Genomic DNA, 72,089 nt, shown 5'->3' on the forward strand with positions numbered 1-72,089 from the left:
ACCAAGATTGGGGGGTGCGGGGACCATGCATACCAGGATTGGGGGGTGAGGGGTACAACACATACCTGGATTGGGGGGTGAGGGGACTATACATACCTGGATTGGGGGGTGAGGGGACCATGCATGCCAGGATGGAGGGGTACCACACATACCAGGATTGTGGGGTGAGGAGACCATGTATACCAGGATTGGGGGGTGAGGGGACCATGCCTACCAGGATTGTGGGGTGAGGGGATCAAGCATACCAGGATGAGGGGTACCCACATACCATGATTGGGGGGTGAGGGGACCATGCATACCAAGAATGGGGGGTGAGGGGACCATGCATACCAGGATTGCAGGGTGAGGTGACCATGCATACCAGGATTGGGGGGTGAGGGGTACCACACATATCAGGATTGGGGAGTGAGGGGACCATGCATACCAGGATAAAGGGTACCACACATACCATTATTGGGGGATGAGGGGACCATGCATACCAGAATAGGGATGAGGGGTACCATACATACCAGGATAGGAATGCGGGGTACCATGCATACCAGGATGAGGGATGGGGTGCCATGCATACCAGGATGAGGGTTACCATGCATACCAGAATAGAAATGAGGGGTTCCATGCATACCAGGATAAGGATGAGGGATGCCATGCATACTAGGATGAGGGATTAGGTGCCATGCATACCAGGTTTCTGGGATGAGGAGGCCATACATACCAGAATTGGGATGAGGGGTGCCATGCATACCAGGATGAGGGGTACCATACATACCAGAATGGGGATGAGGGGTACCATGCATACCAGGATGAGGGATGGGGGGCCATGCATACCAGGATGAGGGGTACCATACATACAAGGATAGGGATGAGGGGTATTATGTATACCAGGATTGAGGATGAGGGGCCCATGCATACGAGGCTAGGGATGAGGAGTGCCATGCATACGAGGATGGGGATGAGGAGTGCCATGCATACCAGGATAGGGATGAGGAGTGTCATGCATACCAGGATTGGAGATGAGGGGTGCCATGCATACCAGGATTGGGGATGAGGGAGCCATGCATACCAGGATTAGGGACGAGGGGTGCCATGCATACCAGGATTAGGGATGAGGGAGCCATGCATACCAGGATTGGGGATGAAGGGTGCCATGCATACCAGGACTGGGGATGAAGGGTGCCATGCATACCAGGATTGGGGATGAAGGGTGCCATGCATGCCAGGATTGGGGATGAGGAGTACCACACATACCAGGATTGGGGGTGAAGGGTGCCATGCATACCTGGATTGGGGGTGAGGGGTGCCATGCATACCAGGATTGGGGGTGAGGGGTGCCATGCATACCAGGATTGGGGGTGAAGGGTGCCATGCATTACAGGATAAGGATGAGGGGTGCCATGCATACCAGGATAGGGATTAGGGGTGCCATGAATACCAGGATAGGGATGAGAGGTGCCAAGCATGGGATGAGGGGTGTCATGCATACCAAGACAGGAATGAGGGGTGCCATGCATACCAGGATGGGGATGAGGGGTGCCATGCATACCATGATAGGATGGTGGGGACAGGATGGGGGCAGCACAAATACCAGGAGAGGCGCAGCACATACAAGCATGGGAGACCATATACCAATAAAAATGCTCGTCACCCGGGCGTAGAATGGGTTCAATAGCTAGTGTATGTATAATGCCCATTGGTGGCATCCAATTAATTTTTAATCTTATTTTCTAAATCTGATTGCACTCGGACCAATGTTATTCTATTAGGTCGTGCAGATCTGCGTATTTTTTCTCAGCTGTATTCAGCATGAGAAAAAAAATTGCAGCATGCTGTTATTTCACTCCGAAATCTGGTGGGTGCGAGAAAAAATCGGATGCCATACGAACCAGCTAAATGACATCTGATTTTTACTGATACATTACAATTCTGTAGCATAGGAATCTGTAAATGGTCCTGTGAAAGATTAATACCTGCTGAGTAAAAAAAAATGGATTGTATACGGACAGCACATGACTGACAAGTGAGAAAAAATCATCCCACTCTCCTGGATGAGAATGTGGCAGATTTTTTTTATGCGCTAGTGTGAGCGAGCCCTAAAACTAAGCCCTGACACAACTTATTGGATGTTCACCTTCTCATTATCATTTCTTCTGCTGTCTAAAAATATTCCTCCTTATCTTGGAGTCCAACGTGTAACTAAAATATCTATTGTAAGCAGTTCTACCAGTTTATGTAAACTACTGTATATGCATGAATAAGCAAAATTCTAGATCATGTGCGGGCAAGTCATTTTTTTTCAAGAATATATTGTCATTGAAATTTAAGAGCATATTTAGAAATATAGAGTAGCATAAGGGCACACGGACTGGCGTACATTGTGAGACACATGTCCTATACAGGCATTTCACACTTGCGGGATTAGCACTACTTTGGCTTTTAATACTTGAGATCTCTAGCATGCCAGGGGGCCTAAGTTTCCCTACATATCTCACTGTGGCTGCCAATCTTTTTCCCAAGGGAGGAATAAAGAGGTGTGCAAGTGGTCATATCATCCTTTATGACTTCAGACTTCTAAAAGTCCCACAAGGGCATTAAAGGTGTGGAGGATGAAGATGGTTGCACAGTGTTACATGGGTGAGTATGTTGGGTAAGTGGCCACGGTGGTGTTCAGTGTTTCCTAGTGTTGATTAGAGCTTTAATTTTTAGCATAGACCATATGTGCCTTCAGTCACAAGTAATAAAAAAGGAAGAATAGAAATTACTGCCATAATTAACATTGGGGTAGACATTAATAATTGTTTATACATATCGCATGTCTGGCATATCTAATTAAAAACTGTCTAAAGGTAACCCTGTGTATGTCTGCATAAAAAGGTAATCCAAAATTAGGGGGCCCAAATCTATAAGTTTACAGAACTGGACATTTCAACAAATATGATTACTTGTAAAAAAACGTATCATACTCTATCAAAAGCCAAAAAAACAACCAAGAAAACAAAACAAAAAACAATGTAAGCACCGGTGGATTATTAGAATTTGTGGTCTATATGTGTAATACCAGTATTGCTTGTGACTTTTGTTTGTCTGATGCTGCTAACGTATGTGGCATTGTCCTTCTCCGGGGAGGTGGCAAGACATAGTTTAGTTAAGCCTTTGAGACACATGATGCCTTTGAGTGGTGACAGCTTCTTACACATAGGGAGCAGCAGAGTAATAAGATCCTGGGGACTGTATTCCCCCCAACCACATTTTTATGATTGATTAATCTGATCTTTATTCTTCCAGCCTGAAATTAGCTCTCGGAAATGTTCTTGGAGCCTCCTTCAGCCGCTCTGTATTGCCAACCTAGATCTTGCTCTTATGGGCGTGCAGGACATAACAGAGGTAGGTGAATTTATAGTAAATGATGGCTATGTGGGCATTTCTCAGAGCTTTCACTCATTCTTTTACCAACTGCCACATTTTCAGGACGAACTTTTAATACCTTATTCTCTATTTCTGACGCGACTATGTTTGCTAGATTGAATTGTATCACTGGAAAGTTAATGTTCGGAGTTGTAATTTATGCTTATACAGTATATCAAGTTATATGGAACTATTGGGCCACGTTCACACGTTCAGTATTTGGACAGTATTTTACCTCAGCATACACATGAATGGCCTCCTGTTTTCAGATTGCGATCAGTATTAGTCTAGGTTCAACTCACGTTTGGGGCCAACATTTACATTTGTGATGGGGTCTTTTGGAATCCCAGAAAAACTGTATTCTGACTGAGTGCCGACTGAGCCATTCACTTCATTGAGGGGAACAGAGTCTCTGTAGACACTGTCTGGCCTCTGTCATGGCAGTATTCATCTTTTTCAGAAATGCACAAAAACATTTGCCAAGCCTGAGGTCAGATAGTGTCCACAGTGACTCAGTTGGCTTTATTCAACTGAATAAATCTATTGGGGCTCTGTCAGGATTCCTGTCTACAGTTTTTGAGGAATTCCAACCATACTAACCCCTTTCTGCCGCAGCCAATTTCCATTTTTTTTTTTTTTCCTCCCCTTCTTCCAATAGACACAACTTTTTTGTTTTTTTCCATCCACATAGTCGTATGAGGGCTTGTTTTTTGCGTGACAGATTGTACTTTTTGAATGACACCATTCATTTTTATCATGTGGTGCTCTGGAAAGCAGGAAAAAAAAATCCAAATGTGTCAAAATCACAAAAAAGTGCAATTCCACAATTATTTTTTTATTTACCATATTCACTATACAGTAAAACTGACCTGGCACTATGATTCTCCAGGTCAGTACGATTACGCAGATACCAATCATGCATAGTTTATTTTATTTAAGTAATAAAAAAAAATTTGGAAATTTGTAACAAAAAAAAAAAAAATCCCGTTTCACCGTTTACCGATTGGATTAATTCATTAATATTTTGATAGATCACACTTTTACGGACGTAGCGATACCAAATATGTGTATTTTTCTATTTCTTTATTTTTTAATGGGGGCCAAGGTGGGTTAATTGAACTTTTATGTTTTTTTTTATTTTTTCCATATTTTTAAAAACGTTTTTTTCACTTTCTACTGTATTTGTTAGTCCCCTTGAAACCTTGAGTCCGATCTCTTGTGATATACATAGATATATTACAGTACTGCGATGTACAGTGAAAATCACTGATAACAAGGAAAGTAGAGGGCACCACCATAAATAAAGTTGGGACCCACTTATTACATACCCAACAGAGAACAGGGAAAAAGCAAGAAAAAAAGGAGATATGCAAAGACAAGGATCACGTGACTAAAAATTATATTGATTTATTTAATGACATACAAGGCAACACAGACATCTTAAAAACACTTAAAAAGCACAAATGGCCAAACAGTATAACTGATCACAACACTATAGTGTTGATTCACCCACCTATAATTCACCCGTCTATAAAATGGTACATAAGGAATCAAATAGAGAATAAGCCATGGTATTATAAATGCGAGATTCTGTCAAATGAAAGTCTGGAGTCTGTATTAAGAGCACAAGGTGCTACACAGTTGTGCTGCTACAAAGTATAAAGTGAATACAATATTATACACAGAATATAGATTCAATTTGGATTCAACATAAGGAATAGAAGTGTCAGACAAACAGTGTGCACTATTGGTACAGCAATAGTATCCTGGCTGGCTTTCACAGGTGTACCGTCATGACAAGAACGGAGGTCTTCGGCAGACCCCTGGCGGGAATAGCAGTCCATCGGCTCCTCGCGATCGCATCATGGGCAGCCTGATGGGCTCGTAGAATGACACAACCCCCTGCCGACACACTGTAAATGCCTCTGTCAGGGATTGACAGAGGCATTTAACAGGTTAACAACCAAAGGCGGAGCTCTGCTCCACGCGCGGCTGTTAAATGCAGATGATAGCTGAATAACACAGCCATCATCTGCTGGGAAAAACCCAGCTTATGACATAACTGTACTTCATATGCTGGGAAAGAGTTAATATGAATCTACTCTTACACTTCAGTCTAGAGTTGGAAATCATAAATCTGGCATCAACCTATTTGCATAATTAATCCATTCCCACTTCTCCACCAATTTTTAAAAAGGTGCAAGAAAAGTATAAAATCAGAAAACAATTCTGCAATTTTGGTCACAAACAAGGTGCAACAAAATTTTTAATAAATTGATCAATTCCCCCAATCTGCTTAAACACTATGTGTCATTATGTGGTGTCCATTCATACAATCATAGTCTAATCTAATAAAAGAATAATAGTGACTGGCCAGATAATTCCTGCTTAAAATGCTGAACATATATTAGAAATATATTTAAATATTATTTAGTATAAATAAAATTGTTGTGTGATTGGCAGCCTGTTTAGACTGACGATCATGCAGTGTAAATGGATTTTTAGGATTTGGATGTAGGAAGGTCTATAAAGTTAGTATGATAAGTAAAATGTCTGTTTGGGTTGAGCCACTATAATAAATGGGATTCCATTGAATTCTATTGTACATAGCTATATTTACAATACCATATTGAATAGCTGTTTTTTACATCTGTCATTTGCATTTTATACATCGTCATATCTTGCAGATACAAGTGCAATAAAATAACACATGACAAAATACCATAGTCTACCAGGGAGAAGCTTGTACAAAGCAAGACTAGAGAGGGACAATTCACTGTCACCATCTGCTGGTGACAGGTTTTATTGGATTTCTCTTTGTATTTTAGCCTGTTGAGATCTGATGAATACTATTACACATCGATTGTAGAAAGTAAATGGCATCTCATCACACTGACATTTATGATTTCCTAATCTTATGACCACATTACACCCTTAGTCATAAAGGACAGATATCATGCTGTCTTCTTGTTAGATCCATTCTCTAGTATTAGCCAGGGTAAATGTCCAGGGTTAATTCTTCACGGACTATCTAACTAGTATAAGAATTGGGCATACATTTTTTGGGGGAGTGCAATAGTTTGCTGAATATTATTATTATAATAATATATCATATACAGGTGCTTCTCACAAATATCATCAAAAAGTTAATTTATTTCAGTTCTTCAATACAAAAAGAGAAACTCATATTATATAGAGTCATTACAAACAGAGTGATCTATTTCAAGGGTTTATTTCTGTTAATGTTGATGATTATGGCTTACAGCCAATGAAAACACAGTCATTATCTCAGTAAATTAGAATACTTTATAACAACAGCTTGAAAAATGTTTCTAAAATCTGAAATGTTGGCCTACTGAAATGTATGTTCAGTAAATGCACTCAATACTTGGTCGGGGCTCCTTTTGCATCAATTACTGCATCAATGCGGCGTGGCATGAAGGTGATCAGCCTGTGGCACTGCTGAGGTGTTATGGAAGAACAGGTTGCTTTGATAGCAGCCTTCAGCTCATCTGCATTGTTGGGTCTGGTGTCTCTCATCTTCCTCTTGACAATACCCCATAGATTCTCTATGGGGTTAAGGTCAGGCGAGTTTTCTGGCCAATCAAAGTGATACTGTTGGCACCTGTGTGGACAGGTGCCAAGTTCTGCTGGAGAATGAAATTTCCATCTCCACAAAGCTTGTCGGCAGAGGGAAGCATGAAGTACTCTAAAATTTCCTGGGCTGCGCTGACTTTGGTCTTGATAAAACACAGTGGACCTACACCAGCAGATGACATGGCTCCCCAAACCATCACTGATTGCGGAAACTTCACACTAGACCTCAAGCAGCTTGGATTGTGTTTCTATCCATTCTTCCTCCAGACTCTGGGACCTTGATTTCCAAATGAAATGCAAAATTTACTTTCATCTGAAAACAACAGATCTGAGGTCTTTTTCTCCTTGGCCCAGGTAAGACACTTCTGGCGTTGTCTATTGGTCATGAGTGACTTAACACAAGGAATGCGAGACTTGTAGCCCATGTCATGGATACGTCTGTGTGTGGTGGCTCTTGAAGCAATGACTCCAGCAGCAGTCCACTTCTTGTGGATCTCCCTCAAATTTTTGAATGGCTTTTCTTAACAATCCTTTCAAGGCTGCGGTTATCCCGGTTGCTTGTGCACCTTGTTCTACCACACTTTTTCCTTGCACTCAACTTTCCATTAATATGCTTGGATATAGCACTCTGTGAACAGCCAGCGTCTTTAGCAATGGCCTTTTGTGGCTTACCCTTCTTGTTGAGTGTGTCAATGACTTCCTTCTGGACATATGTCAAGTCAGCAGTCTTCCCCATGATTGTGGAGCCTACTGAAACAGACTAAGGGACCTTTTTAAATGTGTAGGAAGGCTTTGCAGGTGTTTTTTGTTAATTATTCTAATTTACTGAGATAATGACTTTTGTGTTTTCATTGGCTGTAAGCCATAATCATCAACATTAACAGAAATAAACACTTGAAATAGATCACTCTGTTTGTAATGACTATGTAATACATGAGTTTCACTTTTTGTATTGAAGTACTGAAATAAATTAACTTTTTGATGATATTCTAATTTTATGAGAAGCACCTGTATGTATAATCCTGTAAAGTTCTTGCTATCATTTTTTTTGTTTTGAGATTTGCTTTCATATAACTGCAAATGATTTAGTATATAGAAAAGTTGTAGTAATGCATTGAGCAAATCCAGAGCTAATTTACGATACAAATCCAACAATAAAATCTGCATGTAACACATGCTTATTTCATTATGGAATTTGATGCTCATTTTTAGGCCAGTTCAACAGTGTAATTTATAGGCAATGTATGATCATATTCTTCCTCTGACAAGCCTTAAATCAAAACACGAGACAACGGATATCTTGAATTATTTATTCTACAACCATGAATAGATTATAAAGTACAGGGTCTTGGACACTGTATTATGCAGTAGTAAACCTTTTTGCTGGGATTACTCCTCATTTAGTGGCTTCTGGAAAAAGAGGAAACAGAAAATTGGTTAGAGCGTGGCTACACACATCAGCTGATTTTGCCCTAGTGATAACATTTTAGAATGTTTTTACTGTTTGTAGCCTTCCATTATCTCAGATATTTTCTGCAATCCTTAGTTTACAGCAATATAACAACCATACTAACCTTAGTGCCAACATCTCGACTCTTTGCTCTCAGTTTGTTGACTTGAGATTCTGCAATGTCTGCTCGTTCCTCAGCTTCATCCAGTTCATGCTGGACCTTACGGAACTTGGACATATTTGTGTTTGATTGTTCCTCCTGAGAATGACAAAAAAAACTGTGGTCAAGTCAAAGACCACGAGCAAGAACGTGCCATCTGAAGGTAGGATGTATGTTTGGAAAGGAGTTTCATGGGAAGAATTTAGTTCTACTATCTGACAACATGTATCATATATGTAACAAATGTTATGTGTGATCCCTGTGTAGGGTTCTAAACAAAGATACATAGGGGGACAGCTATAAAAACTATCCAATCTAAAAGTCTTTGTTCCCATAGCAACCAATTAGCGCCATTTACATTTTGTATTCTGCTCTTGGAAAATGAAAGATACATTAAGCTCCGATGCATCAAGAGCAGCGTTGTTTACCCCACACTTGATGAGGGGGCATGTTGGAGTCAGGCGCTCCAGAACCATTAAAAGGCACACAGATCAGGCCTGTCTGAGAAGTGCCGTGTGCCTCCACGCTCCTTGCCACAATTTGTACTCCATTAAGTTTTCTGGTGTAAGGAACACCACAGCTCATCATCAATTAGACGTCACGTCCCCATCCTGCCCAAGCTCTGCCCATTTAGACAGAGCTGGACAAAACTGTTATGAAAACACCAAAAGTCACAAAATGTTTGTGCAACTTCGCTTGGCACAAAAATTTTGCAACTTTTCAAAGTGGTTTACATCAGAATTCTGACAATAACTTTGATGAATCGGGGCTTTTAGATAGTTTTTATAAATCTGCCCCACAAACTACATAAGTAGCAATCATTAAAGGGGTTGTCCAGGTTTAAGCTTCAAGTCTGCAGTCACTCTATGTCCACAGTGTGTAGTTTGCGATGTGATATTTCCCAAGTCGGCAGTCACATAGAGTGACTGCAGACTTGTAGCTTAGGACTGAACAACCCCTTTAAAAGCACATGGAGAACATGCTAAATTATTATAGCGCTCTTATACTGCTTGTGCTCATTTATTTTGACCAGATAGACTACACAGTTTGGCTGTGAACACTCGGCGCACCAAATGAACGTTCATTGCACATTGGCCGTTTCTTTAAAGATTTTTTTCATCTGAAAGACTATAATGATATACTTAATGAATTTTTTTTTATTATTGATTTGCTGAATTGCATAATCCAGTTCTACCACTTTACATGCTGCTGGAGTAGCAAAGAATAATGTCAGGGAGGACAAGAAGCTAGAAAAATCATGACAGGTACTTACAGATTCTTCTGCTTGTCTCTTGTAAGCCTTTACTTTTAGTTGCAGCTTATCAACCAGGTCCTGCAGGCGAGCCAAGTTCTTTCTGTCCTCTTCATTCTACAGATAAAAAGCATGTGAGACACATAGGTGTAACTGACAGTTGAATAAGATGAAGATCAGGAGGACATAAATGGTGCATAAGTAGAGCTTTCCTAAAGAAAAAAGGAACATAAAATGATTAATTTGTGCAAAAAAAATATTTTAAGTGTATCATACATAATCACTAATCTATAAAACCACGTAAATATTTGTTGTAACTTTACTCATTTACCTGGTAAGTGAGCTCTTTATTGCGTCTCTCATACTTTCTCACTCCCTTCACAGACTCTGCATTGCGCTTCTGCTCAGCCTCCAGCTCATTGTCCAGTTCCCGGACTCGAGCCTCCAGTTTCTGCAGCTGCTTCTTACCACCCTTCATGGCAATCTGCTCAGCCTCATCCAGACGCTGCTGGAGATCCTTGATTGTTTGCTCCATGTTCTTCTTCATCCTTTCTAGGTGAGCACTGGTGTCCTGCTCTTTCTTTAGTTCCTCTGCCATCATGGCCGCCTGTGATGATGACATTATGTAAAAGGTATTTTTTTATGAAGCTCATATCTAGTCATGTAAATGTACGCTAACGGTAAAGTACATTAAAGGGGTATTTCTATCTCCAAAATCCTATCCCAATATGTAGTAGGTGTAACAATAATAACATTAGCAAATACCTCCAATTAGAAATGTAGTATAGTTTTCCAGAATCACTATGTTGCTTACCCCATGTGCAGGGCATTGCAGTAGCTTAGGTATCCATGGTTACGACCACTAACGGCTAACTAAGTAACAGTCATTATAAGACTGGTCGTAACCATGGATATCTAAGCTCCTGCAATGCCCTGCACATGGGTTAAGTGACATAATTAATCAGAAGAACTAGCCTACATTTCTAATTGGAGGTGTTTGCTAATATTATTATTATCATACCTGCTACATATTGGGATAGCATCTTGGAGATGGGAATACCCCTTTCATTAAATTAGTGTTTACAATTAATTAATGAAAAACAAAAAAATAAATTTTCATGGAAGAAACTTTATATGTGTATATTATGCCTCTATATGTATATATATACACTGCTCAAAAAAAATAAAGGAAACACTCAAATAACACATCCTAGATCTGAATGAATGAAATATTCTCATTGAATACTTTGTTCTGTACAAAGTTGAATGTGCTGACAACAAAGTCTCACAAAAATCATCAATGGAAATCAAATTTATTAACCAATGGAGGCCTGAATTTGGAGTCACCCCCAAAATTAAAGTGGAAAAACACACTGCAGGCTGATCCAACTTTGATGTAATGTCCTTAAAACAAGTCAAAATGAGGCTCAGTATTGTGTGTGGCCTCCACGTGCCTGTATGGCCTCCCTACAACGCCTGGGCATGCTCCTGATGAGGTTGCGGATGGTCTCCTGTGGGATCTCCTCCCAGACCTGAACTAAAGCATCCGCCAACTCCTGGACAGTCTGTGGTGAAACGTGACGCTGGTGGATGGAGCGAGACATGATGTCCCAGATGTGCTCAATCGAATTCAGGTCTGGGGAACGGGCGGTCCAGTCCATAGCTTCAATGCCTTCATCTTGCAGGAACTGCTGACACACTCCAGCCACATGAGGTCTGGCATTGTCCTGCATTAGGAGGAGCCCAGGGCCAACCGCACCAGCATATGGTCTCACAAGGGGTCTGAGGATCTCATCTCGGTTCCTAATGGTAGTCAGGCTACCTCTGGCGAGCACATGGAGGGCTGTGCGGCCCTCCAAAGAAATGCCACCCCACACCATTACTGACCCACTGCCAAACCGGTCATGCTGAAGGATGTTGTAGGCAGCAGATTGCTCTCCACGGCGTCTCCAGACTCTGTCACATCTGTCACATGTGCTCAGTGTGAACCTGCTTTCATCTGTGAAGAGCACAGGGCGCCAGTGGCGACTTTGCCAATCCTGGTGTTCTGTGGCAAATGCGAAGCGTCCTGCATGGTGTTTGGCTGTGAGTACAACCCCCATCTGTGGACGTCGGGCCCTCATACCACCCTCATAGAGTCGGTTTCTAACCGTTTGTGCATACACATGCACATTTGTGGCCAGCTGGAGGTCATTTTGCTCTGGCAGTGCTCCTCCTGTTCCTCCTTGCACAAAGGAGCAGGTAACGGTCCTGCTGCTGGTTGTTGCCCTCCTCTGGCTCCCTCCACATCTCCTGGTATCTGCTCCATGCTCTGCACACTGTGCTGACAGACACAGCTACCCTTCTTGCCACAGCTCGCATTGATGTGTCATCCTGGATGAACTGCACTACCTGAGCAACTTCTGTGGGTTGTACTGTAGACACCGCCTCATGCTACTGTACCTCTAGGGGTGAGAGCAATGGCAAAATGAAAAAGTGACTAAAACAACAGCCAAAAAGGATGAGAACAGAGAAATGGTCTGTGGTCACCACCTGCAGAACCACTCCTTTATAGGGGGTATCTTGCTAATTGCCTATCATTTCTACCAGCTGTCTATTCCATTTGCACAACAGCAGGAGAAATTGATTCACAATCAGTGTTGCTTCATAACTGGACAGGTTGATTTCACAGAAGTGTTATTGACTTGGAGTTACATTGTGTTGTTTAAGTGTTCCCTTTATTTTTTTGAGCAGTGTATATATATATATATATATATATATATATATATATATATATACATATATATATATATATATATATATATATATATATATAATGACATCTTGTCTTTATCCCATGTATGTTAAAGTTACTTTATTATGACATTTCCAAGTACATATACACCAAAATATATGGAGATTCAAAAAGAGAAAGCATAATTTTTTACTACATACATCAGTGATTGCTTTTTTGGCTTTTTCCTCGGCGTTGCGACATTCCTGAACTGCTTCCTCAACCTCTGTTTGCAACTGGGATAGATCAGACTCCATCTTCTTCTTCTGGTTGATTAGGCTAGTGTTCTGTTTGAGAAATTAACTATGTAATTAGATATTTGAAGGTCACATTGAACAAATGAAATGAGAACACAGTGACCACTACATTTTCTAAATGTTGGTAGAGCAAAGGGGAGACTATTGTTAGGAAGACAAAAGGCAATGGAACAATCCATTTATAGAAGTAACTGGGCAACTATATTTGGAACTGAAAGAAGTGTTGTAGGAGATCCTATTCTGGGAAGTGAAATCAAGAGAAGATGACACTGATTAAGTATATGGCATTTCTACATTCATCTTCTGACCTGTGAGTGTAAAAGTTGGACTCTCTCACTAGTTTCTATTAACTCTTGCTCTGCGAGTTTGCGTCCTCTCTCTGTCTGTTCCAGCAGAGATCGCAGTTCCTCCAGTTCAGCCTGGAGCAGTGTGTTTCTCCTCTCAACAAGTGCAATATTTTCCTTTAATTCTTCAGTTGCTCTCAAAGCATCATCCAGGTGGATCTGAGAATCCTGTAAGAGTACAAACAATTTATTATTTCAAGTGTAAAAATAAACTTCAATATGAAGCTTAGAATTATTAGGATTAAGTATTTGCAGCAGACATTTCTGTCTTTTGGCAGCAAAAAAAGTGTCAAATCCATGCGTTGTTGATGCGTTTTTTTCACCATTCATTTGAACTGGTGAAAAACGCTGCAAAAATGCTGACGGAATTCACACGCTGCAAAAAAGAAATTTCTTCAAATCTACAAGGAAAAAAATAATCAGCATGTGCATGAAATTTCAGTCATCTCATTCACCTTGCTGGTTCAGTAAAATGCTGCGCTTTGAATATGCCCTTAGGTTACTCATCTAGAGTATATCATATTATTCTTTGATTCTTGAAAAGACATTGTATAAATTTATAAAGCAAACGGGAGGTTAAATATTCCTAAAGTCACCAAACCTTCAGGTAGCCTTGCAAGCTCTTGACTTGCTTCTGTGCTTCAACTGCTACGCGATTAGCTTGGCTAAGATGAACCTCCATCTCGTTCAGATCTCCTTCCATTTTCTTCTTTATTCTCAATGCTTCATTACGGCTCCTGGTTTCAGCTTCCAATGATGTCTGCAGTGAATCCACTACTCTTTGGTGATTTCTCTTAGCCTGCTCCATCTCCTCATCCTTTTCAGCCAACTTGCGCTCAAAATCGGCCTTTACTTGATGCAGTTCCAACTGGATCCGCAAAATCTTACCCTCCTCATGTTCCAGGGAAGCCTAAGAGAATTTACAAAGAAAGCAGACCTAGTTTAAATAAGTTTTTCCACTTTCACATTTCAGAACTTAGGCCCCAATTCATCAAAGTGTTTAGGCAGGATACTGTATCTGGCGTAAAACACTTTGATAAGTGGCAAAATTTAGGTGCAACTTGAGGGTATTTTGCAACTTTTGACGTATTCACACCAGATTTGCCAAGTGGGCAGAGCTGAGCGGGACAGAGGCATACCTTACGCCAGAATTTTTACTCCAATGACTGGAGTAAGATTTCTGGTTAGGCGCATGGAGGCACATGCCAGTTTTCAAACGCTCCTCTGATTCCAGCATGCCCCCCTCATCTCTTGAAGAATCAGGGCCTTAATCTTTATCACTAAAAATGTGACCTTACGTTTTAGTAACAAAATATCTATCTGAGAGTTCCTCACCTCTGCTTCTTCGAGTGCAGATTGTATTTCTACTTTCTCCTGCTCCAGTTGTTTTCGTACTTTCTCCAACTCATGGATGCTTTTCCCACTCTCACCTAGCTGTTCTGTGAGGTCGGAAATTTCCTCTGTGGTTAAAAAATATAAAACAAATAGTTATTGTCACTTTATACCACAACCCAACCTTTCTATACCTTGTATGCCAACTGGATTTGAGATAGGTTCATATTTCTCTTACCTTGTAGATTCTTATTCTCCCTTTTAAAGGTCTCCAAATGTTCTAGAGACTCTTCATAAGCATTCTTCAATTTGAAAAGTTCTGTACTAAGAGAACGGGCTTCTTTCTGAGATGACTCTAATTCTGTCTGAGATTCCTCAAATTTTTGTTTCCATTCATTAAGGATCTGCACGAACAAATACATGGTTATTATCTAACTAGTCATAATTTCCATCTTCTGCAGCTAGATTTTATCCCTATACCAGATAGGCCCCACTCCCCAGTCAGTTTACTTTGTCAAAGTTTCTCTGCTTCTTATCCAGTGCAGCAGCTGCAGCATTTGACCTCTCTAGGTCTACCATAAGATCCTCGATTTCATTTTGTAGACGATGCTTGGTCTTTTCCAAGGAAGAACATTTGGCATTTACAGCTTCTACAGCCTCTTCTGACTCTTGCAGCCTTTGTGCTAATTTCTTCCTATAGGAAATCAGGTGACAATGTTTTGTTAAGATGCACTGTACGACTGATAACTATTGAATCAAAAAGGCAATGCACGCCCTTCAGATGGATATTTTTGAATGGTAGCGTACTTGGCCTCCTCTAATTCTTCTGTCCTTTGGATAGCATCTGTCTCATATTTGGTCCTCCACTGGGCCACCTCTGAATTGGCTTTTGAAAGATTTCTTTGTAGCTCAGCCTTGGCTTCCTGCTCCTCTTCATACTGTTCTCGCAGAAGGTCACAGTCATGGCGGGCCGACTGCAGGGCATGGGCTAGAGCATTTTTAGACTAATGGGAATGTGAGGGGATAAAAAGGATTGTAGTTAAGAAGGTAGAAGAAATATTGCATTCTTTTTGTTTTTTTGTTTTTTGCATTTTCACAGTGTGACTGCATGACTTTTTATTGTTTGTAAATCGCACACCTTGGATTCTTCCTCCAGTTGTCTCTTCAGATCCTCCAACTGTTGAGTGTAGGTCTGCTTACCACGGGTTAACTGGGCAACCAGTGACTCTTTTTCATCCAGTCGGCGAGATAGCTCCCCTATAGAAGTAATGGGAGGCTTTATTCCACGAAGATTCATGTGCTATAGGATTTATTACAATTACTGCTATGTAGCAGAACAATTAAGAAAAATCTATGCAAAAAATATATATATGCATGTAAGGAATGGGAAGGTCGAGAGAATGAACGATATAGTACTGATGTCCTCAAGCAATCAGATGGAATTGAAACGGAATTAAATGTCCCAAAGTTTCCTTAAAGGAATTGTCCAGTATTAGAAAATCACAGATGCCTTCTTCTGAAAACAGCACCACATCTGTGCACAGGTTGTGTGTGGAATTGCTGATCAGTCTTACTTCAATAGAGTTGAGTTGCAAAACCAGGCACCAAAAGGCAGCCATGTGTTTCTAAGGCCACGTTCACACTGCAGTATTTGTTCAGTATTTCGCATCAGTATGTGTAAGCCAAAACCAGGAGTGGGTGATAAATACAGAAGTGGTGAAGTGTTTCTATTATACTTTTCCTCTGATTGGTCCACTCCTGGTTTTGGCCTACAAATACTGATATAAAATACTGACTAAATACTTAACGTGTGAACGTGGCCTAATTCTATAAGACCCATTTAATTGTTTCAAATGAATAAATGAATGTACATATACCTGGACAATCTCTATATTTCTACATAAACAGTACATTTATTTAGTATGATATATTTCTTTGTTTCCTTAGATGACACTTTCCATACAAAATGTATTCTGTACCTGTCATTTCTCCTACCCAGGAATGCCTCCCTTCTCACTGTCTTGTACAGATAGATAGCAAAGACCTGATTTCAGCACTTCTAAACTTATATTAATTCATACTGCCATTGCACATCACCATTGTGGTCATTTCAACGTAAGTGGTAAACCTTGTCCTTTTTTCCTATTTGCAGAAACTATATGGTTCGCATCGATGAATTAATATAAATGACATGACTTCGCTAGCGGTAAATGAGGCAGATGCCAATGAGCAGTTCCAAATAATGAATGTGCTGCATACCAGTCTCAGTCTGCAGTTTGGCCCGCTGCGTGGACAGATCATTGACATTTCGTTGTGACTCATCAGACTTCGTACGATACTCATTTACTTGATCTTCTAAAGTACGGCATAACTTCTCTAGGCTAGCCTGCAGATAAAAAGGAGGATTTTCAGGAGTGCAACATACAGTATAACTGTAAGCAATTGATCACTTATAACTAAAAATATAAAATGTCTTTTAGGCTAATGTTTGTCTAAAGATGGCCACAAACATTAGATTAATGTCGGCCAAACCTGCTGATTTCAACAGGTTTGTGTATGGAGGCAGTTGAATTTCAATGCCCAGACTTTTTGTTCATAGGGATGAGCTAGCAGGAGCTTTCTCCTACCTATTCAGGACACGGACATGCTCGTCTAAGCTGAGCATGTGTCTAGGGTGGTCAAAAGAAAAAGTTGTTAGACAAACAAGCTTGTTTAATGGACCAGCTTCACCCTATGGAAGTACAAAGTGAACAGCTTTTTGTACTAGATGCTCAGTTATTAGAATTCCCAAGCTGCCATTTTGTCACACGCCTTTGAGTTGCACATGACCATATTTTTGTTCCAAGTGCGATTGAACAAAACTTCTGATCACACTTGGACCAATATTATGCTATAGGGCCGTGCACATGTCCGATCTTTTCCTCAGACAGTCAAAGCAAAACAATTGCAGCATGCCCGAGTTTGATCTAATATTCGGATCACGCTCAACCATGCCAGTCAATGAGTGCGTGGGAACCATCAGACTGCAATCAGATGACATGAGTGCAGTCCAATTTCCACACACTGACGGAATGGAGAAGATGGAGACCTTTTTTTCTCCGTCTTCTCCACACCAGAGACAATCGGATCCCACTATGCTCATACTAATCAAACATTGGTCACAGTTTGATCAGAATGCCGATTTCCACTGACTTACAGAATGGAGAAGATGGAAAATTTTTTCCTTCATCTTCTCATCTGAGAGAATCGGATCGCACTATGATGACACTTTAATCAAACTCTGATCGGTGTTTGATAACAGTGTTTATTATATAATTGATCCGATTTTCTCGGATGATAAAAAATATGCTCGTGTGCACCTAGCCTCAGTTTAATTTTATTTATTGAAATCCCTGGTGTTTGTATAGATATAGAGGGCAGTCCTACTCAGTTACTGACTGCTAACTCTGCATGCACAGTCATATAGGGACCAGCCACTGGAGTCATATGCATAAAAACAACACGGATATCAATGAATAAAATGCATTTCAATGAATAAAAGTTTAACAGAAACTATGATCACACTCTGATCACACTCTGATCCAACTCTGATCAAAATATGATCAGAGTGTGATTAGCATAATCGACCCGATTCCCTCGGATGGGAGAATATACATTGGTGTTATTCTAGTCTTAAAAGGAGTCATATTTTTAGAACACACGGTGATTGAGACACATCTATACAATCTATAGTGTCATAAATAGGTCATTCTTTATTTGCCATGTACTGACCTTACCAGCTGCCAATATTTCTACTTAAGCGCATCAGCATAGCATTTCTTTAAACTAACATAATAGGGGAGGACATTGATAAAATTCTTCTCTCACCTTGCCTTTTACCATTTGTTCCATGTTGGATGCTACATCATCTAGCTCAAGTTTGAGCTCACTCTTCTCCTTTTCCAGCTTCTGTTTTACCCTTTGAAGGTTGTCAATCTGCTCGCTGAGTTCAGCCACAGAGTCCGCATGCTTCTTTCTTAGTGTAGCAGCGGTGGCCTCTGATTGTAGAGTGGATTCCTCTAGATCTCTCCTGAGTTTCAGGAACTCTGCCTCCCGCTTCTTATTAAGTTCAAGTTGCACTGAGGTGGCTCCTCCTGCTTCTTCTAAACGCTCGCTGATTTCCTCCAACTCTCTGGACAGGTCAGAGCGAAGCTTCTCTACCTTAGCCCTTGCTGTTCTCTCTGCTTCCAGTTCCTCCTCCAGCTCCTCAATACGTGCCTAGTACAAGTGGTTTAAACAGAGTTTAATTATGTTATTCATTTTTAGTGTGGCTTAGAATATTTACAACTTAAAGAGGATGTCCCATTAAAAAAAGCAGTCACCTATCCATTGGATAGGTGATGTCTTGCTCATCGGTGGGTGTCCAACCACTGAGACCAGCACCTATCAGCAGAATAGGGACTTTTTATCCTTGACTGCGAATTTTTTTTTATCCCTGTTACAAAATGGAGCAGCATGGTTGGATGCCCAAACACCATTTTATTTTTCCTATATGAAGCTGCCAAAAAAAGCAGAACGCAGCATTTGGCAGCCCCATAGGGAATGAATTGAGGGCAAGCCGACCATGCGCACTGTTGCTCCATTCTAACAGGGATAAAAGTTACCTGTTCTGCCAATCACTGCGGGTCACATTGGTCGGACTTCCATGGATCAACAATTTATCACTTATCATACGGACGGACAGATGATAACTTGCTAACACCGGACAACCCTTTTAAGTCAATTTTAAAGATACCTGAAGTTCCTTCATCTTTTTTTGGAGCTGAGCACCTATATTCTGTTCATCTTCAATTCTTGTATTGAGCTGGCTCATTTCAAAGTCTTTCCTAATATGAATAGAAAAGCATTTATTTTATTAGTGCACCAAAAAACGCTAAGAGCTTATGACCGTTTCCATGCTATATTGCTACATGTTTTTGTTTATTTAATCACTCACTTCTTCATCCTTTCTTCTAGCTGTTGTTTGTCATTTTCAAGATCCATCACGCTTTCCTGTGACAATTTGAAATCTCCTTCAAGCTTTCTTTTTACTCTTTCTAGGTCCATTCGAATTTTCTTTTCCTGCTCCAAAGACCCTTCAAGCTGTACAGATTACAAAATAACCCAAAACAAGCATTAATCCTTTGCCACTGCAACCAATTTTCATTTTTAGGATTTTTAGAATTTTGTTTTTTCATCCCCTTCTTTCAAGAACCATAACTTTTTAATTTTTCATCTATATAGCCATCTAAGGGCTTGTTTTTTTGCAGGACAAGTTCCAGTTTTGAATGACACCACTTATTTAACATAGTGTACTGAAAAACAAAATAATAACTCACAGTTTGATGAAATTATAAAAAAAAATTGCAATTTCATCATTGATTTTTGTATTTATCTTTTACGGCATTCATTCTATTATAAAAATGGCAATATAATTCTTCAGGTCAGTACGATTACCGCAATATCAAACTTATACAGATTATTTTTATTTTAATGGTGATAACTAATTCAGGAATTTGTAAAAAAACTAATAAAAAAATATTTCGTTTGCATTTTCTAAGACCTTCAACTTTATTATTTTTCCATTAATTGAGCTTTGTGAAGGTTTGTTTTTTGCATGGAAGACTGTCATTTTATTGATACCATTTTAGGGTAAATACTAATTTTTCATCACTTTTTGTGATGCGGTGCGGGATTCAGTTTTTTTGTTTTATGGTGTTTTTCTTAATGTTAATTAATTTTACATTTTGACAGATCGAACTTTTATAGAAGCAAGAATACCAAATATGTTTTGTTTTGTTTTTTCATTTTTTAAATATCTTTCTTTTTAATGGGGAAAAAGTGAGGTGATTAAAAATTTTTTTTCTAGTTTTGAAAACTTTTTTACTGCCTATGAACCTGGAATTATCTGCTAAATTGTTCTATATACTGCAATACCAATGTATTGCAATATATAGATAAAATCACGGTCTCCTTTGAAACCTAGCTACAGGCTGGCCTTCACAGAAGTACCATCATGGCAGACATGGGGGTCTTTAGCAGGCCCTGGCTGCCATGGCATCCCATCTTAACCCAGTAATCACAATGTGGGGTGGGTTGATGGACTGCATGTCTTAAATGCTGCTGTCAGAAATTGACAGTGGTATTTAAGGGGTTAATAGCGATCAGAGCTCAGCTCCGATCACTGTTGTTAGAAGTAAATGCTGACTGAGTAACACAGCCAACATCTGTCAGGTATGGTGCAGGCTCAGCCCCTGAGCCCACTCCATGTTCCTGTACCCAGTATAGGCTATACATTTACGGCAGATGTCGGTAAGGGGTTTCAATCAAAATAAATATTTCTAAATTTAAAATGTGTAAATATTTTTTAGCCTAAACGTTACTTACATCATCAACCTGTTGCTCCAGTTTTGCCTTAGCTTTAGTCAACACGTTGACTTTATCTTCTTCAGCTTGAAGGTCATCCAGTGCTTGTTGATGAGCCTCTTGGAGAGCCTTTTTTTCCTTTGTTAACTTGGCAATTATCTCATCCAACCCGGCCATTTCTTCGGTTAGATTCTTAACCTGTTAAATAAACAGTTAAAAAAGTAATAGTCTAAAAATGTATTAAGCTGTTCAGGTATTAAATAATAATAATGTCTTACCTTGTTTTCTGTGGCATGTTTTTCCTTTTCTACTTTGGCTAGTGTCAGCTCCAGATCATCTATATCCTTCTTGAGCTCAGAACACTCGTCCTCCAGCTTCCTCTTCTTAGCAGTCATTTCTGCATTCATCTCCTCTTCATCTTCCAGCCTTTCTGTCTGCTCTTTTAGTTTAGCTTCCAGTTGGATCTTGTTTTTAATAAGTTGCTCACATCTCTCCTCGGCATCTGCCAAGTTATCTTGCTCCTGCATTTAAAAGGTTACATATATTTTTACATGTAAAATAAATTGAGATGATTAAATATTTGCATGTCCTCTATCTTTCTTAAAGGAGTTGTCCGGTCAAAAGTGATAAGTCTGCAGTCACTCTGTGTGACTGAAGACTTATGAATCCCCCCAGCGCAGGCACTTGGCGCTGCAGGGATTCGCCGGTTTCAGACCTGGTAACAGAGGGTATGGCCAGCGGGCGTGACCTCTCTCTCCCTACATTTGTACGGAGCGAGGCCATGCCTTCGAGTCGGACGCGCCCACTGACCGTCTGCGTAACTAGACAGTGCTCAATAAAAGTGAATGGAGTGAGGCAGCACCGACTGGCCGGGGTATGTACAACTGTTACATACACTCCGGTCCCGGGTCTGAAACTGGCGAATCCCCGCAGCGCACAGTGCATGTACTGGGGGGATTCATAGGTCTGCAGTCACCCAGAGTGCCTGTCAGGCCCCCCAATGTTGCTAAACTGCCACCATAATACTTTGGAGACATTTTTCTTCATTAAAAAAATGCTCTTGTTTCCTACATAAATGTACATATGTGTAAAAAATGTTTTATCGAACTCCACATTGAATACAATGTAGTCAGGTGTACTGTCCACAGGCTCAGGCCGCAAAGACTTTACGCATGCGCAAGATTCACATAACTGAAGAGATGCCATGGACAATGCAGATTGCACACCCAAAGGGATGTGATTTCAGCACCTAGTCTGGGTGAGTACACCTACCACCGGACTAGTCGTGATTAATTTTCAGGCACCAACTGGCACTAACTTTTTTTTAACACATATGCTCATTTGTGTAGGACATCAAGAACATTACTGATGCAGAAATACTGTTCTAAAGGGTTGTGGTGGCAGTTTAAAAGAGTTGGGGGACCTGACATGAAACTTTAGGAGATACGCGTGTCATGCCTCACTCCTCAGACCCTGCAATAACCACAATATAGTGTATCACAGTGCATCAGTTATTGGCCGGCTTCAGACGAGTGTATGAAAAGTCGTGAGATTTTCATCCGGAAAATAATGACGATTTTCATCTGTATTCCATCCATATGGCATTCATTTTTTCATTTTTATATATTAACATTTAAAAAAATTTACAAACCCAAATACAGTGTTCTAGGTTAAGAATTGCAATGTATCCATAAAAATGTGATGCAATATGGATGATCCATATGGGATCTACTTTTTTTGTGCAGTTATGAATTCGAATAGGCGAGTCTCATCCAAAATACAAAACATACTAGCGCATGCTGCAAATTCTTCCAGCAGAACTGTCATCTGAACTTCCTTACTGAATAAGATTGGTCCGTGTGCAATCTGATTTTGGCAAGGCATATGGCAAGGCTTGTTAATGGGTCGATATTGACTTTTAGGATTGCTACTTCCAATAGGTGGCGCTAGAGTTCTAGTCCTCTTCCTCTCTGAAGAGGCAAGTTACCTATCTGATTTTACCAGACGACAGCACATGCATAATATTTTAGTCTGAACGAGTCTTTAGCTGCAGATTCAATCTAAAAATATTTTGCTCACATTTTGATTGCATTTTAGCATAAGCCCTGATTAATGCTGTTCAAGTCCCTTAGAATCATGATTAACACTCACAGCTTGAACTTGTAGTTGCAGGTCATTCTTCTCTTGTAGTAAAGAGACCATTTTCTCCTCTAGCTCCTTGCGTCGAGCTTCAGATTTTTCCAGTGCTTCTTTCAGTTTCTGGAACTCTTCCTTCATGTTCTGCATTTCTTTCTCTGTCTCTGCACTCTTGAGCAGAGGCTTTATCTTGAAGTATAGCTTCATCCATGGCCAATTTTTGACACCCATGAAAGCTCTGATGTTCCACTGGATCACCAAAAGTGCATCTCTGGAAATAAATAAAGTATACATTTAATAAGGTGTAGGATCTGATGTTGATGTCAACTGTTTCCAGGTAGATACAGACTGCATTATTCTTTAGAACAATGTATATTTATCAAGGAAATATCTAGATGAGCCATAGCTGTGCAGGGAAGCCATAGCAATCCCTTTATCTAGTCATTTGCCACATAAAGGCTCATGGTTACCCCCACCTCATTGTAGATTGTAAGCTCTTACGAGCAGGGTCGTCATTATTTTTTCTTTAATTATTGTATTATCCTTAACCCCTTTCTGACATGTGCCGTACATGTACACTTTGGCGTGGGCTCCGGTGATGAGCCCGCACCTTTCCGGGGACATGACAGCTGATTAATACAGCTGTCATGTGCCCCTAACAGCCGCGGGTGGAATCGCGATCCGGAAGGACGTCATAAGTCCCGCCCTTCAGTGCCCGTGTCACATGACCGCGGATCGCCGATGAGTTGGCATGACAACCAGGGGTCTGCAGTAGACCTCTGCGGTTTTCATTGTCGGGATGCTATGAGCGCCGCCCAGCGGTCGGCGCCCATAGCAAGTGAGCAGGTGTGCTGCACACAGGCGAACAGATGATCTCGCAGCTTCTAGTCTCCCATGGAGACTATTGAAGCATGTAAAAAGTAAAAAAAAAAATAAAAAAAATATTTAAAAATACAAAAGTTTAAATCTCTCCCTTTTCGCCCCATTCAAAATAAAACAATAAAAAAATCAAATGTTCACATATTTGGTATCGTCGAGTTCAGAATTGCCTGATCTAGCAATATATAAGAAGAATTAATCGGATTGGTAAACGGCGTAATGAAAAAGAAATCAAAACGCCAGAATTACGTTTTTTTTGGTCGCCGTAACATTGCAACAAAATGCAATAACAGGCGATCAAAGCATCGTTTCTACCCCAAAATGATATGAATAAAAACGTCAGCTCAGTGTGCAAAAAATAAGCCCTCACCTGGCCCCAGATCTCAAAAAATAGAGAGGCTACATGCCTTGGAAAATGGCGACTTTTTTTTTATTTTATTTTTTACAAATTTGGATTTTTTTTTCAACACTTAAATAAACAAGAACCTATACATGTTTGGTATCTACAAACTCGTAACAAGCTAGCAGGTCAGTTTTAACATATAGTAAACGTGGTAAAAAAAAAAAATAACTGTGGAATTGCACTTTTTTGTGCAATCTCACCGCACTTGGAATTTTTTTCCTGTTTTCCAATACACGATATGAAAACCAGTGATGTTGTTCAAAAGTACAACTTGTCCCACCAAAAATAAGCCCTCACATGGCCATATTGACCACAAAAAAAAATTATGGCTCTGGGAAAAGGGGAGCAAAAAAACAAAAGTGCAAAAAACGGAAAATGGCCCGGGGGTGAAGGGGTTAACTATGTTACTTATGACTGTTGTATATGAACCTCTGAATTGTAAAGCGCTGCAGAATTTGTTGGCGCTGTATAAATAAAGATTAGTATTATTATTCAGACGAGTGATTTTTCATCAGTGGTTTTATGCCAAAACCAGGAGTGTCTCCAAAACACAGCAGAGGTGTCCATTTTTAAATAACAATTTTTCTCTGCATGTTCCACTCTTGATTTTGGCATACAAGCACTGATGAAAAATCAGTGAAGTCTGAATGAGACCTAAACTTCCTTGGTTTAGAAGGAGATGATATTTACATTTTTCTTTTCTGTGATTGAAACAAAAAAAACAAAACTGACAGCAGAGCTGGAGCCTTCACATGTCAGATGTACGATAAATGGCACCCAACAGACCTCATTTTCGGTGCATGCCGCGCTTTGTCTTCTAGCATGCATGAAGAAATCTACAATTGAGCCTCTGACACAGATAGGAAATTCGCCTAAGGTGTTGGTTAAATTAATGTAATTCTCTACTTATGCACCAGTTGTACATGGTAATGAACCCGTGTCTTTCAATTAGTTTATCAATCTAAAGTTAGATATATCTTACTTGATTTCACACAATCTAAAAATGTATTATGCAGAATAATGTCAGTAAATTGTACATTTCCTGTCTAATTGCCTATGTGCATTTGTTTGCCTAGGTGTTTTACCTGCGCTCCACAATTTTCTTAAATTCTATTCTGGAGAGGACACCTCTGGACTGAGCTTGTATTCGGGTAATGATTCTAGAAAGTCGCTCATCTCGCATCTCTTCCAATTGACCTAATAAACCAGCCTTGAAGAAGACCTGTAAAATTAGGAAAATTGTTGACATTCATGTAAAATTTTAATGCTGATTTGTTTAAAGGGGATATATAGGACTGGAAATATATGGCTGCTTTTATTCCAGAAATGGCCTCTCGCTTGTCAATGGGCTATTTCTGACATTGTAGCTCAGCTCCATTGGAGTGAATAAGTGTTGAGCTGTAATACCACACAAAACCTGTGGACAGGTGTGGAGCTGTTTGGAAGAAGGCAGCCAAATTTTTCAACTCCTATACAGCAGCCGCTTTAAGGTGTCTAGTTTACCTTGGTATGCCCAAATTTGTACTGAGTATGATCAATTTCTAGTGAGGCAAGGAGTTTCTCTGCGCCTTTCCTACTGTCTATAAACTGTCCTTCTGGAATAGCTGCAGGGTTCAGGATTCGGTATCTGGATAACAGAAAATATGTAAAGCCGGTGTGGTAAGAAATGTATTTTGTTATTGTGCAATGTTGTCATCCTCCTACCTTTGCCTAAAGTCCCCATATAGGATACGGTTAGGGAACCCTTTCCTGCAGATCCGGATACCCTCCAGAACACCATTACAGCGAAGCTGGTGCATCACCAAACGATTATCCATTACGCCTAGAGTAAATGAGAATATAGATTTTCTTAGAACACCATCAGGATCATTAACACTAGAAAACCTGTAAAAGATTTGTGTATTTTATTCCTCAATTTTGTAAACTAGATGATCTTTGGACAACAGAAGGGTCTGTTGGCGAATAACTGATCACACAGTCGCTTCATGTTAGTTCCACCAGCCATCATTTGTTATCTATGGGAATATCTGCTAATAAATGTTCAATTTGTATATACAACACCCCCAGTGTTACATGGTGACAATCAGGATGATCCAGTCGTGTATGTAATACAGCACAGGATGGGTATTTAACTGCTCTCTCCATCTATTAACTCTAAATTCCCCAATAGGGTATATGACATAGGGTTTTCTTTCTAGGCAATGTCTTTGATACAAATTAATTTTATGTGTGATTTATGACTGTTTGTTTTGCAACATGGACAAGCTAAATGAGATGATTGTGGGAAATAGCATGAACTTATTCTAAGCCAATTACCTGGGGATTTGGATTCATTAGGAATAATGCAGCGAACAAAATGAGGGTGAGTGGAGCGAAGATTGGTCATCAGCTTGTTCAGATTCTCCTAGAGAGGACAGGATTAGCAAACAGTGAGCTTAGTGTATGTTATTATTCGCAGGGAGAAGATCAAGAATTTGGTAACAAAGAAGCCATATTCTATTTCTAAATGTCAATCCCAGGGTTTATAAAATAAAGCTGTGGAATTTAGAATCTACATATGAAAATAAAAATATATTCACTTTATATAGGTAGCACTTAGTAACTACTTCCGGACGACCCATAGACTATAAACATCCAGGCGGTCTGCGATCTACTCTGCGGTGACGCTCTAAAATGACACTGCGCAGCATGGCAACTGTCACTGCATAGAATACGAGGCGCGCATCAGTCACGTGATCGCTGAGTGTGGTGAGGAAACAGGAGCTGTTAGGTTCCAGGCGACCCAATCGGCTCTTCTATGCAGGCAGGAAGCTGAGTTTCACCAGTAATTGGTGATAATATACCAGGCCCAGTTACAGGGAAGTGCAAATAGAAAAAAGTATTTAAATGTTAAAAAACCCATCAAAGTTATTTTATAACATTACCGAGGAGTATATTGTGTGAAATAAATGAAAATGGTTAACATCTCTCCTTGTGGAGAGTCACATGCTTGACATGCCAGGGTAAGGAGACTTATAGGGCATTTAATGCTCCTCTGCAAATTTAATATGCAAATTGCCTCTTCAAAGAGGAAGAGGACTAGAACTCTAGTGCCACCTACTGGAAGTAGCAATCCTAAAAGTATACTTCCAGTAGGTGGCACTAGAGTTCTAGTTCTTTCCTCTTTGAAGAGGCAATTTGCATATTAAATTTCCCAGATGAGCATTGCATGGCCTATAAGTCTCCTTACCCTGGCATGTCAGGCATGTGACTCTCCACAAGGAGAGACATTACCCCTGGCAACACTTTTAGGATTGCTACTTCCAGTAGGTGGCACTAGAGTTCTAGTCCTCTTCCTCTTTGAAGAGACAATTTGCATGTGAATGAAAAATAAATACAGAACTAAATAAAAAGCAAAAAAAAAAAATGCTGCCAATACAAATCACTGTTACTAGCTCCACCCCATTGAAAAAAAACACAACGTGTCTGATATATACAAATAATTGTTACGGAAATGGAAACAAATTTTAAAATGTATTTCAATGGTCTTTTGTCGTCATAAAATATACATGAAAAACAGACACTTATTTCCTTTATTTCCACACCAATATCACCCCATATCGATCATATGATGCACGGATAATTAGTTAAGATATCTTATGCTGTTCTTGAGAATGGAGGTGACAAAGTGTATCAGAACTTGGGTTGTCACTTTTTTAAGGGCCCAGATGGAGAGATTGAGAGACACTTTAAAGGAGACTGAGAAATTGATAACACCCAGCACACCTATTGATCAGCTGACACGTGCATCGGCAGTGGCCAGATGTAAGCAATGCATGGAGCACTGTACGATGTTTAGTGGCTACTCCTGTGTACTGCACTTATGTCCTATTCAAGTGATCAGGAGATAAACTGCAGTACTTAGCAGCAGCCACTACACAATGTACAGAGTTAAGTTATTCTGCTCCATGTATTGCTTATATCCGGTCAAAGCCTGAGCAGATATCAGATGATCAATGGTGGTGTTGGACCCCCACCAATATTTATTAATGACCTATTCTATGGATAGATCATAAACATGTTACGGGCTCATGCACGTGACTATCTTATACCATTGCTTCTAGGGAAAAATCTATCTGTACATGTGAATCCAACAACAGTACAGTCAACAGAATATGCTCTGTGCCAATGTCATGAGTCCCAATTGTTTCAAAATTAAAACTTAAAGAGTAACTGTCATTTACATTTTTATTTCATAAATCAATAGTGCACATGAAAATAAGCAACTTTGTATTATATCTTATCAGAGAAATCTGCTTCTCTCTTTTCCTGGACTGATTCATTCTCAAAACTCTCAATGCCTGGGTAAAATATGTATTCAGTGAAGACAGATTTTTATATTACTGAGATAGGAGATGGCAGCTGCTATTGGTAAGATTCTATACAAATTGGAGGAACAAGGAGGAGGAAGCAGGAGCTCTGCTTCTAGCTCCTCCCCCTCACCTTCCACCCTCTACATAGAGTCTTATCAGCACCAACTGCCATTTACCATCTCAGTAATTTAAAAATCTGTCTCACTGAACATAGATTTTACCAGAGAAATGGGGATTTTGAAAATTAATGATGTCTTGGCAGAGAAAGAATCGCAGAAGATTGACACCATCAGACAAAGCTTTTGCCTAAAGTCCTCCCAGCCCCTCCTCACACCTACTCAATCCTCCTCCTCCAAAACCAGCTTCTCCACCATTACGGAAGACCAATTTTCCTCTTTACTCTCCAAATCACACCTCACCACCTGTGAACTTGACCCAATCCCGTCCCATCTCATCCCCAACCTTACCACAGTCTTCATTCCAACCCTTACACACCTTTTCAACCTGTCACTAACAACTGGTGTCTTCCCCTCATGGTTCAAACATGCCTCGATCACACCCATCCTGAAAAAGCCCTCCCTTGACCCATCCTCTCTGACTAGCTATCGCCCCATATCACTTCTCCTTTACGCCTCAAAACTACTGGAACAACACGTCCATTCTGAGCTGTCTTCCCACCTATCCTCCTGCTCTCTCTTTGACCGCCGACAATCTGGCTTCCGACCACACCATTCTACTGAGACTGCTCTGACTAAAGTCACCAACGACCTACTAACTGCCAAATCCAAGCGACACTACTCTGTCCTCCTCCTCCTAGACCTGTCATCTACCTTCGACACAGTGGACTATTCCCTCTTACTACAGATTCTCTCATCTCTTGGCATCAAAGACTTGGCCCTATCTTGGATCTCCTCATACTTAAGAGACAGGACATTCAGTGTCTCCCACTCACACATCACCTCCTCATCTCACCCCCTATCTGTCGGTGTTCCCCAAGGTTCAGTCCTAGGACCCCTGCTCTTCTCCATCTACACCTTTGGCCTGGGACAACTCATAGAGTCTCATGGCTTTCAGTACCACCTCTATGCTGACGACACACAGATCTACCTCTCTGGACCGGATATCTCCTCCCTACTAAAAAAAATCCCACAATGTCTGTCTGCTATCTCATCCTTCTTCTCTGACAGATTTCTCAAACTTAACATGGATAAAACAGAATTAATTGTCTTTCCACCTTCCCATTCACCCCCCCCCACCTGACCTATCTATCAACGTCAATGGCTGTCCACTCTCCCCAGTCCCTCAAGCTCGCTGCCTTGGGGTAACCCTGGACTCTGATCTCTCCTTCAAACCACATATCCAAGCCCTTTCTACTTCCTGCCGACTCCAACTCAAAAATATCTCCCGGATCCGCACATTCCTCAACCACAAATCTGCAAAAACAATAGTGCACGGCTTCATCATCTCCCGCCTCGACTATTGCAACCTTCTGATCTGTGGCCTACCCTCCAACACTCTCGCACCCCTCCAATCTATCCTAAACTCTGCTGCCCGACTAATCCACCTGTCCCCACACTATTCCTCGGCCTCTCCCCTCTGTCAAACCCTTCACTGGCTCCCCATTGCCCAGAGAATCCAGTTCAAAACCCTAACCCTTGCATACAAAGCCATCCACAACCTGTCTCCTCCTTATATCTCTGACCTAGTCTCCCAGTACATACCTGCACGCAACCTCCGATCCTCACAAGATCTCCTTCTCTACTCCCCTCTTATCTCCTCTTCCCACAATCGCATACAAGATTTCTCCCGTGCATCCCCCCTACTCTGGAACTCTCTACCCCAACACATCAGACTCTCACCTACCATGAAAACCTTCAAAAGGAACCTGAAGACTCACCTCTTCCGACAAGCCTACAACCTGCAGTAACCATTGCTCCACCATACTGCTGCACGACCAGCTCTACCCCCACCTACTGTATCCTTACCTATCCATTGTAGATTGTGAGCCCTCGCGGGCATGGTCTTCGCTCTTCCTGTACCAGTCGTCGTCACGTTTTGTTAAAGATCTTTGTAATAGTTCATGCATGTATACCACTTTTACACATGTAAAGCGCCATGGAATAAATGGCGCTATAATAATAAATAATAATAATAATTTCTCTGATAAGATATATTACAAAGTTTCTTAGTTTCATGTACACTATTTATTTATGCAATAAAAGTTAAAATGACAATTACTCTTTAATGTCACTGGCTTTAACAGGCCACTGCTGCAGTCGGACACAGACCAAGATGGAGGCAGTGTTGTTGTGGGAGACGTGATCGGTAAGATGAGTATTGTTTTTTATCACCCATTTTCAAAGACAAATTCACTAAACATCCTTGACAACCCCGTGAACTTTTATTATGTTGTGGGTGTACAATGACATACCCGGTGCAGAGCTGACACTGTCTGGAATGAGGAACCCTTCTTCTTACTTCCTTTGCCCTTGGAAGCTTGTTCTGGGGAATGCATTTAAACAGAAGCATGTTCAAGAATAAAAACGACAGCATTATTCATTTTTATGTATAGGCAGAATAGAAAAAACTTACATGAATGATAATGACCTGCAATACCAAAAACAGCCATCTCATACAACCCCTTTAAAGGGAATAGGTCAGCAGGATTTTGCAATGTAATCTGAGAACAGCACGATATAGGGACTTGATAGCCTGATTCCAGCGATGTGTCACTTTTTATCAGCTGCAGATTACGGAACTAGGTGTCTAGTGCTTCTTAAGCCCCCGTCACACTCAGCAGCGATCTCGGTACGTTTGACACGTAGCAGCGACCAGGCCCCTGCTGTGAGATCGCTGGTCGTGTCGGAATGGCCTGGACCATTTTTTGATTGTTGAGGTCCCGCTGGGTAGCATGCATCGGTGTGTTTGACACCTTACCAACGACCTCGTAGGCGACTCAGAACTGAGACACATAGGTGTGCATTTGCGTTGCATCGTTATACAGGTCTCTACGGGTCGCCGTATCGTTGCTGCGTCGTTAGGAAGATCTGACTGTTTGACATCTCACCAGCGACCACACAGCGACGCAGCAACGATCCCTGACAGGTCGTATCATAGTCAACGTCGCTAAGTGTGACGTTACCTTTAGTCAACTGCAGTGTAACCACACCCCATCACTGATTAGCAGCTTTCTGTCAATTTACAGTGTACACAGAAAGCTGCCAATGAGTGGTGTGGGCGGGGTTATACAGGGATCAGCATTCTGAGCTCTGCTAGAAATGCAGCAGAGAAAACTGTGATTGTATCAAAATTATAGCAAAACAGACCGGTAAGTGACACATCACTGGAATCAGGGTCTCAGGGTCGGCAGTGGAGGTCTAAGTGCGGGCGCCAGACAAGTTAAGAAAGCTATTAACCTGCAAATTAACCTTATATTTGCAGGTTAATAGTGTTTTTTTCAAGTGACAGGATCCCTTTAATGCAGTGTTTCTATCACAAGCACAGAAGTGCATACAAAATGAGGAAATATCAGTCTTTTCTTGAACGTCTTGAGCCACTCCTACGTTCAGTCCAAAAATCTTCTCAAAAACTGTGTGATGCCAGGCTTATTCTAGGGTTTTACACTGTGTCTAGTAAATTATAAATGCCGATCAATGCTGAAAAAAGTTATAAAACAAAATGGCAGGTGGCTAAGTGACATGTCACACGTTTTCTGCAACTGATTTAGAGGACGGACTTGTGCCAAATCCTTGGTGAATGAAGGTTTATGCTTTATAAATGTTTTCTATCAGAAACCATTAAAAATATAGTTAATTCAAAAATTCAATTAAAAATTCAATTAAAAAATATTGTTTGTCCCAGCACCAAACAGTAACAAGCTAATAAAAGGACATAATGTGAAGAGGGCTGATATGGTTAATCTATGCAATCAATCTATTTAGGTTTATCACAAATTAGATATTTATTAAAGTGTTGGTCTTATCTGTATAACTTTTTCTCTAAGGCCACGGCCCCAGTATCAGTATTTTGTCAGTATTCGGTCAGTACTTTTTCTCAGGAGTGGGTGATAAATGCAGAATTGGTGACTTGTTTCTATTATACCTTTTTCTCTGATTGTTCCTCACCTGGTTTTGGCTCCCACTCCTAAGAAAAAATACTGACCGAATACTAACCAAATACTGATAGTGGGGCCGTGGCCTAAAAGGAGGCATTGCATAGCGTATACCCAAATGCACTGTACTTGCCTTTTCCAGCAGTCCCATAGATAATACAGTTAAGAACGAGGATGGGCACAACCACCCCATTCAAGAATTGGCTCAGCAGAGCCCTTTTTTGGGGTTTCAGAGCCAGGTCTTCATATCGCTGGGGTCCCTAAAAATATGGCATAACTTGCTATTTTGGGACTAACCATTTAATATCTACTTAGAATGAAGACTTAAATGTATAATAATGCTATTTGGTCTGAGGGTCTGAGTAAGTAATATGCTGTGTGTATCCAAAAATGGCATTAGTATTATATGTAGGTACACATATATGTATACGTGCAGACAGAAAATCAAGTACAATTTTAATTGTACCATACAATAACACAGCATTTCTTCCATCTGTACCTGATTCAGCACTAGCATAGTTGGCAAATAGATGAGCCAGCAGCTTGAGGGCTGACTTCTGGTACAGCCCCACCACCGTCTCATTCAGTGGGTCCTTGTTCTTCTCCAGCCAGCCATGAATGTTATAGTCCACAGTACCAGCATAGTGGACCAGAGCAAAATGAGCCTCAGGCTTCCCTTTGAGGTTCCTTGGTTTCTGGAAATTGTTGGACTTGCCCAGGTGATTATCATATAGTTTTGCTTTGAAGGTTGTGTCAGAGGCTTTGGGAAACATGCACTCCTCTTCAAGGATGGACATGATACCCATAGGCTGTGGAGAACCACCAAATAAATCTCAATAAGTAAGACATAAAACGAAGAAAGCAACAACTTCATTATTTTATGTTTCCTCTGTAATTTCACTTATACTGTATGTATCCTAGAAAATACAAAGAGGTGTGTGAAAAATACAATGGAAAGTGAACCTCTTTATTTATAGGCAGTAGTAAAGTAATAATTAGAAAATAAAGATAAAATAAATGACCTCTAGTCAAAGGAGACAATAAAAAATGGCACTCATTATATATCACAGTGTGATACAGGACTAATATATGACTCTATGGTTACAATGCTCTCACCTTCTCTATAAGATCAATACAGGCCTGCAGGTCCATGCCAAAGTCTATAAACTCCCATTCTATCCCCTCCTTTTTGTACTCTTCCTGCTCCAGCACGAACATGTGGTGGTTGAAGAACTGCTGTAGCTTCTCATTAGTGAAGTTAATACAGAGCTGCTCAAAGCTGTTAAACTAAAGAGAAACATATAAAAAATAATAACGTGACAAAAAATAAGATCCATAGTAAAATCATAGAAATCAATCACTAACTAAATTAAAGGGCTTGTCGCCATATTGCACTAGCTCGGCAATTTTTGTAATCCTCATACAAATGAAGGAAAAGAGTTGCACATGCAAACACCTTTCCTCTGACAGTGGTGGGTGATGGGCCTCATTCTCGACCCACTGGGGTAACCCACATCTATTATTTGTTTATTGCTTAAGGTGCTTTCACATTGGGTTCTGTGTCCCCGTCGGGGCATACGTCCTAAAATTCCCCGCAAAACGGGGTCCGGACATATGCTGTGATGTAGGCCATAGACCGCAATGGTGACAGCAGAGCGAACGTGCGTCCTGCCATGCATAGTTTATAGAATTTTCCTTCATTCTAAAATTTCAGGCGTTTACTTACATCAAAGATCTCAAACCCAGCAATGTCCAGCACACCAATGAAGTATTGTCGGGGCTGCTTGGTCTCCAATGTGGTGTTAATTTTCACCACCATCCACAAGAACATCTTCTCGTACACTGACTTGGCCAGAGCACCGAGGGCATAATATACCTAGAAAGCATTCAAGGTGAGTTTACAATACAAATACAATACAAATATTAATAATACTGTAATGCTTTAGTATACTATATAGTTATACTACGCTAAAATATTGAAAATATATAAAGACTGACCTGTTGGACATTTTGTCCCTTGGTAACATATTCATTTCCCACCTTGACCCTAGGGTGGCACAAGCCCTTCAAGAGGTCAGCAGAGTTCAGGCCCATTAGATAGGCAGCTTTATCAGCCTCTGGAAATACACATTTTATATAATAGAAAATCTTTAATAGGCTCAACACTAATCCTGCAGGTCACAGTAGCTGATTTTCTTTGGGGAGCATTGAGAAGTAGAAATGTGCCATTTGGTTAACATTCTAACAGTACATGGGAACTGAATGGCAATTTGGTTAGATTTAGATTAGTCAGCAATAATAGAAATTGTATGGGGGCGAACAATCATATGAACAATTGTCTGTCCGCCATTACTGACGATAACAGCTTCATGTAAATGATACCTCCATGTAATTGGAAGGAGATAAGCACTGATAGTGTTGATATTCACTCATTACTGGCATATTGTCTGCTAGTGTAAAGTGAAGTTGAGGTTCATAAATTTTGTGGATTTAAGTTCTAAATCAACACCCAATAATGATACTTTTTCAAATCCAATCAAAACTTAGGAGAAAATTAGGCAATCATGTACATGGAACTAAGGGTTCGTACAATGAGGAAAATATGTATTTAATACACCGCCAATTTTGCAAGTTTTCCCAGCTACAAAGAATGGAGAGGTCTGTAATTTTTATTGTAGGTACACTTCAACTGTGAGAGACAGAATCTAAAAATAAAAACCAGAAAATCGCATTGTATAATTTTTACATAATTAATTTGCATTTTATTGCATGAAATAAGTATTTGATCACCAACCAACCAGCAAGAATTCTGGCTCTCACAGACCTGTTAGTTTTTCTTTAAGAAGCCCTCCTACTCTGCACTCATTACATGTATTAATTGCACCTGTTTGAACTCGTTACCTGTATGAAATACACCTGTCCACACACTCAGTCAATCACACTCCAACCTCTCCACCATGGCCAAGACCAAAGAGCTGTCTAAGGACAAAAGGGGCAAAATTCTAGACCGGCATAAGGCTGGGATGGGCTACAGGAAAGTAGGCATATAGCTTGGCGAGAAGGCAATAACGGTTGGCACAATTATTAGGGAATGGAAGAAACACAAGATGACTGTCAATCTTCTTCAGTCTGGGGCTCCATGAAACCTCTCACCTCGTGGGGTAAGGATGATTCTGAGAAAGGTCAGGAATCAGCCCAAAACTACATGGGAGGACCTGGTCAATGACCTGAAGAGAGCTAGGACCACAGTCTCAAACATTATCATTAGTAACACACTACGCTGTCATGGATTTAAATCCTGCATGGCACACAAGTTCCCCTTGCTCATGCCAGCACATGTCCAGGCACGTTTGAAGTTTGCAAATGACCATCTGGATGATCCAGAGGAGGCATGGGAGAAGGTCATGTGGTCAGATGAGACCAAAATAGAACTTTTTGGTATCAACGCCACTAGCTGTGTTTGGAGGAAGAAGAAGGATATGTACAACCCCAAGAACACCGTCCCTACCATGAAGTATGGTGGGGGGAACATCATACTTTGGGGTGATTTTCTGCAAAAGGGACAGGATGACTGCACCGTATTGAAGGGATGATGGATGGGGTCATGTATCGCGAGATTTTGGTCAACATCCTCCTTCGCTCAGTAAGAGCATTGAAGATGGGTCGTGGCTGGGTCTTCCAGCATGACAATGACCCGAAACACACAACCAGGGCAACTAAGGATTGGCTCTGTAAGAAGCATTTCAAGGTCCTGGAGTGGTCTTGCCAGTCTCCAGCCCTGAACCCAATAGAAAATCTTTGGAGGGAGCTGAAACACAATATTGCCCAGCGACATCCCCGAATTCTGAAAGATCTGGAGAAGATCTGTATGGAGGAGTGGGCCAAAATCCCTGCTGCAGTGCGTGCAAACTTGGTCAAGAGCTAGAGGAAACATCTGATGTCTGTAATTGCTAACAAAGGTTTCTGTACCAAATATTAAGTTCTGATTTTCTATTGTATCAAAAACGTATTTCATGCAATAAAATGCTAATTAGTTATGTTAAAATAATACAATGTGACTTTCTGGATTTTCTTTTTAAGATTCTGTCTCTCACAGTTAAAGTGTACTTACGATAAACATTACAGGCCTCTTCATTCTTTGTAGGTGGGAAAACTTGCAAAATTGGCGGTGTATTAAATACATATTTTCCTCATTGTACGAACCCTTAGTTCCATGTACATGATTGCCTAATTTTCTCCTAAGTTTTGATTGGATTTGAAAAAGTATCATTATTGGGTGTTGATTTAGAACTTAAATCCACAAAATTTATGAACCTCAACTTCACTTTACACTAGCAGACAATATGCCAGTAATGATTTTCTTATAGTGATTCCATAATTTTTTCCCTCTGCTTGGTCTGCAAAAAATTACCCTTACTGAGTACCACATTTTTAATCTTGATTTCTTTTAGTGTTTCTTAAAGCCCTAAAGTTGCCATTTGAAATTACTTTAGTTTTGTGCCATGTCTGTGATCTGCTTTTTTTCAACAACATTAAACAACTGAATGAACATCCTCCGAGCCCGGTGATTCCATAATTTTTGCCAGGCGTTGTATATGCATCACAGGAGATATGGGGCTTGGGTATATACATCACAGGAGACATAGGACTGCAGTATATACATCACAGGAGGAGACATGGCGCTGCAGTATATACATCACAGGCGGAGACACAGGGGCTGTGGTATATACATCACAGGAGGAGACACGGGGGCTGCGGCATAGACATCACAGGAGGGAGGAGACATGGGGATGCGTTATATACAAGTCAGAGGAGGAGACATATGGCTGTGATATATACATTACAGGAGTCATGGGGCTGTATGCATCACAGGAGGACACATGGGGTTGTGGTATAGACATCAGAGGAGACACAGGTGCTGCCACAACGGTCTTCTGAGGGACAAGAGCGCATCAAGCTCTAACTTCGCCCACAAAGAACATCCTGGTATTGACCAGTGTCAGGATGTAATCTTTCATTGCACGCACCACAGCATTCAGTACTGAGCACTTCATGCGCATCCTAGCAGAGCAAGAAAAAATTAAAGGGCTGGTGGCCATCAAAACACAGCTGCCGGCACGAGCACTGCAGTCCCAGGAAATCTGCCCGGAGACCTGAAAAAAGGTCATTTCGGGCTGTTTACGGCCTGCAGGCATCCTGGTATAAACTATTGTTTATATGTTATGTAGCCGGGTGGGCCACCTATTTTACCTTGAGATCCACGAACCCTATCCAGTGCCTCCCCTCCACCCCAGTAATGACACCCAGAGCTCCCCATTACCAGTATAATAATAGCTAAATCTCCCCACAAAAAACTCTCAGAGACCTTAGGGTTAAATCCAGGAGTTCCCACTGCACCCCCATTTGGTTTTCTCTCATTAAATACACTGAACATACTATTGTATCCAGCTTTAAGCACCCCTCTAAATGGCGTCATCATCCTACCTCCAGCTTTCCATATTTATAGCCCCCCTGCCAGTATATGCACATCCAGATCTGCTCGTGTGCACTGTGCATGGCTACAAACAAAAGTCACCGACCTCCTCTACATAGCTGTTTGCTAACCGTAGTGCAAAATGCACCAAGCGGCAGACAGCCGTAAGCCACTCTTCATGGGCTCGCGAGCCACATAATGGCACTCGAGCCATAGGTTGGGGACTCCTAGATTATAGTTTGGTCATATATTATGCTGAAAACTACATGGAGATAGGTGGAGAATTATAATACAGATACAGTTGAGCATCAGTCTTCCATGTTATATTGTAACGCAAGAAGAATGTTATGACAAATACCACAATAACCTTAGACTGGTGCCACATATTTCAGCACGCTTACCCTCCGTTCCATCAGGCTCTGCCTGCTCTTCTCTTGGCTTCTGCTTGAATTTCATGTTGCCAAAATGCATGATGGCTCCAGTTAGCTTGTAAATGGAATTCTTTTCATCTTGAGAAAACCCCAGAACATCAAAAGCACTCTATGTTAAGACAAAGCAGGATTGGGATAAATAATGTAGTTTTTTATATATATATATATATATATATATATATATATATATATATATATATATATATATAAATGAATTAACCTTTTGAGGTTATCAGATGCCAAATAGACTGAATTTAATTTTACAATGAATAAATGTTATTTACAGGCCTATACTTTACTTTCCACCCTGTTTTTTATTGGTAATTTATAACAGATAAAAAATTAAACAACTTTGAAAATAGTCATAAAAATGTCTTGCCATTTGGAGTTCACAGATCTTATGCACCATGGCGGTAACTCGCATGCCTCTTCAGCGCCATGGTCATTGCGCGGCTTCTCCTTGTGTCAGGCCATCTCGCTGAGTTTGCCTCTTGCAGCACTCCTCAGCACTGCTGCATCTGCATGTGGATTCCATTTGGCTTTAGGGGGCGTGGCCAGTGTCTGCAGTAATTTAACCCTGCTGTGTCCTGCAGAGATTAGGTTCCCTAGCCTATCCCGTGCCAGCAGGGTCTATATTAGGCAACTCCTCCCACCAGTCCTTGCTCGAACGTTGGTTCCTAGCCTGCTAGCACCTTGTTTATGCGTATCTACATATTCTGTCTCCCATCCTTTTTACCCACTCTGTTTGACTTCTCCAAACTTGAACTTTGTACTGTGTTCCTATGCTGACTGCCCCAACCTCAGACCATCCAACAACGCTTCTGTCTCACCCTCCTGTACCTCGTATCCTCACCTCTGACCCTCCGGTCAGTTGCTGCGGTCCCGGGGACTGCCCTGCAGTGGTACCTGGTGTCTACCGGCAGCCCAGCCTATCCTCACCACCAGAGGCCCTAATGAAGACCCGGTAGACACATAGTCATGCCCCTCCAGGGTTAGACCAGCCCGTGGCTCTGTGTGTCCACATCTACCAGAGTTAGAGTATGAATGGATCTTACAGGATCAGACTATGTGTAGTCTGTAACTATGACGGCATATAGGTCATAGGAGCTGGAGACATAACAGTACAATATTTTTACTGAAAACCATTTACAAAGTTGCTTCATTTTTATTTTAGATCCATTGGAGCAATATATATTCGTTTTAAGATGCACACAGTCTAAAAATCTCAATTTAAAATACTCTTATGTACAAAGATATGGTTTTTAGGAGCCTGCTTTATAGTATTTTGTCATATTGAGTCACACTACAGATTTATTGTAGAAATATTATAAATTATTTCCTGTATAGTACATGGCAACAATTGATTTATGGCTGAAAATGTTTGGAATAATTCTCAGCAGAATCAAAGACCAGATAATATTCCAACTAAATGTTGTTACATTTTGACAAGTATTATAGCAAGTCATTACCAGCGAGGCGAGATTAGACAGGGTGTTACTGCACATCCAGCTTTCATCACTTAGTAGCTTGTGATCCTGCTTGGCCATTAATTATTTCTACAATCAACAGGACAGTTCCCAACAGGTACTAACAACCCCAGCATGATCAGACAAGACTGTAGTTATTAACCAACACATGAGCATAGGAGAAGCCATATTTTTTATATGGTGTTATAAAATTAGTAATAAAGCTTTGCAAAAAAGGATTCCAGTACATCAATGAGTATATAAGGAAAATATTCTGTTAATGTACGCCAGTTATTCTATTAAAGTAAGTGGCTTTTAACTGATTCTAACAATAAATTACAGGGATCAATTCCTATGTTTTATTACTTCCCTCCATTTTATCTGAGGGCAGTAGATAAAGATCAACAAAAATCAATTTTTTCCAAGTCCTTAAAGGGAATCTATCGGCAGGATTTCACCCCCCTGAAGTATTTACATGCGCTCTTTCAAAGACAAGTCCAGTGTAGCATCGGCGTCTCTTGCCTCCTGCCGGGCAGAGATGCCGTTCCCCTCACCGCTGCAGTCCCGGTCCGGCATCTTCCTGCCCCCCTCCCGCTGCTGCTGTAGCGCGCACCGCGCGCAGCTTCCCGGGCACTGTGCTTAGGGCGCGCGCTCCCTCCCTCTTAAAGGGGCCGCACGCGCCATCCTAAAGAGTCCCCGGCTAATGGCCGGAGGACTTCCCCTTTATAAGGCACCTCCTCCAAAATGGAGGTGCCTGTGCAAGGCTGTTGTTTTGTGTGCTAACACTTCCTTCAGCTCTCAGGTCCCGCTGCCTGTCAGTCTTGCCCGCCAGTCTGTCTAACAGCCCTGTCCGCCAGCCTGTTTAACAGTCCTGCCCGCCAGTCTGCCAGCCTGTCTAACAGTCCTGCCCGCCAGTCTGCCAGTTACCTGCCGTGCCCGCCAGCCTGCTTACCCGGAGCACCTGCCAGTTACCTGCCATGCCCGCCAGCCAGCCTACCCGGAGCACCTGCCAGTTACCTGCCGTGCCCGCCAGCTTGCCTACCCGGAGCACCTGCCTGGCTATCAGCCATACCTGCCTGCTTATCTTCCCGGATCATCCGCCAGCCTTCCTGCCATACTCATCCGCTGTACCGGTCAGCTCCTGTCATCTGACCCGTGGGAGTCACCTGCTCTCACACAAGGTTGATCCCAGAGTGGCACCTGGTTCACCTGCCCGGTCCCTCCCTGGTTCACGGAGTCGACTAAGCCGCCGTGTGACCTGGGTTGGTTCGAGTAGGCACTTAGTTACTCCCCTCTGGTCCCTCCTTGCACCGAAGCACAGAGGTTCAACCACCCGGACCCTGTAACATCCAGCAATACCTTTACATGGCTAGTCCATTCTTCCTCTACTTAGAAATCAGCATTTGAACTGATATACAAACGAGACTGAAGAGCTATTGTAGTTTGAAGCCTCTGTCACTCCAGCTCTATTCCCTGTCCAGGACTGCCTCCTCATCCTTGACTAACCGCTCCTTTGCCTGAAGTCACACTGCATAAAAGCTGTCAGTCAAGCAGGAGGAGGCAGTGCTAGGCGGATATAGAGCTGGTGTGACAGAGGCTTCAGATCAACCATAGCCTTACAGCTTCATTTACATATCAATTACATATCAATTCAAACGCTGATTTCTCAGTAATGGAGGAACGGACTGGCCATGTAAAGATATTGCTGGACTTTGAAAGAACTAAATGCGCTTTTACAGGGTCACTGGCAATGTATGTGAGAGGAGATATGTGTCACGAAGGTAGCTATCTTCCCTGATGTGAAACCCAGAAGTTTCTTTCCAGCATGTTATGTGCTGAGTAGTTTGTGAGTAGTTGTAAGAGATGGGCGGGATGATTACTCACCATATCTCCACCTCAAGGGTGTAGATCGATATTTTGTTGAATCTGCAGTGGTTTATGCCATGTTGAAATAAATCAGCAGAAGAAAACGTTCCTGTGTCTACCTCTATCACAGCGCATATAAATAGTTTGGGTGGTGAAATTATGCTGACAGATTCCCTATAATGCCACTTTGGTGGTCTTTTTTTATCCATATGCCACAACAGTGGATGCTTCATTGTATTCAGTACATTTTCAATGTGTTATTTTTTTCCTAAGATAACAAGACACTTACGTAAAAAGTATGTCTTCTTACAAATAAAATCAGCTATGCAATATAAATAGCATGAGTGACTACATTCAACCCAAAGAGTCTCCTTTAAAAAAAATAGTCTCCATACATAAAAAATCTATTAACTTCAATCACTTTTTAGTTCCTCTACAGAGAAAAAATATATAAGTTGTTGACATATACTAAATTATTGTTTGACATAGTGGGTGACCATGAAATGAATATTACTTACATCAGTAGCTAATAACTCTTCTGCATCATCAATAGAAGCAACAGTGGTTTCACCTTGAGAGATGTATGCATAGTCATATGGGTTATTGGTGACTAGCAACATATCTGCAAAAGAGAAGAAAAAACATTACAAGCGGTAAAGTAAATATGTGCTTTAAGCTTCTATATCTACATTTATTTAGTTATTGCTGATGAGAAAACTGTAAAACAGTGCTAATTCTACTTTGATGCTCATTTGTATATGTTGACAGTGACACAAGAACAATATAAGCTTAATAGTTAATATAAATTATAGTAAAAATGTGTCTCAAGGAGTAACTAAAACAGCATAGCTTGTTGTATTATCCTGTTATATAAGTTCTAAAAATACTCTCTGCAGCTCCTCCTACAATGAACGGAGCTTTGACAAAGTTTCCATGCCTTAACCATGAAAGGCTTAGATGGAAATCTCCCTTTAAGAAAAACGTATCACTCCAGGAGTTAGCTTGCAAATGGGTAATATATTGTTACATTGTAGGATAACTGGAAAATCAAAAATATAGAGAAATGACCCTTACCCAGGAGTTCTGGCTTTTTGTTGGATAAGATCTGGTAAAAGATGTGGTAGTCCCTCTCAGACTTTAGCTGGAAGATACAGCGGGATTTCTCTAGGAGATCTAGTGAGAATATGATGCATAAAGCAGGTAATGAAAAAGGAGACCAGTTGAAAAATAAAAAATAAATGTTACATAGAAATTGGAAAGATCAAGGGTAATCAAGTTTTGAAATACATGCTAACAGTTTAGTGAAGCGGTCGTCGATCATGCGCACATCCACTCCATCTGCTCTGGCAGTCCTATTAAGAATGAATGGAGTGGATGTGTGCATGATCAACCACTTGGGATCATTGGGGATTCCAGTGATTGAACCCCAGTGTTCAGGAAGTTATCCCCTATCCCTCTAATGGAAATAATTTCCAAACATAAGACATCCCCTTTAATCTAGACAGCTTTGTTATGCCCCTGGCAAACAAATGTTTAGATTTGTATAATAAACCTGGAGCATATGTACACTAATAAATGTATGCAAAAACATTGTCATTCTCACAAGTCTCTATATCCGCAGATGCCAATTTCCCAGTTGCTCCAAAATGGATACGGATGAATTTACCCTAAAGCAGAGAAAATGAGAAGAAATTCATAAAAGGTCTTGAAATGAGAAATGTTCTTCTATGTTTTAGGCCCCATTCACACGTTTGTTTTGTTTGTCCGTATGTTGCCTGTTTTTAAAGGGCTGCAAATACGGACATATGCACACCCACTGTATTCAATGAGTGTGCGCACATGTCAGGTTTTGTGAAAAACATGCAGACATGTCAGTTTTTTTGCGCAGCAAGCACAAAATGCGTGCTGCATACGTGCATACTGATGACACACAGTTGACATCAGTGTGTCATCAGCGTGACACGTACCGGCGCCTGGGAATCAGCGGTACAGTTCGCGCTGATCCCCAGCTGCTGGAGGAAACTCTCATCATTGTTCCCTGCTCGCACTGCAATCAGCTGCGAATACAAGGCTGACATAAGCCCCAGCCCTATTACCCCACTTTCCACCTCACCAGGGCAAGTGGGAAGAGCAAGGCTAAGCGCCAGAATTGGCGCATCTTACTGATGTGCCATTTCTGGGGCCGCTGAGGGCTGATATTATTAGCCTCGGAGGGGGCCTGTTTAGCCTTTTCTGGTTAGATTTTATAGGGGGACCCTACATCAATTTTTTTCTGGGGTCCCCCTGTAATCTAGCTAGTAAACTCTAAGCAAACAGCTGTGGGCTGTTATTAATAGCCAGGGAACATTTTTGGCTAATGGCCCCTTTCCTGGCTACTAATATCAGCCCCCAGTGGTCGGCTTTCCCTCTTCTGGTTATGAAAATGACGCGGTAGCACATGTCACTTTTTAATTTAATTCTTCATTTTATACAGGATGTACTCAGCGGGGGCTGAATACAACTCGCAGCATTGTCTCAATGACAAGGATGAGGTTTGCCTTCAGCATTCGGCGCCTGGGATCAGCGCAAACTGTACTGCTTTTCACACGGACATATGGACGGCACACGGATGTGTCATACAGATACACGGATGCCACATAAGAATGGCATACGGACCACTGATCTCACCAGTACTGTTTTTTGCTGTACAGGAAACACCAGGACGTGTGAAGGAGGCCTTAAAGTATTTGTGGGATCTGTTGATCCAAAAATCTGATATGCCCAATATCTACCATAAATACACTAATGCTCGGCAAGATTTATATATTATACATCTTCCTCTTTGAAAATACTTGACACACAGCCAGCAATATATTCATAATGTCAGGTTAATAAAGGGCTTTATATGGGAAAAATGGGCAGAAAATTGATTTAGCAAGTGTTCCACAGGACAGACACAGGAATAAATGACTATCATGAAGAAGAGGTAACTTACAAATCTTGAAGAGTTGTCATTCCTCAGAGTCTTGGCATTGCCAAATGCTTCTAAGGCAGGATTAGCCTGGATGATTTGATCCTCCAGTGTTCCCTAAAGATTAGGAAAAGAATTGTAAAATGACATATAGCATAAAGTCCAAAAACACACATTCATATACAGCACACTAAATCTGTGTTGACGCTCCAAATAAATTTGAAGTATCTAGAAAACTGACTCAGCGTGAAAAAAAGCACAATGGGCATGAGATTTTTATAAATCCAATCCACTTTGCATGAAATGTAAGACGCTGCATTGATACACGCAGCATCAAACACTCACAAGACACTCATCATGGGAACGTAGCTTAAAGGTTCAAGTATTTTTTCAATCCTACCTTTCCGGTGGGACCGGTATCTTTTTTGCGGTCTCCAATGGCAGCAATGACAGCAAAGTACTGGATGACACGTTTGGTGTTTACAGTCTTTCCTGCACCAGATTCTCCACTGAAATTACAGAATTGTGTATATTTAAAAAATGGCAATAGACTTATCATAACAGTTATTCATTTTTTAAAATTACGTACGTGATAAGAATAGACTGATTCTCCCGATCTGAAAAAAAAATTAACAGTCTTGGTCATCAATTTCAACAAGTAAGAATGAAAAAACAACATCAAAACCTCATTCTTTCCTGTAAGAGCAGTGAGATTATGGAACTCGCTATGCTGTAATGGTTTATTCACTAAAAAAAAAGTACACGGAGGGCTGGGATGCCTTTCTTGAAAAATATAGAATTACAAATTATAGGTACTAGATTCTGTAGAGGGACGGTGATCCAGGGAACTACAGATTATGGGTACTAGATTCTGTAGAGGGACGGTGATCCAGGGAACTACAGATTATGGGTACTAGATTCTGTAGAGGGACGGTGATCCAGGGAACTACAGATTATAGGTACTAGATTCTGTAGAGGGACGGTGATCCAGGGAACTACAGATTATGGATACTAGATTCTGTAGAGGGACGGTGATCCAGGGAACTACAGATTATAGGTACTAGATTCTGTAGAGGGACGGTGATCCAGGGAACTACAGATTATGGGTACTAGATTCTGTAGTGGGATGGTGATCCAGGGAACTACAGATTATGGGTAGTAGATTCTGTAGAGGGACGGTGATCTAGGGGAACTACAGATTATGGATATTAGATTCTGTAGAGGGATGGTGATCCAGGGAACTACAGATTATGGGTAGTAGATTCTGTAGAGGGATGGTGATCCAGGGAACTACAGATTATAGGTACTAGATTCTGTAGAGGGACGGTGATCCAGGGAACTACAGATTATGGGTAGTAGATTCTGTAGAGGAACGGTGATCCAGGAAACTACAGATTATGGGTACTAGATTCTGTAGTGGGATGGTGATCCAGGGAACTACAGATTATGGGTAGTAGATTCTGTAGAGGGACGGTGATCTAGGGGAACTACAGATTAGGGATATTAGATTCTGTAGAGGGACGGTGATCCAGGGAACTACAGATTATGGGTAGTAGATGTAGAGGAACGGTGATCCAGGGAACTACAGATTATGGGTACTAGATTCTGTAGTGGGATGGTGATCCAGGGAACTACAGATTATGGGTAGTAGATTCTGTAGAGGGACGGTGATCTAGGGGAACTACAGATTATGGATATTAGATTCTGTAGAGGGACGGTGATCCAGGGAACTACACATTATGGGTAGTAGATGTAGAGGAACGGTGATCCAGGGAACTACAGATTATGGGTACTAGATTCCGTAGTGGGATGGTGATCCAGGGAACTACAGATTATGGGTAGTAGATTCTGTAGAGGGACGGTGATCTAGGGGAACTACAGATTATGGGTACTAGATTCTGTAGAGGGACGGTGATCCAGGGAACTACAGATTATGGGTAGTAGATTCTGTAGAGGGAAGGTGATCCGGGGAACTACAGATTATGGGTAGTAGATTCTGTAGTGGGACGGTGATCCAGGGAACTACAGATTATGGATACTAGATTCTGTAGAGGGACGGTGATCCAGGGAACTACAGATTATAGGTACTAGATTCTGTAGAGGGATGGTGATCCAGGGAACTACAGATTATAGGTACTAGATTCTGTAGAGGGACGGTGATCCAGGGAACTACAGATTATGGGTAGTAGATTCTGTAGAGGAACGGTGATCCAGGGAACTACAGATTATGGGTAGTAGATTCTGTAGTGGGATGGTGATCCAGGGAACTACAGATTATGGGTAGTAGATTCTGTAGAGGGACGGTGATCTAGGGGAACTACAGATTATGGATATTAGATTCTGTAGAGGGACGGTGATCCAGGGAACTACAGATTATGGGTAGTAGATTCTGTAGAGGAACGGTGATCCAGGGAACTACAGATTATAGGTACTAGATTCTGTAGAGGGATGGTGATCCAGGGAACTACAGATTATAGGTACTAGATTCTGTAGAGGGACGGTGATCCAGGGAACTACAGATTATGGGTAGTAGATTCTGTAGAGGAACGGTGATCCAGGGAACTACAGATTATGGGTAGTAGATTCTGTAGTGGGATGGTGATCCAGGGAACTACAGATTATGGGTAGTAGATTCTGTAGAGGGACGGTGATCTAGGGGAACTACAGATTATGGATATTAGATTCTGTAGAGGGACGGTGATCCAGGGAACTACAGATTATGGGTAGTAGATTCTGTAGAGGAACGGTGATCCAGGGAACTACAGATTATGGGTACTAGATTCTGTAGTGGGATGGTGATCCAGGGAACTACAGATTATGGGTAGTAGATTCTGTAGAGGGACGGTGATCTTGGGGAACTACAGATTATGGGTACTAGATTCCGTAGTGGGACGGTGATCCAGGGAACTACAGATTATGGGTACTAGATTCTGTAGTGGGATGGTGATCCAGGGAACTACAGATTATGGGTAGTAGATTCTGTAGAGGGACGGTGATCTAGGGGAACTACAGATTATGGATATTAGATTCTGTAGAGGGACGGTGATCCAGGGAACTACAGATTATGGGTAGTAGATTCTGTAGAGGAACGGTGATCCAGGGAACTACAGATTATGGGTACTAGATTCTGCAGTGGGATGGTGATCCAGGGAACTACAGATTATGGGTAGTAGATTCTGTAGAGGGACGGTGATCTTGGGGAACTACAGATTATGGGTACTAGATTCCGTAGTGGGACGGTGATCCAGGGAACTACAGATTATGGGTAGTAGATTCCGTAGTGGGACGGTGATCCAGGGAACTACAGATTATGGGTACTAGATTCTGTAGTGGGATGGTGATCCAGGGAACTACAAATTATAAGTACTAGATTCTGTAGTGGGACGGTGATCCAGGGAACTAGTCTGATTGCCGTATGTGGAGTCAGGAAGGAATTTTTCACCTAATATGGGGCAATTAACATCTTCCTCATGGGGTTTTTGCCTTCCTCTGGGTCAACATGTTAGGCTCTAGGTTGAACTAGATGGATTTATGTCTACTTTCAACCTTAAAAACTATGAAACGTGCATAAAACGATTCTCTTAATTGGGAGGTGATTTGCAATGCCAGGCGGCGAATGCTACAGTATATCCGGCCACTGCCAGAGCTAATAATAGCTGAGCGGTGGGAATGTTGGACTCCCACTAATCTGATATTGATGACCTATCCCAAGGATGAGTCATCAATATTGTTTACCTGGTCAACCCCTTTGATCCATTTATATATCTTGATTATTTAGCTAAGGCAGAACACTAACCATTGTTAGATAGATATTTGGCAAAATAATACTCCATACAAGTAAAAAGTCCGATTCTGAAAATATCACATATATAAAAAGCAGAGACTAGAAGAATCTGACCTGTGAGCATGTACTGATAGGCATTGTCAGAGATGGAGAAGATGTGAGGTGGAGCTTCAGTCCTCTTCTTCCCACGATAAGCGGCCACAACCTCTGCATTATACACAGGAAGCCACTTATAGGGGTTCACCGTCACACAGAACAGTCCTGAATATGTCTGAGAGCCGAGAAAATAACGTGAAATGCATAGAGGATAAAAGTAGAGGTTATGTGATTGCTGATTAGACATGTAGATGAATCCTGTGCATATGTAAATGGTGTCCACTTTTATCATCCAATTCTTAATTCATTTATATAGATTAAATCAGATTGGTGCGGGATAAATTGGAACTCTAGCATATGTATTAGCAGATGTGACATAACAAGGACAGGTAAGTAATAGCATTCAAACAGAACGGTAAGTCAGGTGAATGATACCAGGTAGACAGCAGACTGGAGTAGCTGTTTGTGACAGTGATAGGACCGATACTCACATAGATCATCCAGGCTGCATAACGCTCTTTGAGGTTGTACAGCACACCTGGTTCATTCAGGAAGGTCAACATCGCCATGTCCTCAATTTTATCAAACTTGGGAGGGTTTTGTTGCATAAGCTGACTGTCCTTTATTGTGACCGTCTGAAATACAAACATATTTGAGTATGTATATATATATATATATATATATATATATATATATATATATGTATAATATACATAAGTATATATATACATACATATGTATATATATGGCTACAATCAACTGAATTGTTTACTTGTGTACTTGTATACACTGTATATATATATATATATATATATATATATAGTATATACAAGAACACAAGTAATAATACATACAGTGTATAGTATATATATATATGTATAGTATATACAAGAACACAAGTAAACAATTCTGTCGATTGGACCTCACCCATAGTCATACTTCTTATATGACACCATTAGAAAAGAATTTTAAGGGCTACTTGCCTTCCCATTTTCAGTGTCTGCTGTTATCTTATCTCCATCACGACTGGTCACTTTGGCTTTCACATATTCTTCTTTATCATCAGGAACAAAAATATCTTTCTTCATGTCGAAGGGACGAGTTTGGGTCTCCAGACGTTCCTTGTCAGACTTTCGCAGAAATGGAGCAGCAGCCCCAAATTCTGCCATTACAGCGTCACCCATGATTGTGCTAAATAAGACGGAAAGACACGACTAAGGACTTTGTACATTTTATCGATTTCTGGAGGAGCAGCTATTATTTGTGAATAATGTCACTGTGGTACTCACCGAGAAGAAGGCAGATGGTAGAGGCAGATTTTAGAGAAAGCTCTGATTACACCTCTGTTTATACAATTGCACATGTCATATTTATATAAGTACACCTGTCCCTTTTCCAGCCCCCAATCCAGATTTGGGCTCTATTGTCTAAGAGTCACACCCCTCTGCACAAAGCAAAAGAACAATTGAGGGTCTCACGTCATACTTTTGGAATTGTGGTGGTGAGCTGCAACGGACATGTGAGACAGAAGAATACAGCAAGTGTGACATACCATCTGATCTCAGGGGGATAGAAAGACTTCATTAACCCATGCCCCACCACATTCTTAGTAAGCAATACTTGACCTCTATCTGGCTTAAAACTCTTTATGAACATATAGATGAAACATAGTAGGTTAATGTCTTAATGGTACTAGCAGATCCATTCTCCATCTATCAGAGTGTGACAAGTTACCTGTACTAGCCACAAGAGACATCTGCTTGGCACTGCTACAGGTAAATGGTCTGCTAGCCATACACCCATATGCAGGTCCTTCAGAGTCTTCAATACTTTTATAAGTAAGGTTGAATAAACGTATTTTCTGCTATAATTTGCCTCATTTATATATCAGGTAAATTCAGCAGCTGCTCAGAGGAATTAAGCAACTTGTAAAATTATAATTTGGCCAAGGTTCAGATTATCTGGATGACTAAATCCCCTTCATGGCAAAATGAGAAAATAGGAAAAAGAGCGTTGCCTCCTCCTGCTTGACTGACGGCCCCTTTGCCTGAAGTCACAGGGCATAGAGGCTGTCAGTCAAGTAAGAGGTGACACTGGGTGGGGAATAGAGCTGGAGTGACAGAGGCTTCAGATCATCAGACAGACTCGATGATGTTGTGATCAGAGCTCTGTGGTGGCCATATCATCACTTTTGAAATTCCTTGTTCTTCTTTACACTGAAGATAGTTCTTAACAGTACTAGCTGTATGTTTGGGGTCGTTGTCCTGCTGCAGAACAAATTTGGAGTCAGACGCCTCCCTGATGGTATTGCATGATGGATAAGTATCTGACTGTATTTCTCAGCATACGGTGGGCTTTACTGATCCTCCCTGGATCCAGCCAATCAGCAGAGACACTGGAGCAGTGGCGGAGAGGCAGTGCTGGACCCAAGGAAGTTAAGAAAAGCTTACAGTATATAGCAAACTTGTGAGCAAAATATACAGTGGTGGCCAAAAGTATTGGCACCCCTGCAATTCTGTCAGATAATACTCAGTTTCTTCCTGAAAATGATTGCAATCACAAATTCTTTGGTCTTATTATCTTCATTTAATTTGCTTGCAAGGAAAAAACACAAAAGAGAATGAAGCAAAAATCAAATCATTGATCATTTCACACAAAACTCCAAAAATGGGCCAGACAAAAGTATTGGCACCCTCAGCCTAATACTTGGTTGCACAACCTTTAGCCAAAATAACTGCGAACAACCGCTTCTGGTAACCATCAATGAGTTTCTTACAATGCTCTGCTGGAATTGTAGACCATTCTTCTTTGGCAAACTGCTCCAGGTCCCTGATATTTGAAGGGTGCCTTCTCCAAACTGCCATTTTGAGATCTCTCCACAGGTGTTCTATGGGATTCAGGTCTGGACTCATTGCTGGCCACCTTAGAATTCTCCAGTGCTTTCTCTCAAAACATTTTATAGTGCTTTTGGAAGTGTGTTTTGGGTCATTGTCCTGCTGGAAGACCTTTGACCTCTGAGGGAGACCCAGCTTTCTCACACTGGGCCCTACATTATGCTGCAAAATTTGTTGGTAGTCTTCAGACTTCATAATGCCATGCACACGGTCAAGCAGTCCAGTGCCAGAGGCAGCAAAGCAACCCCAAAACATCAGGGAACCTCAGCCATGTTTGACTGTAGGGACCGTGTTCTTTTCTTTGAATGCCTCTTTTTTTTTCCTGTACACTCTATGTTGATGCTTTTTCCCAAAAAGCTCTACTTTTGTCTCATCTGACCAGAGAACATTCTTCCAAAACGTTTTAGGCTTTCTCAGGTAAGTTTTGGCAAACTCCAGCCTGGCTTTTTTATGTCTTGGGGTAAGAAGTGGGGTCTTCCCGGGTATCCTACCATACAGTCCCTTTTCATTCAGACGCCGACGGATAGTACAGGTTGACACTGTTGTACCCTCGGACTGCAGGGCAGCTTGAACTTGTTTGGATGTTAGTCGAGGTTCTTTATCCACCATCCGCACAATCTTGCGTTGAAATCTCTCGTCAATTTTTCTTTTCCGTCCACATCTAGGGAGGTTAGCCACAGTGCCATGGGCTTTAAACTTCTTGATGACACTGCGCACGGAAGACACAGGAACATTCAGGTCTTTGGAGATGGACTTGTAGCCTTGAGATTGCTCATGCTTCCTCACAATTTGGTTTCTCAAGTCCTCAGACAGTTCTTTGGTCTTCTTTCTTTTCTCCATGCTCAATGTGGTACACACAAGGACACAGGACAGAGGTTGAGTCAACTTTAATCCATGTTAACTGGCTGCAAGTGTGATTTAGTTATTGCCAACACCTGTTAGGTGCCACAGGTAAGTTACAGGTGCTGTTAATTACACAAATTAGAGAAGCATCACATGATTTTTCAAACAGTGCCAATACTTTTGTCCACCCCCTTTTTTAGGTTTGGTGTGGAATTATATCCAATTTAGCTTTAGGACAATTCTTTTTGTGTTTTTTCATTGAAGACAAATTAAATGAAGATAATAATACCAAAGAATTTGTGATTGAAATCATTTTCAGGAAGAAACTGACTATTATCTGACAGAATTGCAGGGGTGCCAATACTTTTGGCCACCACTGTAGGTGAAAGGGGATAACCCCTTTAAGGCCCTCATACACACTTCCCTTGTCTGAGCCACTTTGGTTGTAGGGAAGTGTGAGCATGCATCCCAACAGCAGCTGTGGCGCCCCTGAGGGTTCAGTCGCCACAGAGGTACTGCACCTCACCCAGAGGTGTGGCATCTCCTTCTCTCAGGTAAGGATGGAGTACTGCCCGGGACCCCAACACCTGCACTCAATACTACACTACTCCAGGCCGGCTGGAAGTTCATTATGCACTTCTTCTGCTGCCCTGTCCCTGGCTGGAGTGGGGGGAACCAAAAGTGAGGGGGAACCATGTAGTGGGTGTGGGTGGAGGACGTAGACCAGGGGAGCACTTGAAGAGGAGGTATATATTTATAGGGAGCCATCTTAGAGGGTCAGTCAGACAAGTCAGTAAGTCAGAGGAGGAGAAGTGAGAGGAGCAGGGGCTTTGCCGGAGCTCTTCTCGGGAGGCAGGCTCGGCCTGTCATGCCCAAGGCTGAGAGAGGTGTGGGAGCAAGGGATGAAGGCTCCAGGAACTGAAGGGATCCCAGGGGGTTCGGTGAGTGCAGGACGGCACCCGTACTCCCGAATCTGCCAGGCGTCAGAGGGATCAGGCCGCAAGAAGGGAACCGGTCCCTGGACTAGCCGAGTTACTTTAGGTCTCAGCTAGAAAACCAGAGGCTTCTGCACTTTCAGGGTGCAGTTGCCACATTCGCACCTAAGCCGCCGAAAAGGGCACCAAGCCAGGTCCGGGAACTTCAAGTTGCCCAGAGGGATCTCAATGTACCTGATCGGGACTTTGTGTGGCGGGGCGCAGGGCAGGAGGGAGAAGACCCAGTGCGGGAAGTCGGCTAAGAAAGGAACATACAGAAAGGGGTCCCGTTAAGTGCTCTTGAGATACTTGAGGGAGTGCTGAACCCCTGCCTGGTAAATGCAACGCGACGTGGGAGACTGTCAGCTGAATAGTGCCACCTGAGGAACCTAAATAATTGTGAGTAAACTTGGATGACTGCACCCCACTGTTTCTGTCAGTTATTTCTACCACGCTATCGCTCCTGCACTACAGGACCATCTGCACCTACACTGCCCTGGAGCTGTGCTCTGCCTGTGGAGAGCCGCACCAACCCAGCTGCCCTAACATCTGCTCCAGAGGTCTGCAGCAGCACCGGTACCCATTACCGGGAACCACAGGTGGCGTCACGAGACAAAACTGTTAACAAACCCCTTTTTAAAGAGTGACCCCAGAGTACGGGCCCAGGAGCCGACTGCCGTGACATCCCAAGAAGGTAAAGGCCCGGGTACCGAGTTTCCCCCATATCCCCCCCTGGGAGAGTCAGCTCTTCCTGGCGTCACGAACAGGATTCGAACAGACCCGTTATCACCGGGTATTGTGCGCCTAGAGACTGTTTTTCTTCACTGAATGTGGCGCCCGCCCCAGAAGAACGGGCGCCATTATGGGCGTACTCAAAGACAACAAGGAATCACCTCCCATCATGGGCCGGGTCCCAGAATGGCGCCAAAAGCGAGGCCCGCCCCAAGCAACAGTGACCATGTAAGTAGATGTGTCAATCAAAGTGGGGGGGCCGCTCCTAGGAGTGACCGACAACAGGCTGCCATGGAACCGCCCCCGAAAGGGGAGAGGAGGAGGAGAGAAGCAGTTGATGCAGGGTGTGGTCTTAACCAGTCTAGACAGACCGCAGCCGGCAGCCAGCATGGACGTAAGCCAGGACCGAGCCTCCGCCCCTGGCCTGCAGCAACAAGCGACCCCCCTCACCCTGGAGGGAGCAATATCCAAACTGTCCCCGGAGGATGCCAAGTTCCTCCAAGCCGAAGTGCAGGAGCTGAGCCAGCAACTGGAGAAGGCCCAGCAGGCAGCAGTTGCAAGGTGGAAAGAGGAGCTGCTGGCGAAGATCGCAGCCCGGCGGGAGCCAGCGCTGCGTGTCACCAGCGGTACCCCAGCCCCAGCGGAGCCTGATGAGCGCCAGGAGGCCGTGTGCAGCACAGGAGCAGGTAGGAGAAGTTCCCCTGTCCCGGGCGCTGAAAGCGCTGACCTCCTCCTGGGCCTCCTGCAGAACCCTCCGTCCCCGTGCGCGTACGCTCTGGAGCAGCTTCTGAGCCCGGAACCTCCAACCCCGGGTGCCGACTCCGCGGACCTGCTGCTCGGCTCCCTCCCAGAACCGCCAGCCCCGACACCCGAGTGGGTGTACGGAGCCCCCTCCTTTGACTGGTCCACCAAATATGAGGACCAGCAAGAACCCCCTCTAATCCCTGCACTAGCACCCCCGGCTGCCCGTCAAGAAGAAGAATTTAGGTGGGACAACCGCGGGGGGGACCTGATGGGGTTCCCACAGGAGACCCAGGCCCAAGCTCTGCAGAGGGAGGAATTCTGCAAACAAGAACTCCTGCAGCTGGCGAAGGAACGGCGCACCCGGCGGGTGCGCTGGGAGCAAATGGAGGCCCGGAACAAGGCCGCCAAAGCTCAAGTCCACCAGTCAGAATCCGTCCGGCCTAGTCCCCGTGCGGAGGGACTAATAGTGAAATTTGACCTGGAAGCCGGATAGGGCTTTATCCGGGATCCACAATTTGATCGGGACATTTTTGTTAATCGGCGGGATGTCGAGCCCCACCTTGAACAGGGCCATCTCGACCAAAACCTTTACCCCGGTGACCGTGTCACCTATACCATGCACCACGGGGAAAGCGGGTGGTATGCCCTCCAAGTGCATCATGTGGTCAAGGAGGAAGAGGACATACCCCTGCAGCCTGAGGCTGATGACCCGGCTGGGTCAGTCGGCAAAAAACAGCAGTACCCCCCCAGGCGGGGATACCACTACTAAGTACAGTAAGTGGGACTGAACATTGTAAAATAGTTACCTGTAAGGGTACAGTAGGAAAATTTGTTTATGTGTGTGAACTGAAAAGGTTAAAAATGTACATTTAGTTACCCATGAGGGTATAAAGACTTGCAGGCTGAGGACTATGAGCAGCCAAAAACTGTCCATTGTAAATAGTTGCACTTATTAAAGGGCCCCCTATTGGTCTTACATTAAAAGACCACTGAACAAAAACCCGTTTGGCGTGGCCGAAGACGTGGTCCAACACCTGGATCACTTATGTCCTGTAGCCACGCCCAGGGCCTACGTTGAGGGTTTTCAGTCGGGTCCCTCATGCTGCTCATGTTGCACCTTCACCAGTGAGATGGACACCTGGTTATTGGACTCACTGTAACTTTAAGAAGAATGTCTTATATGAAAAATGTTTTATATATTTGAAGAAAGTTTTAGAATGTTTTGATAAAAGTAACCAGTAACGTTTAAGAAAAAGTGCCTCCCATAAAGGGAAGAAAGCGTTTGTTTATAATCTTATATGTGATGCATCTAAAAATTGCATGTCTGTAATATACCGTGTTTTACTCTGTTCCAGCCCACGGATGTGCTGTGTTTTACCGGGGGGGAATGTGGCGCCCCTGAGGGATCAGTCGCCACAGAGGTACTGCACCTCACCCAGAGGTGTGGCATCTCCTTCTCTCAGGTAAGGATGGAGTACTGCCCGGGACCCCAACACCTGCACTCAACACTACACTACTCCAGGCCGGCTGGAAGGGCATTATGCACTTCTTCTGCTGCCCTGTCCCTGGCTGGAGTGGGGGCAACCAAAAGTGAGGGGGAACCATGTAGTGGGTGTGGGTGGAGGACGTAGACCAGGGGTGCACTTGAAGAGGAGGTATATATTTATAGGGAGCCATCTTAGAGGGTCAGTCAGACAAGTCAGTAAGTCAGAGGAGGAGAAGTGAGAGGAGCAGGGGCTTTGCCGGAGCTCTGAAGGGATCCCAGGGGCTACGGTGAGTGCAGGGCGGCACCCGTACGCCCGAATCTGCCAGGCATCAGAGGGATTAGGTCGCAAGAAGGGAACCGGTCCCTGGACTAGCCGAGTTACTTTAGGTCTCAGCTAGAAAACCGGAGGCTTCTGCACTTTCAGGGTGCAGTTGCCACATTCGCACCTAAGCCACCGAAAAGGGCACCAAGCCAGGTCCGGGAACTTCAAGTTGCCCAGAGGGATCTCAAGGTACCTGATCGGGACTTTGTGTGGCGGGGCGCAGGGCAGGAGGGAGAAGACCCAGCGCGGGAAGTCGGCTAAGAAAGGAACATACAGAAAGGGGTCCCGTTAAGTGCTCTTGAGATACTTGAGGGAGTGCTGAACCCCTGCCTGGTAAATGCAACGCGATGTGGGAGACTGTCAGCTGAATAGTGCCACCTGAGGAACCTAAATAATTGTGAGTAAACTTGGATGACTGCACCCCACTGTTTCTGTCAGTTATTTCTACCACGCTATTGCTCCTGCACTACAACGCCCAGCATCACCATCTGCACCTACACTGCCCTGGAGCTGTGCTCTGCCTGTGGAGAGCCGCACCAACCCAGCTGCCCTAACATCTGCTCCAGAGGTCTGCAGCAGCGCCGGTACCCATTACCAGGAACCACAGGTGGCGTCACGAGACAAAACTGTTAACAAACCCCTTTTTAAAGAGTGACCCCAGGGTACGGGCCCGGGAGCCGACTGCCGTGACATCCCAAGAAGGTAAAGGCCCGGGTACCGAGTTTCCCCCATATCCCCCCCTGGGCGAGTCACAGCCACTGACAGAATGCAATGCTCACGACATAACAATATCGCAAGAGTACTGGCAGACTCATAGCTGATCCAGTAGGTGAGTATGTGTTGTTTTGATTTTATATGTTGCATTTAGGAAGGGTTGTCCAAATACTTGACAACTTTAAACTATGTTACTGGTTGAATGATCTTTAGTGAATGATCATAATGCAAATAGCCATACACATTTTAGTCCATATTGCCTTTTACAGTTGTTCAACTCTGACATCGGGAGATAAACAAATGATCTTTCTGGGAATATTCTTTCAACGAAAGATCATTTATGCATGACTTTATGCATGAATAAAATCTTTCTATGAATGGATCTTTTGAACCAAAAAATTAAACATGTCCAACTTCATTCCAAAGGATGAACGACTGTGAACGGTCATTTTTAAAGTGGACAATTTTTGGAAATATTTTTTAAAGGGGACATTTTTTTAACTTAAATACTTATATTTTGGGGTAAAAATTATTTTGCTATTGGGTTTAATGCACCATTTTATAGGCTGTTTGTTTCCCTGTACATTCATCTTTAATGTAGTCTGTGGCAATACATCAGTCAGGAGGAACTCGGGAATAGACAGATAAAAGAATTACAAACTTTCCACTTAAGCCATGTCCACATGTTGAGTATTTGGTGCAGAGGCGTATCTAGGGGGGAGGCAGGTGGGGCATCTGCCCCAGGCATATCCGGCAGAGGGAACCGTCGGGCCGCCTAATACTGCGGTCCGAGGTATCTCCCCCTGGCGGCTGCATTTTGCTGCCCCCAGACTGAGAATCGGCCATTCTCTGAGCCGTCTGTCAAGCTGACAGCTAGCTCAGAGAAGGTGCAGCGTGCAGGCTCCCAGTGAACAATTGTACTCACGTCTTTCAGGCGCGAGTACAATTGAAGCTCTGACCACCAGGTCAGGGCAACGTCAGCAGCGTGATCAGGTCATATGATCACGCTGCTGACATCACTCACCGACTCACAGAGGTGCGCGAAGAACATCGGTGGTAAGTGCTCCAGCCTCTAATGGAGCTGAATACACCGAAGATTCAGTGTAACGGTGGGACATTCAGCGTGGCAGGAGGGGAATTACTCTGTGGGGGAGAGATTTAGTGTGGGGGAGATTTACTCTGTGGGGGGAGACTTTCTCTGTGTGGGGGAGGGGGAAGATTTCATGTAGGGTGAGATTTAGTGTGGGGAGGGGTGACGGAGATTTAGTATGGTGGGGTGGGGGAGATTTATTGTAACGGGAGTGGGGAAGATTAAGTGTAACGGGGGAAGATTTGAGGAAACAAGCTTGGGTAGCAAGGATGGGACATGTGCAGACACAATATGGGGAGCGGGAGAAATTTGAAGAGACAGTATGAGGAGCAAGGGTGAGATGGGGGCATATACAGTGGGGAAAATAAAGTATTTAGTCAGCTACCAATTGTGCAAGTTATCCCACTTAAAAGATGAGAGAGGCCTGTAATTGACATTATAGGTAGACCTCAACTATGAGAGACAAAATGAGAAAACAAATCCTGAAAATCACATTGTCTGATTTGGAAAGAAATTTTTTTCAAATTTCGGTGAAATATAAGTATTTGGTCAATTACAAACAAGCAAGATTTCTGGCTCTCACAGACCTGTAACTTCTTTTTTAAGAGGCTCCTCTGTCCTCCACTCATTACCTGTAGTACTGGCACCTGTTTGAACTTGTTATCAGTATAAAAGACATCTGTCCGCAACCTCAAACAGTCACACTCCAAACTCCACTATGGTGAAGACCAAAGAGCTGTCGAAGTACACCAGAAACAAAATTGTAGCCCTGCACCAGGCTGGGAAGACTGAATCTGCAATAGGCAAGCAGCTTGGTGTGAAGAAATCAACTGTGGGAGCAATAATTAGAAAATGGAAGACATACAAGACCACTGATAATCTCCCTCGATCTGAGGCTCCACACGAGATCTCACCCCGTGGGGTCAAAATGATCTCAAGAACGGTGAACAAAAATCCCAGAACCTCACGGGGGGGACCTAGTGAATGAACTGCAGAGAGCTGGGACCAACGTTACACAGGCTACCATCAGTAACACACTATGCCGCTAGAGACTCAGATCCTGCAGTGCCAGATATGTCCCCCTGCTTAAGCCATTACATGTCTGAAATTTGCTAGAGAGCATTTGGATGATCCAGAAGAGTATTAGGAGAATGTCATATGGTCAGATGAAAGTAGAACTGTTTGGTAGAAACAGAACTAGTCATGTTTTGAGGAGAAAGAATGCTGAGTTGCATCCAAAGAACACCATACCTACTGTAAAGCATGGGGGTGGCAACATCATGCTTTGGGGCTGTTTCTCTGCCAAGGGACCAGGACAACTGATCCGTGTACATAAAAGAATGAATGGGGCCATGTATCGTGAGATTTTGAGTGCAAACCTCCTTCCATCAGCTAGGGCATTGAAGATGAAACGTGGCTGGGTCTTTCAGCATGACAATGATCCCAAGCACACCGCCAGGGCAATGAAGGAGTGGCTTCATAAGAAGCATTTCAAGGTCCTGGAGTGGCCTAGCCAGTCTCCAGATCTAAACCCTATAGAAAACCTTTGGAGGGAGTTGAAAGTCCATGTTGCCCAGCAACAGCCCCAAAACATCACTGCTCTAGAGGAGATCTGCATGGAGGAATGGAACAACATACCAGCAACAGTGTGTGCCAACCTTGTGAAGACTTACAGAAAACGTTTGACCTCTGTCATTGCCAACAAAGGATATATAGCAAAGTATTGAGATGAACTTTTGTAATTGACCAAATACTTATTTTCCAACAAAATTTGAAAAAAAATTTCTTTCCAAATCAGACAATGTGATTTTGAGGAGTTGTTTTCTCATTTTGTCTCTCATAGTTGAGGTCTACCTATGATGTCAATTACAGGCCTCTCTCATTTTTTTAAGTGGGAGAACTTGCACAATTGGTGGTTGAGTAAATACTTTTTTTCCCCACTGTATGGGGAAATAGTAAGGGGGATTGGTGCATACATAATATGGTGAGTGGGGGAGATGAGTGCAGACACAGTATGGTGAGTGGTTGTGTGGGTGCGGACACAGTATGAGAAGTGAAGGGGGAATGCATGAGGGGGGATTGGTGCAGACACAGAATAGGGAGGACGGTGTGAACGCAGTATTGGGAGCGAAGGAGGGGAATATATGCGAACACAGTATGGGAAGCGAGTGGGGGGATGGGTGCAAACACAGTATGGTGAGTGGGGGGATGGGTGAACAGTATGAGTAGAGAGTGGAAAATGTATGCAGACACAGTATAGGGAGCAAGGGTGATGGGATGTGTGCAAACACAGTATAGGGAGTCGGAGGGATGTATGAAAGTGAGGAGTATAAGGAGGCGGAGTGTGATGAGGGGGTACTGTATTGACACTGAGTCACGGGTGTGTCAGAGGTGACAGTTGCCCTGCAGTTAGTTGCAGGAGATCTCTATGTTTGGCATTACAGACATCTTCTTAGAGGCTGTCTCTAGGACCCAGTGGCTACCTCCCTCTGGGTAATTAGCTCCCTGGCCTGAGTGTATAAATACCTGGTGTGTCTGAGAGGGAGGTGCCGGCGATATTTACTTCGTCCTCTCTGGAGCTTGAGGCCATGTGCGCATTTGTCTGGAGTTGTCTAAAGCTTGTTGGGCTTGTCTAGCCTTGACAAGGGTTTGTCTACCCTTGTTGTCTATAGAGTTTAGTGCAGATCGGCTAGTGCTCATCTCCTTCCTTCCCTAGCCTTAGCCATACGCCAGGGAAAGTCAGGGCAAGGCACGCGTGAGGCGATTGGTGAAGAGCCAATATAGGGACGGTAGTTGAGACAGGGTGACACTAGACCAGACTAGGAGGTCTCCAGACCCCCCTTTCCCTAGTGTCTGGGCTCCCTTTCCCTCTTCCCTCTGTATTGCACTAAGTCTTTCCCACACCCTGCGTGACACACTGGGCCCTAAAGGGGAAACACCGTGTGAGAGGACAGTGTGAAGAGGGGGCCCAGTATGGAAAGGAGAGGGCAGTGTGGAGAGCATGTACCATAAGAGGGACAGTGTGTGGATCATATTTTGTGCAGGGAATATAGTGAGGGGTAATTACTAATTATTTATTCAGGGGCTCAGCGTAGAGCAGATATTGTTATTCAGGAGCATTATAATGACTCTGCTATTTTTAAGGGTAAAGTGTGAGGATGTGCTGCACAAGACTGGAGAAGATGGAAGTCTTTAGAGACAAGTTGTGGATGAGAAAAGTCATCATGGCGTCTGGACAAGATGAAAAAAACAAAGAGAACGACTCCAATCAGAGACAATGTCATCTATAGCAGTGGTCCCCAACCTTTTTTGCACCAGGGACCGGCTTGAAGCAAGATCATTTTTCCATGGCCCAGCAAGGAGGGGGTGGGGTGGGCGGGGCTTTGGTCATATGGGGGCGGGGTAATGGAGGGATTTGGATTTTAGTGCATACTTATCATATAGTGTAGACCAGGTCCCCGCCAGGAGCCCCACATAATGTGCTGTGCCAGGAGCCGCATCACTGAGGCCCCATCACGCCCTGCAGCAGGACAGGGCAGCTGTCCTGACAGCTGCTGTTCAGCTGCATTTACTTCATCCCAGGGGCGGACACAGACTGTAGTGGGCCCCTGTGCAAGAAATTTTTGGGGGCCCCCCCCGCCCTTCATAAGGCAACAAAGTTATGTAAACATAACCCCCCCATGTGCATCTCTCACCCCCCCATGTGCAGCTCACCCCCGTGCATCTCTCATCCCCCTCCGTGCATCTCTCATCCACCCCCCGTGCATCTCTCATCCACCCCCCGTGCATCTCTCATCCCCTCCGTGCATCTCTCATCCCCCCCGTGCATCTCTCACCCCCCCGTGCATCTCTCATCCACCCCCCGTGCATCTCTCATCCCCCCCGTGCATCTCTCATCCCCCCGTGCATCTCTCACCCCCCCGTGCATCTCTCATCCACCCCCCGTGCATCTCTCATCCCCCCCGTGCATCTCTCACCCCCCCGTGCATCTCTCATCCACCCCCCGTGCATCTCTCACCCCCCCGTGCATCTCTCACCCCCCCGTGCATCTCTCATCCACCCCCGTGCATCTCTCATCCCCCCCGTGCATCTCTCACCCCCCCGTGCATCTCTCATCCACCCCCCGTGCATCTCTCATCCCCCCCGTGCATCTCTCACCCCCCCGTGCATCTCTCACCCCCCCGTGCATCTCTCACCCCCCCGTGCATCTCTCATCCACCCCCCGTGCATCTCTCATCCCCCCGTGCATCTCTCATCCCCCCCGTGCATCTCTCACCCCCCCGTGCATCTCTCATCCACCCCCCGTGCATCTCTCATCCACCCCCCGTGCATCTCTCATCCCCCCGTGCATCTCTCATCCCCCCGTGCATCTCTCACCCCCCCGTGCATCTCTCATCCCACCCGTGCATCTCTCATCCCCCCCGTGCATCTCTCATCCACCCCCCGTGCATCTCTCATCCCCCCCGTGCATCTCTCACCCCCCCGTGCATCTCTCACCCCCCCGTGCATCTCTCATCCACCCCCGTGCATCTCTCACCCCCCCGTGCATCTCTCACCCCCCCGTGCATCTCTCATCCACCCCCCGTGCATCTCTCATCCACCCCCCGTGCATCTCTCATCCACCCCCGTGCATCTCTCATCCCCCCCGTGCATCTCTCCCCCCCCTGTGCATCTCTCATCCACCCCCCGTGCATCTCTCCCCCCCCTGTGCATCTCTCATCCACCCCCCGTGCATCTCTCATCCCCCCCGTGCATCTCTCACCCCCCCGTGCATCTCTCATCTCTCCCCTCCCTCCCATGTGCATCTCTCATCTCTCCCCTCCCCCCATGTGCATCTCTCATCTCTCCCCTCCCCCCCATGTGGATCTCTCATCTCTCCCCTCCCCCATGTGCATCTCTCATCTCTCCCCTCCCCCCATGTGGATCTCTCATCTCTCCCCTCCCCCATGTGCATCTCTCATCTCTCCCCTCCCCCCCATGTGGATCTCTCATCTCTCCCCTCCCCCATGTGCATCTCTCATCTCTCCCCTCCCCCCATGTGCATCTCCCATTCCCCCCACTCCTAGTTAATTGTATTTAAAAAAAAATAAAACTTGTTATACTTACCCCCATGCGATCCCTGCAGAATCCTGGCGCTCGTCCAAATCGCTGACACCAGGTTCTCCTGACTTCCGGCCATGTGACGGCGCCGTCACATGACCGGAAGTCAGGGGAATCATGAAGGTGCTGCCGCTGCAGCGCAGCGCTAAGATGTCCCGGACCCGGCGCTTAGCATGCGGCCGGGGGCCCCATGAGGAGAGAGACGCACAAGAGGGGGGCTCCGAGGGGGCTCCTACCGGCCGGGCCCCATACTGGAGTCAGGGCAGTCATGCCCTGATGGCGGCCCTGCTGGAGGCTGGAGGGGCCCCCTCTCCCCGCGGACCGGCTGAAAAACCCCAACGGCCCGGTCCTGGTCCGCGGACCGGCGGTTGGGGACCTCTGATCTATATGGTACCTGGATGTAAATGTTTTTTTGGGATACTGACTAATTCTCATATTTTTATGTTAGGAGCATTAAAAGGGTTGTCCAAGTTAGTGATGAGTCTGCAGTAAAATATTTCACATGGGAAAGCTGCTTTTCTATTGGAGGAGGCTGATGGATCGCTCTGGTCACATGTTCCTCCACCAGAGGCCATTGTATGGACTGGAGAGCGGAGCAGCCTGTGAGGAAAGCTGCACTAACAAGGGAAAGTGGCTGACCTCATTACCTGAGAATCAATCAGTGATCTTGTTCTGACAGTCTAAAAGGAAAATATGTTACTCCGTTTTATCTGTCCTTTTATGAGCTCCACTAGCTGATTTAAGCTCTTTAAGTTTTTGTTGAAATCATTCATTTTCATCAATCGTAAATCTATTGTGTATGGGTTCTAGGTACTACATTCTACCGACAAATGCTCCACCAAGTCAAGTGTGCTTGTCTGTTTCTGTGACCTCCAAAGACATAGTTATGCCCATCATGTACATCTGTGGCATATCCACAGTATAATTGCACAGGAATGTCCTTTTTAAGTAGAGAAAGCTGGGTGCCTGGTATGCATAGCCACCTCTCCCTTCCATCTGCCTGTCACCTGTTGGACCCATGTTCCCCTGTTAGGGGTTCCAAATGTGGAAATTTTGTGGCTCTGCCTATCACACATTCTGTGGCATCTAGTGTTGATATGCACAGGAAGCATAAAATGGAAAATCTCATTTTCACCCTTCCCTTCATATTCCATAATGTATGAGCACTTTTATCAAACAACCTTTGGGTTCAAATAAAATCTTTATACTTTACAATATTCCATTAACAGTCTAGTATTCTAAGTCTATGAAAATGTTGCTCAAGACATACGTATAATTATCAGCAATATGTAATAAGTGTTGAGCGACGGCTGTCATCATGCGCCAGATTGCGGTAACACATCAGACAGTGGGTGAAGAGGTTAATAGACGGGGCGAGGGTCTCTATAAATATCGAGGTATCAGTGTCCTTTATCATCATATCACATCTTTATAAGGCAGCGTGGGTTTGCAGAGGTCACCTCTACTTTATTATCCAACAATTGTTGTCAGCTGCCCTGCTCCTCCAGACAAGATACAGAAGAAGGAGGGGGTCGTCTGGATTTTGGCCAGCTATGCTTATCCATCAGTAATCTCCGCTCTCTTCTGCTTCTCACACATTCTGAGCTCTAAAGAAAAGAAAGCCATACAACATATAATCCAAATTCACAGAAGTTCTCTGATCTGCTTATTATTACAATGATGGTATTAATATTCTAATATTTCATTATTATGGCTGGGTTCCCACAATGGGGATTTTTATTAAAAATAAAGGCCAACAGTTTGCAGTAGAAATGTGTGATATCTATATTTGGCATGCATGTTATTTCTTTCTTGTATAATAGGCTTTTTTTTAGCTTGACAGATACTGTACGTGTGACCAAAGTATGCATTAGTACTGTACCCCGTCATACTCGCTGGAACATTTAGGCTAGATTCACACATCCATGTGAGTGTTATCATCCAAGAAAAACTAAATGTTTTTTTCTCAGGTGTCATCATAGTTGCATCAGTTTTTTTCACATCCTTTTTTCACTGAAGCAGGTAGACTAAAAAAATTGCATCCATTCTGTCTTAAAGGGTTGGTCTGGCACCTAAAATGTATTTTCTAAATATCTATCCTTATACAATAACCACTTCTGTAATGAGCTTTATTAATATCCTACTCTTCTCTCTATCTAACTAACCCCTAAATATGTTTTTTTAGTGTACTTCCTGTGACTTATTGTTTGAGAGGAGTCTTAAATGTGACGTCACAGGAGGCTGGGGCAGCACTCACTCTCTGCAGTGTCCATCGCCCCTCCTGGAAAAGGATCTCACAAGGGGCAGTGCTGCAATTACTCACTAGTTTCCTGATTCGCCGTCCCCTCTGAAGATGTCCTGGATCCTGGGTAATGGACGCTGAGGGAAATGTGAGGGCAGAGCCAGCTTTCTGCTTCTGTCTCTGCCACCACCATACCTTCAAACTAAAAGAAGACATCGTCAGAGGCAGAGATAGAAGCAATGAGTGACACCAGCGCCGCCCCCTGATGACAATTTGTTTGATGACGGTGATAGAAGTTGTGAGGCGGCACAGTTGTCACTAGCTTCTTCAGTCTTCAGAGGCTTTTAGCAGCAGCCACTCCCAGCTCATATTGCGCTCCGCAAGACCCGGTGGTTATGATGATGTCAGTAATGATAACGCTTATCGGTGTCGCCGAGTCTCAGAGGGCAGTGTGACCCGGCGACTCTGATGAGCGGTAACGTTACTGACGTCACCGCTGTTCAGAGCCGCCAGGTCTCGCGGAGCGCAGCGTGATCCGGGAGTGGCTGCTTCTAAAAGCCTATAAAGACTCAGAACGAGTCTCCATAGGCTTTTAACGACTGAATCAGGGAACGTCGAGGTAAGAATCGGACATGCGTGGGGCCCTTATTTCCTAATAAATTTGTGAACGAGGGAAAGTGTATTGTTTTTATTTCTCTCTTTTTATGTTTTTCAGGTATCCATTTGTGGACTATGTCGGATTACCTCGACGGTATCGGTCCTGAATGTGTTTTTTTTTTAAATAAATTGGTGAACCTGGGACAGTGTGGGGGAGTGTTTAGTTAAATAAAGATTTTTTTGTGTGTTTTTTTTCTTTCTATTACTGGGTTAGTAGTGGGGGTGTCTGATAGACATCTCCCCATTACTAACTCCATGGCTTGATGGCAGCTATGATTTTTGACAAATCACAGCTGACATCAACCCCAAGTTCCATTACCCCGATTGCCACAGCACCAACGCAACAGGTAAGAGCCCGGCCAAGCGCCAGCATTGGCACATGTCATGTGAGGAACATTCCCAGTCTGACAACATCAGCTCACAGCTGTCTGCTTTACCATTTCTGGTTATCAAAAATGGAAGGAACCCACATAATTTTTTTCATTTATTTATTTGGCTAAACAAGCCTAAAAACTGTAGAATAAACTCCACTTGAAAGGCACTAAAGGGTGCAATTTTATAATATGTAGGGGGCTTGTGAAATTATATATCTGCAGGACATCTATCTATTCTATTCTATCTATTTATTATCTATCTATTACATATCTAATATCCTATTATCCAGGGGTCCTCAAACTTTTTAAACAGGGGGCCAGTTCACTGTCCCTCAGACCATTGGAGGGCCAGAATATAGTTTTTAAAAAAACTATGAATACATTCCTATGCACACTGCACATATCTTATTTTGAAGTAAAAAAACAATACAAGAAGAAATACAATATTTAAAATGAAGAACAAGTAAAGTTAAATCAACCGGTATTTCAATAGGCAGGTAAATGTCCCCAATAGGCAGCATGGGTCCCCAATAGGCAGGTAAATGTCCCCAATAGGCAGGTAAATATCCCCAATAGGCAGCATAGGTCCCCAATAGGCAGGTAAATGTCCCCAATAGGCAGGTAAATGTCCCCAATAGGCAGGTAAATATCCCCAATAGGCAGGTAAATGTCCCCAATAGGCAGCATAGGTCCTCAATAGGCAGGTAAATGTCCCCAATAGGCAGCATAGGTCCCCAATAGGCAGGTACATGTCCCCAATAGGCAGCATAGGTCCCCAATAGGCAGGTACATGTCCCCAATAGGCAGCATAGGTCCCATGCAGGATGTCACCCCCCATATAATGCCCCATGCAGGATGTCACCCCCCATATAATGCCCCATGCAGGATGTCCCTTTCTCCCACCATATAATGCCCCATGCAAGATATCACTCCCCTGTCTTTATAATGCCCCATGCAGGATGTCACCTCCCCCCATATAATGCCCCATGCAGGATATCACTCACCTGTCTTTATAATGCCCCATTCAGGATGTCACCCCCCAATATAATGCCCCATGCTGGATGTCACCCCCCATATAATGCCCCATGCAGCATGTCACCCCCCCATATAATGCCCCATGCAGGATATCACTCCCGTCTTTATGATGCGCCATTCAGGACGTCACCCCCCCCCATATAATGCCCCATGCTGGATGTCACCCCCCATATAATGCCCCATGCAGTATGTCACTCCCCCATATAATCATATAATGCCCCATGCTGGATGTCACCCCCCATATAATGCCCCATGCAGCATGTCACTCCCCCATATACTGCCCCATGCAGGATGTCACACCCCCATATAATGCCCCATGCAGGATGTCACCCCCCATATAATGCCCCATGCAGGATGTCACCCCTAATATTATGTCCCATGCCTCCATACATTAAAAAAAAAAAAAAACAATACTCACCTCACTTCTCACCTGCTGCCCCTGCTCAATTCCGGACTCCAGCGTCGCCGGCGTCTTCCCGCTCTGCACTGCCTGTGACGGCTCAGGAGAGAGCGCGGTGGAAAGACATCACCGCACCCTCTGACATGAGACGTCACAGGAAGCGCAGAGCAGGAAGACAGGGGATCTGCAGAGGCACAGGGAGAGGTAAGTATCCGGCTGCCAGGGCCCAGAGCAAGCGGGAGGGAGCGGGCGCTGACACCGCTCTCCTCCGCCCACAGTCCGGCGGGCCGGATAAAAATCCTCCGCGGGCCGCATGTGGCCCGCGGGCCGTAGTTTGAGGTCCCCTGCTATTATCTATCTATATCTTTATATAAGATTGCTTTATTAGTTTTGTAAACTAGCTTTAAATTACATGGAGAATTATAGCATGTAAAAGATGATGTTAAAATGCATTGCATATGGATTGCATACACATGTCATACAGATGTCATATGGATGCTAGGCAAGAAAAAAATCATACACTTGCATAGCACTCGCATAACATGCAGAATGACATATGCATGACACTCGTCCAACTTTTTCAGGATGAACATCGGAGCGATTTTTAATACGCAGATGTTTGCGGGCCCTAATACAGTACATATCTAATCTACACCTTGTGGATATTTTGCTGCACTTAAATTGGACAGCAGCGTGCTGGCAGATTTAACTCATATTTCATTCTTTGCAAAAGAAAGGGTGAAATCTACACCAAATCCAGACCAAAATCTCCATGTAAAACTTGCAGATTTTGCTGCAGAAAAGCTGCATATAGTCCGTGGGAAAAATCCCCATCAAAAAAATCTCTGCGTGAACATACAAAAATTAATATTGTAATGTTTTTTGTTCCCGTTATATTCAGTAGATATCCTCTAGTTCTGCCTAGTTATCCCAAAATTGAAAAGGAAGCACTAGTACACTAAATGTTAAAAAAGTTCTAAAAATCCTTAAGGCACTTTTTAACACCTGTTAAGTGAATTATTTCACGCCACTGGAAATCCACAAACACTACAACTTTGGGTGAATGGGTGGAAGAGGTTAACAATATTATGAAAATGGAAAACATGATTGCACATGATAACAATCACCTCGAGACTTTTCATCGGCAATGAAAGTGGTGGATATTATTTATTGAGGGGAATGACCGGGAAATCTGGTTGTCAGAAAATAATACTTAGAACAGAATGAAGTAGTAGATGTGGTCTCCCCTGAAGTGCTGGTTTCCATAAGTCGTGTTTTTTTCTGTTCTTCCCCACCTCCTTTTTCTTCCCATTCTCTTTACATTCCTCTAACACACACATAATTATTTGGTTCATGTAAGAGATTATATTACTACCTCATCCAGCTTATTATCCTTATAGTCTGATTTTTAACGATGACTTAATATTAACAACTGTCAACTTTTTTATTGTTATTATTGAACGTAATTGGAATATTCTGTTTTCATATCCATGTTATTAAAACCCAATAAAAATATTTAAAGTAAAAAAAAAAGTTATATAAAAAGTCTGCCAAAGTTGTGTACTCCATGAACATTATCTTCTATGCATTTTCCTACTTTATTAAGTTGAGTCACCTGCATCAAGGAACGCAAACACAACAAAGCCGACAAGAGTTGGCACCAGTACTGGTATGGAATACCGATCTGACTTGGGTATAAGAGCTTGCTTTACTATAATCACTGTGATTACAGCCTCCTCTATCTATGCAGAGGGGAAAGAGCAAATTGCTGCTCTCTGGAGAGAGAGGATGAATAGCGGTTATGTCATCTTATTCCTCCTAAGTTGCCTAAAGAACTGAGAGGCTGAAGAACCCAGGAAATGAATATTATTGTTCTGTATTGCTGATGATGACGGTATACTCTCCCGATAGAATCTACTGGTTGTTGTATGCCACATGTGCCTATATAGATGGCACATTCCTAGATTAGTAACAAAGGACAAGTGATGAACACTAAAGGAATGAGTTTCTAAATGTGGATCTGGGCTCTTCTTTTGGTTGTCACAGACACATTATACCTTTTGTGGAAAAGCATAGCTAGAAATAACATCTGTGATCAGATACTGGAGATGCGAAGTGTCTATACACACATTCTATGCGCACAAAGAGTTTTTCCGAGGAGTTTTTGGTGCAGAAACTGAGTTCCAAATCTCCTCCAAATCTCAAAACTCCTGTTCAGATTCTGCTTTAAAAACTCCGCAAAAAGACTCTGTGTGGACATGGTCTCAAAGCACAGAATAAAATAGGCAAGGGAAAAATGTGGAGTAAAAGGACATGAAATGTCACCAAAGTAAAAGTCTCGTCAAATACATGAGATGAAACGCTAGAGAGAATAAAGGACAGAAGAGCGAGATATAAATAAAAAGAAAGAAAGCAGTTGTGTCACTAGCAGCTGCTGTTTTCCAGGACAATATGTAATCCCTGGCTCAGCTCTGGAGATATGGAGGATAAGTAAAAGCATCTCTGCTATTCTGCAGCCAGGCTGCTGGTGAGAGGCAGGTGCACAACATAAAACAACAAGGCTACAAAATATATAAAAAATGAGGATCACATTTAATACGAGTTACATTTTTGTGGATGTATTGTACTAACTGGATCAGAGAAAATGGATTTCCAAGGAACAGATATTCTCCAAATGTTTATTATATTATACCATGCCATGCTTGCTACAGTGATGGACAAAAGTGTTGGCATCCTTGAAATTGCTCCAGAAAATGAAGTATTTCTGCCAGAAAATTATTGCAATTACACGTTTTGTTATACAAATGTTTATTTCCTTTGTGTGTATTGGAACAACACAAAAAACACCGAGAAAAAAGGCAAATTGGACATTTCACACAAAACCCCAAAAATGATCAGGACAAATTGTGAACACCCTCAACTTAATATTTGGTTGCACACCCTTTGGAATAAATAACTGCAATGAATCGCTTCATGTAACCATCAACAAGCTTCTTACACCTCTAAAGTGGAATTTTGGACCACTCTTCTTTTGCAAACTGCTCCAGGTCTCTCATATTTGAAGGGTGCCTTCTCCCAACAGCAATTTTAAGATCTCTCCACAGGTGTTCAATGGGATTTAGATCCTGACTCACTGCTGGCCACTTCAGAACTCTCCAGCGCTTTGTTTCCATCCATTTCTGGGTGCTTCTTGAAGGATGTTTGGGGTCACTGTCCTGTTGGAAGACCCATGACTTCTCCTTCCTTAGCATTTTATTTCATTCAAATGTTGATGGATAGTTCACGCTGACACAGATGCACCCTGAGCCTGCAGAACAGCTTGAATTTCTTTGGAACTTGATTACGGCTGTTTATCCACCATCCGAACTATCATGAATTGCAACCTTTCATTGATTTTGCTCTGCCGTCCACGTACAGGGAGATTAACTAAAGTGCCATGGGTTTTTGATTATGTTGCGCACCGTGGACAAAGGAACATCAAGATCTCTGGAAATGGACTTGTAACCTTTTAGATTATTGATATTTTTAAACAATTTTGGTTCTCAAGTCCTCAGACAGTTCTCTCCTCCTCTTTCTGTTCTCCTTGC

General features: G+C 43.0%; 1 protein-coding gene and 2 long non-coding RNA genes across 3 annotated transcripts; 2 read left to right on the plus strand and 1 right to left on the minus strand.

Annotated features, from left to right (window-relative positions):
- Window positions 1-2,336: 2,336 nt before the first annotated feature.
- Window positions 2,337-8,769, plus strand: LOC141255147 (uncharacterized). Its single transcript, XR_012316164.1, has 3 exons — window positions 2,337-2,628; window positions 3,280-3,378; window positions 8,645-8,769. It is a non-coding gene; the product is annotated as an uncharacterized lncRNA (long non-coding RNA).
- LOC141255119 (myosin-7) lies at window positions 8,013-50,343 on the minus strand. Its single transcript, XM_073671069.1, has 39 exons — window positions 50,185-50,343; window positions 49,879-50,086; window positions 49,387-49,530; window positions 48,914-49,070; window positions 45,605-45,632; window positions 45,416-45,524; window positions 45,040-45,132; window positions 43,669-43,732; window positions 43,140-43,238; window positions 42,584-42,687; window positions 38,704-38,842; window positions 34,828-34,946; window positions 34,556-34,705; window positions 33,946-34,116; window positions 33,329-33,638; window positions 31,150-31,220; window positions 26,683-26,770; window positions 26,071-26,188; window positions 25,870-25,993; window positions 25,452-25,588; window positions 23,100-23,355; window positions 21,227-21,469; window positions 20,970-21,146; window positions 19,540-19,685; window positions 19,339-19,429; window positions 18,432-18,821; window positions 16,824-16,950; window positions 15,703-15,821; window positions 15,372-15,568; window positions 15,075-15,258; window positions 14,803-14,968; window positions 14,568-14,692; window positions 13,834-14,142; window positions 13,197-13,400; window positions 12,793-12,918; window positions 10,190-10,465; window positions 9,880-9,975; window positions 8,571-8,705; window positions 8,013-8,406 (listed from the first exon to the last, which is right to left on the minus strand). The coding sequence occupies exons 1-39, from the start codon at window positions 50,256-50,258 to the stop codon at window positions 8,386-8,388; spliced, it is 5,895 nt and encodes a 1,964-aa protein (XP_073527170.1). The 5' UTR covers window positions 50,259-50,343; the 3' UTR covers window positions 8,013-8,385.
- On the plus strand, window positions 10,226-44,866 carry LOC141255136 (uncharacterized). The gene is made up of 4 exons (XR_012316153.1): window positions 10,226-10,414; window positions 34,544-34,721; window positions 43,687-43,767; window positions 44,539-44,866. It is a non-coding gene; the product is annotated as an uncharacterized lncRNA (long non-coding RNA).
- Window positions 50,344-72,089: the final 21,746 nt, after the last annotated feature.

This window comes from Phyllobates terribilis, unplaced genomic scaffold, assembly GCF_046119375.1.
Source record: "Phyllobates terribilis strain yellow unplaced genomic scaffold, ASM4611937v1 Scaffold_1__5_contigs__length_1240528914, whole genome shotgun sequence".
NCBI lineage: Eukaryota > Metazoa > Chordata > Amphibia > Anura > Dendrobatidae > Phyllobates > Phyllobates terribilis.

Coding starts and splice junctions, on each gene's coding strand:
- LOC141255119 (XM_073671069.1), bottom strand. CDS start 50,258: ATGTGCAATTGTATAAACAGAGGTGTAATCAGAGCTTTCTCTAAAATC. Junction 15,259..15,371: donor GAAGAATTAGAGGAGGCCAA/GTACGCTACCAT, acceptor GATTTCCTATAG/GAAGAAATTAGCACAAAGGC. Junction 9,976..10,189: donor ATAAAGAGCTCACTTACCAG/GTAAATGAGTAA, acceptor TTTTATCTGTAG/AATGAAGAGGACAGAAAGAA.